The sequence below is a fragment of the Lutjanus erythropterus genome, chromosome 15 (assembly GCF_056507025.1).
Source record: "Lutjanus erythropterus isolate fLutEry1 chromosome 15, fLutEry1.hap2, whole genome shotgun sequence".
Taxonomy (NCBI): domain Eukaryota; kingdom Metazoa; phylum Chordata; class Actinopteri; order Lutjaniformes; family Lutjanidae; genus Lutjanus; species Lutjanus erythropterus.
The window spans coordinates 19,130,525-19,194,965 of record NC_139331.1 but is presented as its reverse complement, the minus strand read 5'-3'; the positions used below and the strand labels follow the sequence as shown (position 1 = coordinate 19,194,965).

General features: G+C 38.1%; 1 protein-coding gene and 1 long non-coding RNA gene across 2 annotated transcripts; one reads left to right on the top strand and one right to left on the bottom strand.

The window, feature by feature from the left end:
- Positions 1-3,975: 3,975 nt before the first annotated feature.
- LOC146314321 (uncharacterized) lies at positions 3,976-5,617 on the bottom strand. The gene is made up of 3 exons (XR_014771939.1): positions 5,487-5,617; positions 5,103-5,180; positions 3,976-4,734 (listed from the first exon to the last, which is right to left on the bottom strand). It is a non-coding gene; the product is annotated as an uncharacterized LOC146314321 (long non-coding RNA).
- An 11,017-nt stretch (positions 5,618-16,634) lies between these two features.
- LOC146314320 (3',5'-cyclic-AMP phosphodiesterase 7B-like) lies at positions 16,635-42,382 on the top strand. The gene is made up of 15 exons (XM_084737799.1): positions 16,635-16,980; positions 21,443-21,503; positions 21,905-21,908; positions 27,565-27,896; positions 33,394-33,483; positions 35,301-35,464; positions 35,561-35,624; positions 35,843-35,938; positions 37,307-37,407; positions 38,423-38,554; positions 38,674-38,765; positions 40,114-40,258; positions 40,359-40,455; positions 41,104-41,184; positions 41,299-42,382. The coding sequence occupies exons 1-15, from the start codon at positions 16,960-16,962 to the stop codon at positions 41,520-41,522; spliced, it is 1,704 nt and encodes a 567-aa protein (XP_084593925.1). The 5' UTR covers positions 16,635-16,959; the 3' UTR covers positions 41,523-42,382.
- Positions 42,383-64,441: the final 22,059 nt, after the last annotated feature.

The window sequence follows — 64,441 nt, the reverse complement described above, 5'->3', positions numbered from 1 at the left end:
TGTGGCATCTAATGGTGCCAGATCGCAAACAACTCATCACACTTTCCCTATCAAGCATGGAGGAGAACTTACAACAGCCACAAAAAAGTTACACAAAAGTTTGTATCAACAGCTGAGGCTTGGTTTCTCTGTTCTGGGCTATTGTAGAAACATGGCAGTGCAACACTAAACTGTTCACTGTAAAGTAACAAAAGCATGGTTCTATTTTCAGATACATACAAGTATGTTTATTTCATCCTAGAATATTTAGCTCACACTGTCTTCCATTTTAATTCATTTCAGATGAGTTCTTCCTGTCAAATGTAACATCAGTGATGTATTGCACATGACATCAGCATAGTTTCATCACGACTGCGTCTTTTATGTTTTGTATACAATATTGTATTAACTAATGTAAAGCACTATTGTGTATCAAAAAACTATTTAAATGGTGGCTTGGAATCTCAGTTGGTAGAGTGTGCGTCCCACGTCCAGAGGCTTTGAGTCCTCTGCAGCGTCCGTGGTTTCAACTCCTGCCTAAAGCCCTTCGCTACATGTCATCTCCTCACACTTTCTCCCACTTTACTGTCCTCACTCTGACTGTGTACATTAATCCCTCCAGACAGGAACATTAATCCCTTAGCTTGGTCAAGGTTATTTCTGAATTCAAATCTAATTTCTGTGAAGCAAATTTACAACAAGGCTTTCCGTATATACTGATGACTTTAGATTCAACATGTGCTTCCAGACAAAGTACATAAAATTGTTCTTCATCACCATCAAAATCTAAAAAAAAAACCATCCATCCTAGTTGGTTAGATTAGAGATGTATATGCATATTAGATGTCTGTTAAAGATATCTTCTGAGATGTATCATCTAAGATCATTTCACAGCCCAAGAGTCCAAGTCCTCGACTGTGATGAATAACAAAAATGCTATTGCTCTGTTCAAACGAACGGACTGATTCACCATTCACTGAGGTAATTTACATCCAAATACAAACATGCAACCTCACTTCCACAAATATTTGTACAAGTATGTTTATTTCAGCCTAAAATATGCAAACAGGGACCATCATGGCACAGAAGTAAGACATTTTGTTTTGCTATGCTGCTCAGACGAATGATACATCTGGCCAACATGGTGACGTTAGGCATGGTGATAAGTATTGTTTGTAATACTCTATTAATGTACAGTAACATTCATTTTGTCAAAATTATATTTTAATGATTACATGAAAACTTTTGCTTGGCTTAGATTTTTTTTAATAACAGAAGGAAGAATCTGTTGTTAATTTTTAATTTAATTTTTAATATTTCTCTTACAAACTAAAACATTTTAAAGAAACGCTCACTGTAAAAAAAAAAAAAATATATATATATATATATATATAATATATATATCTAGCCTGGTAGTAGCTTAATTAGTGCTAAATTGGTACAATGTCCAAAAACATAACATACAATTTATCTGCACTAGTATCCCAAAACATGAACATAAAATGTGCATATATGTGAACTACACCTCATTAATTGAGTGAAAAAAACTGAACAAATGAACAGAACTTACTTCTCTCATGCACGCACACCATCACTCAACTTGGCCCAACTCAATATGGTGGACCAATGTATCTGCAACACCTAAGGACCCAATCAGGACCCAACAGCATTATAGGTGGCCCTAACTATGCCTGACTGGGGAATTTGGTACACATGTTTTCTTACATTTTATTCACAAGCGGCCTCAGATGGAGTTAGACCTCTCAGGGATCTAATTAACCCCAAACATACATAACATCACTATCTAAGACAACATACCATATATTTCTATGTCTGTAAATGACTTTCTGCAAAACAAAACATACCTGTTTTCTTGCAAACAAAACGCTGATTTGACGTCCCCTTCATTCTTGCTGGTCTGCTTTGTTCGACGATCCGAACTGAGAGAAATTTAATTTCTGACCACTGTGGCCTTCAATAAAATCTGATTTTTAAGCAGGTATTTCACTGTTTACTGTGGACTGAGTTATGTAACTAATAAACCAAGTTTCATATGTCGTACTTTGACTATTATCTTTCTGAAGCAGTCATTATTCAATACTCAAGTATGGAGTTTGTTAAACTGTCATGTATGATGCAAGAACATTAATCCCTTATCTTGGTCAAGGTTATTTCTGAATTCAAATCTAATTTCTGTGAAGCAAATTTACAACAAGGCTTTCCATATATACTGATGACTTTAGATTCAACATGTGCTTCCAGACAAAGTACATAAAATTGTTCTTCATCACCATCAAAATCTAAAAAAAAAACATCCATCCTAGTTGGTTAGATTAGAGATGTCTATGCACATTAGATGTCTGTTAGAGATACCTTTTAAAATGTATCATCTAAAATCATTTCACAGCCCAAGTTGAGTCCTCAACTGTGATGAATAACAAAAATGAAATCAGTGTCTTTCCTCTTCACATTCCACAGATGAAGATGGGAAACTTGCACAGAATTGCACTGCACAGAAATCTGTGGCACAAATCCTCAAACAAACCACCTCATTTAAGAGACGATATGACAAAACCCACAGTGCTCAGGTTTTTTTCATAGTTTTTATACACAGCAGACGACTGTCTCTTTTTGCAAAGTAAAGCTGCGTCTGTCTTGTCTTATAGTGGAGATTTATAACTGGCATAACTATAAGTGTCTCCTCAGGAAAACATGAACATGAACTTTTTAAATTACTTTTATGCCTTTATGTTTTTATGATCGGAGGCATCATGTTTTCAGGTCATCCCATTCTTGTGAACACGATTTTCCTCAAGCTTGGAACTAATGGCCACTCTTGAGTCAAGGATGAGCTGATTAGATTTTGGTAATCACAGGTCAAAGGTCACAGTGACCTCAATAAACTCAACTTTGGCCATAAATCAAGAGTTCTTATGCTAATGATAACAAAATTACACACAAATGTCTAATACAATAATACAATACAATACGATAATAGAATAAAACGATGACATGAGGACATTTTATATCCAAAAGGTCAAAGTTCAACATCACTGTGACATCATAATGTCATACAATTGCAAGGCAGCAAATCTATTTTTGACTGGTCTGTTTTATTCGACCATCGACAGCTGACTTCTCACTTTTCTTGGACAAGATATTTATGAGAATTTCTTTCAGAAAGTATATTACAAAATGGACAAATAAACTCAACAAAACTGAACAAAATAAAACACAACAAAAAAGGAGCACATATGCATGTCATTCCATACAATGATTGAGGGTTAGAAATAGAATCTATACAGAGTGAGGTCAAGTAAGGTCAGAGACACCTTTCCCTCCTAATATGATCAATAAAGCGTCCCCAGATCTTAGGAAACTCGTGGTGGGCATTTGAGAGGGTATACAGAATTTCTTCAAGATACAGACAAGAAACCCTGTCATTTAGATGCCATTTAGCCATTTTAAAGCAGGGAGGGGAGAGAAATTTCCACTCTCTCTGTGCTTGTTGTAATGCAGAAGGAAGGGGATTAGCTGTCTGCTATGCATGTGACTAGAGGCCACTAGAGGCTGCAAGTGTTCAGCAGCTGCTTCAGCTTGAAATCTTATGTCAGCTCAGGACAATGCATGTGGAACTGTACAATTCTCTGCTGGTTGCATCTGGCAGTTGTGGTGGCATTGCGGTAGGTGTTTCACCATCTGTTGCCTGGTGGTGCACCTTACTGAGTGACCTCTTCTATTTTGTTTATAAGATAATCATGAATCATGCTTTTTTTTAGTTGCAGAGTTACATATTATACATCTGTTCCACAGTTACATAATATTGTAGGATTTAAATTACCAAAATAAATGATACATTTATAATATTTTTAATAATTATTTTACAAAGCATTGTGGTCTTTACAATAAATGATTAATTTGACTTTACAGCGTGATTATTTGTATCTTACACTTAATCTCAAGCAAGAAACACATGACACATCAAACAGCTTAAGTGCAAATCTTTATTTTTCACACATATACATTCTGTCAGAGGTCTTGGCCATATCTTGCTAGATCTTGTTTTTCTTTATGTTTTTTTAATTGACTACCATGTAATTGGCATTTCTGCATTAACGAGTACTGACAGTCTGTGACTGGAATGTTGTTCTTGAGAACTGCAAGTATGGCTGTGCAATCAGAATGTTTGAAATAATGCATGGTGTGAGAGGTGCTCCAGGTGATCCAGGCAGGGATCAGTTGTTGGTGCCCACCCTGACAGCCTGGGGTCTGTTAGTGAGAAAACTGTGCAACCAGCAGATGAGAGCAGGGAGGACGCTGAGATGGTAGAGTTTGTTGATTATCTGGTAACACTGGATGGTCATTATGATTATTCTTAAAAAGGGAGATACCAATAATAATGCTAATTTGAAAAGCTAAAAGCTTTCGAAAAAAAATAGGTTTTTAGTTTGCTTTCAACAGAGAACACTGTTGCAGCGGTGCTGTAGTTTGAGTAGGTTCATAATGACTGACAGCATCATAAGCTGATTTAGAGTTGATTTTAGGTATAGTGAGGAGAGATGCATTACAGTAATCTAGCCTACTGGAAAAAAAAGTGTGAACCAGCTTTTCAGAGATGAGGTGTATTATATTATAATATTAGTGACTTTTCTCAGCATATTGTTCTAGTGTCTGTATGTTAATACAAAGTGAAAGCCTGATGACTGTAGATGCTTCCAGTCGTCCTCCTCATGCGCCTCTTAATCCTTCTGAAGACTGTAGGGAAATATCAGAGAGTTTAGTTCAGTGATTATTACTGTCATCATAACCAGTAACATGTGGCTTTATGGAATCAGAAGCATCATGGATAAACTATTCAATAATAAATACATGCAAAAGTAAAGGTATAACAATAAATGTTAAAAATTAAATGGGACTGGCTTAAAAAATCTAAAATTATAGTGACAAAAATTAGGCAGACTTTTCCTCTACATTTCCACAACTCCTAGTCGTGAAATATTAACACACTGTACTGTGATTCTTGATTTCACTTTGTGGATTTTTTTGCAAGAAGAAAGCAAAGCAGATGAAATTTACTTAATTGTTTGTAGATTGAAAGAAATTATTTTTGTTTTGTTTTTTACCTCTCTCGTGTATTACTGTCAGTCTCTGGAGGATCCGTGGCGGCATCGTCATTCACATCATGGAAAGGCTGCACAGAACTAGAGTATAACAGTTGCACAGAGAAACAAATAAATATAACAGGTTTAGTCTGTAGTATTAACAGATATTGATAAGAATACTACTAATAAGTGTAACTAACAAGTGTAATTTTCATCCAACTTATTTTATTTTAGCCTATTTTGACCCTCTTTTTTTTTACTTTGTTTTAATCTTTTTAAATCATATTAATGTGTTTATTTTTTTTATCTTATATTTTCATGCCTTTTTATCTTATGTAAAGCCCCTTGCATTGCCTTGTCATTGAAAGGTGCTAAAAAGAAAAAAAAAAAAAAATGCCGTCTAACCTGCCAGAGCCATGTTCTTCATCAGAAGCAGTCTGGCCATGGAAGAAAGCACGTAACAAAACATATAACACACATGATATAAAAATCAATTATTTAAGACCTTATGTTTATATCGTTTTATTTTGAATGTACCCTTAAAGCTGCATGCTGTAAACCTTACTTTTCGAGAAGACATGGGAAATGTTTCATCATCATAGACGACAACACCAGGAAATCCATTAGGATTGTCCACACACTCGACGGAAATCTGCAATATTACCAAAATATATCATGAAAATGAAACCTATCATCTAATGTCAATATTAAGACACCAAGCTGTAACTCTTTTACAGCAAACTACTTGAATTAATGTTGAATTTCTCAATAATATGCTAGCAATACTAAGAAAATGCTAATTTTTCAATGGACCAAAAAGACTCCATTGATTTGTCTATCTGATCTATACACAAAGTTATTCCACATCCGAATACAAACAGTAACTTCCCAAACTGCAGTTTGACGACATAACAAGTATGTTCATTTCGGTCTATTAGCCTAAAAGGTTTACCTCTACGTCCATTTTATCGGGTAACTTCAGTCTCTTCCAGCTCACGTATGTACATCGTCATGGTGTGATTTCATGACAACTACATCACGTGTTCTGTATCCAGTACCGTATTAACTAATGTACAGCAATGCTAAGTGCCAAATAACTACTTAAATAAATACATTGATCCCTTTGTTGAAGATTATTTCTGGTTTCTCATCTAATTTCTGTGAGACTTATAGTAGAATTACAGACAGAAGATAAGTATTATTTTGTCTTACAAACTCAAACATTATTTTTAAAATAATACTCACTGTGAATAATGTAAAAGTACCTCTCTACCTACATAAAAAACACCAAAACTACTTTACTTTAAAGTACATTTCCAGCGAGACTTTCCCTATATGACGATGACGTATGTTTCAACATGTGCTCCCAGACAAAGTACACAAAATTGTTCATCATCCCCAGAATATGAAAAAAAACCTAAAAAAAAAAGAAAAAAACATACCTTTCTTGAGTACAGAATATAGATTACTGATTTTTCATTTTTCTATATGTTTTATTTTGAATGTACTCTTAAAGCTGAATGCTTTAAACCTTACTTGTGGAGAAGACAGGGGAAATGTTTCATCGTCATAGACGACAACACCAGGAAATCCATTAGGATTGTCCACACACTCGATGGAAATCTGCAATATTACCAAAATATATCATGAAAATTAAATCTGTCATCTAATGTCAATATTATGACACCAAGCTGTAACACTTTTACAGCAAACTACTTGAATTAATGTCGAATTTCTCAATAATATGCTAGCAATGCTAAGACAATGCTAATTTTTTTGACGGACCAAAAAGACTCCATCGATTTATCTATCTGATCTATACACAAAGTTATTCCACATCCAAATACAAACAGTAACGTCCCAAACTGCAGTTCGATGACATACCAAATACTCGTACAAGTATGTTCATTTCAGTCTATTAGCCTAAAATGTTTACCTCTACGTCCATTTCATCGGGTAACTTCACTCTCTTCCGGCTCACGTATGTACGTCTTCGTGGTGTGACTTCACTACATCACGTGTTCTGTATCCAGTACCGTATTAACTAATGTACAGCAACACTAAGCGCCAAATAACTACTTAAATAAATACATTGATCCCTTTGTTGAAGATTATTTCTGGTTTCTCATCTCATTTCTGTGAGACTTATAGCAGAATTACAAACAGAAGATAACTATATTATTTTCTCTTACAAACTCAAACATTATTTTTAAAATAATACTCACTGTGAATAATGTAAAAGTACCTCTCTACCTACATAAAAAATACCAAAACTAATTTACTTTAAAGTACATTTCCAGCGAGACTTTCCCTATATGCCGATGACATATGATTCAACATGTGCTCCCAGACAAAGTACACAAAATTGTTCTTCATCACCCCCAGAATATAAAAAAACAAAAAAAAAGAAAAAAGAAAAGAACCCATACCTTTCTTGAGTACAGAATATAGATAACTGATTTTTCATTTTTCCTCTCTTCATGGTGGTTCACATTGGATCATCATCCTCTCCACCGTCTCCTTACTAAAAAACAACAGATGATTAAAATACATCTTCATTGGTTGGTTTAGAGATGCCCATGTCTGTTAGACATCTGTTGAAGATATCTTCTGAATGACACTAAGATCATCACAGCCTGAGAGGCAGCTAAGTCTTCACCTATGGTGAAGAACAAAAATGAAATCTGACTTATGTATTTTCCCCTTTGCATTACACAGATGAACAAGTCAGACTGTTTCACTTCTCAAAGGACACTTTGTAGAGCAGAGCCTCAGACACCCACAAACCTCATTTGCTTAGTATGTGCAATGCACCGGAAAATAAAGATAACTGTGAACTGCTCCCTTTGCCTTGGTTGCTTATAGCAGATTGTTATTACGCTACTCCTTTTAAGTATATGAGGAAAATAACCACTGCTGTCATTATTCTATTAGGGATAGCTGTGTATAAGCATTATTTCTCTGTTTTGTGTTTTGGAAAACTGTAAAATTTGGAAATGATTTGTTAAATAAAAGAGGAAAAAAGTGAGAATATTCTGCAAAAGACATGTACAAGTTCTGTGGGTAACAGTGCATGAAGTGCAGATGTTTAGGACATCTGACTTTCTTATTTCTGCAAGACAATAGGTTTATTGGACACTATATCTGAATACACATCCCTCACACACAGGTACTGTGCACCTGGATGTAAAACTAAAATTTATCTCTAAAATGTAATATTTGCCATTTAAAAAATATGTAACTAACATTGTGACTGTGTGTACATTTTCTGTGCTGTGCATCAGCAATGCAACCAGTTCCAGATGTGCAGAAAATCATGTGAAGTACATGATGCGTGTATGGGTGGTTCCTGAAGTTATGCTCTGTAATAGATCAGTTAGAGTTTTCACACAAACACAAAACCAACACTGAAATCTGTCAAGTATGTTAGAAAAACAATGTTTAACCTAATGCTAAGCTGAACCTACACACTTTAACATACTTCTTGTTTACCACGCTTGATCTGCAGAATAAAACCCAACAGAGTATTTACCAAAAAGACATAAGAACAAAAAAATGGCATGTTTAAATTTCCCACAGTCCTTAATCACTCTCTCTGTTTGTATGAGAGGAAACCTGTGTCACAAATGAAATATTTATGTACCTCAATGGATGGATGTAAAAGATTAGTATGTTCCTATTAGCATGTTATAAGTTCTCTACAGTAAAAAAAAAAACAAAACAAAAAAGAAAAACAACCAACCAACCAACGAAACAAACAAACAAATTTTTGCTATTCATCAGAAGAACAACTGCATCCTGTAGTCACACCACATCCTGTTTTAGTTTCATGCAGTTCTGTGGCTGTACCCAGAACCATTTCTGAAGATCCCTTTTTTTCTAAAAATTGGATTGCCAAGGGTTCTTTATAAGTCTAATGGATCGATTAAGAACTCTTTTTGTTCGTCAAGGATTGTTAAAATCCTAGTGGGCTCTAGCTAAAACCTTTGGAATCTAAAAGGGTTCCTGGTAAAACCTCTGCGTGGGTTCTAGATGAAACCCCTGAAAGACAGAAGGGTTCCCCTGGGTTGGTTCATCTGGGGAGGGCGCACCTCTCACTGGGGGATCTGGGTGAAACCTTTCACAGATGGTTCCATGTATAACCCTTTATGATGGATTCTGGGTAGAGCCCTCTAAGTGGGTTCCAAGTGGATTCTAGTTAGCTCCTTTATTTCAATGAGTGTAATATTAAATCTAAATCCCTTACCTTAATCCTACTCATCATATCTAAGACCCTAACCCTAACATTAAAACTGAGTTTTAACCATCAAACAGCACTTTAAACTTGTGGGGTCACGTATTTTGGTCCCCAGACACCACAGATATAATTAAATAAGGACACACACACACACACACACACACACACACACACACACACACACACACACACACACACCTACATTCAGATTATTTTCCCGTCACTATTTTTAATCAGTTTTCATGAGATGGAAAAATGAATTAAAGTTTGGAATAACTTGGTTGTTAGATCTAGTGAAGGCTTTATAAAATAAGAGCACTAACCCGAGCCATGGCACATTTACAGTTTCAGTTACATGTGATTCTTTTCTGAGCACAAATCTTAGTAGTAATACGGCAAGGAAGTCTTACATGATGTTTTACTTTCACTGAACCATCTGGTGTCAAAACACCAAACGTACAAGTAAACCGAGGACAGGAAGCTGACAATTCTCAGAAATTCTACACTAAAGTGAAATCCAAAAAGCTTTTTGAGAGTGATGTGTTTTTGAAATAATTTTGCTTGTAATTCATTTGATTTTATTATCCTTGATTTATTGTGAATATATTCTATATGAATTATATTTTATTAAATTATACTCTGTTATAAATGTCTTGATTTTCTGCTTTCATTTTGTGTTGCATTTGCATGAACAGTGCTATTAATAAAGTATATGTGTAATAAAGATGTGATGAAACATCCATAATTTTAGCTTTATTTAAGCAGCAGAGTGAAAAAATGTGATATACATGATCACATCTTACATTAAACTTGTATTTTGTATCTTTTGAAGAAAAGAGGAAATAAAGAAAAGGAAATAGATTGCAATTTGAATTGTGTTTGTCTTTATTCATCCACTAGTGCTGTGCAACCCTTTTTTCACCCTGCATGCAGTGGTATAAAGAGTACTGAAAATCTGTACTCAAGTACAAGTACTATTACATTGCTAAAATATTACTCAATTACAAGTAAAAGTATTAGTGTTAGAAAAATACTTAAGTAAAAGTACAAAGTATTCATCAAAAAAAAATACTCAAAGTATTAGTTACTTTTAACCGATGATGTCACCATCACCTCTCCTAAATTTAGTGTGTTTTGCTTTACCAATAGTTAAAACACTAACAATCAATTAATCATTAATAATTGATTTGATACAAAACAAGTGTTTTTTCCCCTCTCATTTTGATTGGCTGTTTTTTGGGGGGGGTTTTGTCTTTTTTTCCTTATTCAGCAAATGTCTCCAGCAGACAAAACAAAGCTAGATGAGGTGCAGTTATTGCCTCGACTATTGATTAAATATCCATGAACACATTTTGAACTGGTTAAATTGTTAATGAAAAATCAATTTAAGATCAGTCATTAACATACTTTTGTTGTTTTGTTTTGTTTGTCCATATGTCCTGGTTTTTTTATTGTCTTGTTTGCTATCAAATCACTTTTTTGGCTACAAAAATGCAGATAAAAGGTCTGGATATTAATTCAAATTGTACTCAGTACTCAAATATGATTTTAAAAGTAACTAAGCAGATTACATGGCATAATGAATACTTAAGTACAAGTAAAAGTACAGACTTGAAAATCTACTCATAAAAGTACAAGTACCCCAAAAAACTATTTAATTACAGTAATTTGAGTATTTGTAATTAATTACTTCCACCCCTGCCTGCATGTTAATGTGTTTTATAGTTCCTTGAATGACCTTGGATCAATCATGTACCTAACAGTATGTACTGGATATGCTGTACATAATACTGTTACTTCAACTTGTGTTCCAGCAGATGTCACTGTTGCTTACCATAACAGTGCCTTCACATGGATTCAATTGACTGCATTATTATGAGTCCACTTTTTCTTTTTCTTTCTTTCTTTCTTCTTTTTTTTTTTTTTTTTTTTTTTTACAGACAATGACAACATAAAACAAAGTAATGAGGTTCACTATACAATTTATGGCCATTCAAATTGCAGTAGTAGCATCAGTGTGTTGTAAACCATCAATCAGTCAATCAATCATCAAAGCTTGCTACGATGTTTTCAGTCAAGTCTCTCTATATTTTATTTTCATATGAATAAAAAATACAAATAAGAATACACAACCTTTATTGTTCACAATCTTGAAATTTGCTTTTTGGTTTCACCATGAAACATGTCGTGAAAATACAATACATGCATAATCATAAAAAGTACAACTTACAACAGAGAATACCCATCATCTCAGCACACACATCCATAAAAATACAGCTCAAAATACACAAGTCCATACAATACACCACATTTCATTCACTGCAGCAATGTCAGGAGCACTAAACTGTACCCACGTCTGCCAGATCCTAATTTCATTTATTACCTTGACAGCACCTGGGACGAAGGATTTCTTGGAGATATTTCTGTTTGCTATCAGTGATCTATAACGCCTGACAGAGGGTAAAAGTTCAAACTCATTGTACAGACGATGAGAAGGGTCATTAATAATTCTGTCAGCTTTACTTCTTGAGATTATTCCGCTGAGGCACAGATGTGTAAATTATATACCAACATTGGATCAACAGTATCACGTACTTTCACTCACACAAACACACACACACACACAGGACTGGAACATTATAGGTTTATTTTGTTGTGAGCAGCAGACTAATCTGACAGCGCTAATCAGGGATTACACTGCACACTGAGGTGAAAAGGTCAAAACACACACATACTGCGCATTTATGGGGATGAATTCATTTTGTTACACAAACATGAATGCATTCAGATTTAGATTTTCTCAGGCACAAACAAGACAAAGTTTTTTTTTCTGCTAATAGAATCCATTTAGCTTCATATGTATGTGTTGCATTAGCAGAAATGTTATGCAACATTCATGAGCTACATTTATATAGATTAATACAGACAGGAAGACAAACAGACACACACAGACATGCTTTTCTGACTTTCTTCTTATCTTCAAATGATCTAAAAGAGAATGAACAACACTGCATGTTGCTGATACAGTAAATGCTCTGAAATGCAGACCACAGCCATGTTGTGTTTGGTTTCATCAAACATACCGAACATTTTGTTTCCTGTTTTCAAAGTTATGGAAGATGTAACAGCCTCTACATTGTAAATACAAGGACAGGAACATTAAGTTTAATTACCAAGCTCACCTAACTCAGTTTTTATCAACTTGTTATTAACACATATTTTAAATAAGTTACTTGTACTTTGTGGTCGAAAAAGCTGCCAAACTGAGTGTACTTGACTCCCACCTGCAGCCCTTTGCTGCATGTCATCCCCCCCTCTCCTCACCCCATTTCCTGTCTGCTCTTCAGCTGTCCTATGTAATAAAGGCAAAAAAAAACAAAAAAAAAACGAAAAAAATAAACCAAGTAATTAGATGTTATGCTATGCTACATTACTCTTGTACTTAAGTATCCCACAAATTAGATCGCGGCTCGGTCGTCGCTTCCTGTGTCTGATCGGCACCTGACCTCGCCACAAAATTTTTGGCCTGCCGTATAATTTTGATGTCTCACTGTGAAACATGAGATTGAGAAGTGGCACCAGGAAGAGTCTGTTGATGGCCTGCCAGCCAGTAATATTTTTCTCTTGCTGAAAGCCAACCAGACCACCAAAAAACAGATTTTTGTTTTGTTGTGCCAACTGTCCTCCCACTAAGAAGTTGCACCTGATAGCCTGCTGTTTCGCTAGCGCTGCAGGCTAAGTTAGTATGACTGAACATTATTACCAGACATTTTGACTGCCAAGTTTTTACTTCATCCTTTTTAAATACATTTCACCAGATAAAACCAGCAAATACCAGCCGTCGGAAATCTTACAGCCTTTCATTCATTATACTGCAGACCTCTATTATAAAGCTGCTTGCTAAAATATCCTCACAAAAAGCCTGTGGTTTACTTTATTTTTATTTCTACAATGATCTGAAAACTGAAAAGACTGTAGCTAACTCACCCAAACTTTGTAAACTTTATTCTTTACCTTGAAGTTCAGTAAGCACTGTCCTCTGTCAAGGAGTTTGGTTAATGTCCAACAGTCGCTGCATAAAATGATGGAACTCACAGTGAGTGACAGGCACTTTGCATTTGAAAGAAAAAAAAATCAACATAAAATGTTTGTTCTGTGGTTGTAAGAAAGAAGATTAGCTGGGATTACATAAATACATATTGTTAAGGAAAAAATGCACAATTTATTGCATTTTAAACAAATGCAGATTAAGTCCAGGACTGCATTTTTTTTAAAGTAGAGATAAAATCATAATTTTTCTCGTTAACATCATAGATATGATACCGTTACCTTTACAACCTCCCAACTGATAACTGATGAACTGATAAAATTGTGTTAAAAGAACAGTGTTTTTTCTGTACCTGTAGAACCGAGACTTTAACTCTGTTAAAAACAAGGGTGTCAGCAGTTAAGATTTGTGATCCAGCCTGAAGCCTGAAGCCTGTTTTTTCTTATGTAACATGATGAGGAGTGTTATTTCACTAAACCTTGACATATCCACTCCACTAAATCCGGCTAGAATTTAGGCATTTCCTGTTAACAAAACTGATGACATCTGCTTCCCAAGGATTTGCAATGCTGCTGAACGCTCCCTTTAGACAAAACATGGAGAAGCACTAATCTGAGCTTGAATTATTTTACATTTTCTAATGTTATAAAATGGAAATTTTAAAGGGTGAGTTCAACAAATGCGCTGCAAGTTGAGGCAGAAATCACAGTTGATTGAATTTGTGTGTTTTGCACAGTTTTTACAAAACTGATAACTGCCACAAGATATCAGTTATTCAGAATAATAAGATAATTAGATTGAAGGACCAATCTCCCTACAAAATATCAATCAGGTTCATTTCATGCAGCTGCACAGAGCTTTGAGAAAAGAATCAAACAAAAAAAATTGGGATAACTGAAATTCATAATAAGTTGTTCCATGACAGCCTGATACCAACCAGGAAATATTTTTCTTAAACATTGTATGCCACACTAAAACAGAATATGAACTGAATTACTAGGGTCTCTGAGTGTTTTATTATTTTAATATATATTTTACTTGCAGGCTGCATTTTACAAAATACATTTGTGCTTAACCAAGTTACCACAAATGAATTACATATTACTAACAGACAATATATTGTGTATTTTTTTAACCACTTAATTTTTATTTGATCTATTTTTATTTTATTTATCTAATTGTTAGTTCCAAATGGATTTCAATATATATTATAGTATGACTGTATTCGTAACTCTTTGTAAACATCTGTTTATTAATTTTGAAAAGTAGTCTAGAAATGTAGCAGAACAAATCCATGAGCATCAACAAAAAACAACAAAAGAGAAGAAAAAACATGTCACCACAGAAGAGGAGATGATTAACAAAATTTATCACATAAGGTTAAAAGTATTGACTCATATGACACCAGTTAGACCAAATCTATTCAAGTGGTGGCCTGTGGGCAGAACTGGCTCTTCAACGGCCTCAATTTGGCCCTGTGATCATTTATATATGAAAAACGTATAAATTAATAATTTCTTCAAATTAGAAAGAGGCCAAATAGTACCAAAAAAAAAAAAAAAATAAATAAAATAAATAAAAAATAAGAGGCAAAAGAACAAAGATGCAACATTGTGTTTATATAAACAACAAGCTACTTCTAAACTATGATTGTATAGGTGCATTATTTTTTCCTGTCCTTTTGTACAGAATTGTTAATTATGCACAAAGTCAAAGTATAAAGTAAAGTGCAGAAAACATTTAAAAGCTGGATTATTTTAGGCGTTTAAAGATCAAATCTGACCCTTTTTAAAAAGTAATTAAATAGGCCTGTGTTAGACGATTACATTAACTTTCTGTTACTTTTGGGTAACGCCAATACCAAACTGTGAAATTGTTTCGCCTGAAAAAATGTTTTATGATTGTTGTCAGAGTAATTAAGTGTTTGTCCAACTATTCCTTTATATGTGCAAATGCATGTTTAGATTAACAGCTGTAATTATTAACATTTAAATGTCCTTTGTTAAGTGTATTCACACTTCACAATCAAACGTCAAACAAACTGATTCTTGTTGGAAGCTTCTGTCTTCATATCACCATGTACAGTCCCAAAATATTTTTCAGTAGTGGTATTAACAGTATGCACAGGTTAGTTCCCTAATTGTAGCTGATGTTAGCAGTTGGTCTTACCTTTAAATATTTATTTAAGTCAAATATTGAGTTCTTGGATGACAACAAAACAAAATTTTCATGTTAAGTTTTGTAATGTGTGCACACTGCACATGGTAGTATATTGTTTTTTGTTTTTTTTTAAAAAAAAAAAAACTAAATATAACTCTCATCATATTATGTATTTTTTTCTGTAACTGTAATAAAATAGAGTGACCTGATTATGTAATCCTGTTAATATGAGAAATGAGGGGGGCCAACAGGGGCACACAGCTATTTTGCCCAGAGCCCCCCCTAATGGGCTGAACCGGCCCTGGTTCCATATGAGGAACAACATTACTTTATAGTCTGCTGGAAAACGTAATGGCAATACTGCAATGTTGTTTCCTATAAACCTTTATGATTAAAATGTCATCTACTGGTTTAGCAGATAAGATTAAGCTTGGTTCTAAGAAATGCATGTTGTGCAATTTCATCAATTAACATTATGAGTCAAATTTCCAAAAACTGAAATGGCTATGGTTCTGCCTTTAGTTAACTAAGAAAAATGATCAAGGATGCTTCATACAGTGCTGTAATTTCTTATGAGCAATGATGTTTTTGCTTGTTTTTTAAAGATTTAAATTTTTACATTTTAAATTTAAGATTTTATTTTTAAATCAATTTGGTATTATTAATGATCATATGGGAATGGAAATGGGGTTAGATATATCTATGTCTTATATTTTATATGCACTATATATTTCTTTATTTTACCTCACAATGGGCTAATTATTCTGATCAAGCAAATTGCCCAACATGCATCAGTCAGCAACAAAGCTGAATTTTATTCACTTGGCTACATATGACATTTCAACCACAAGAGTTCATAGGAAACTCCATTACAGGTCCCAAGAAATTTCCAGTGGACAATTAAAGAAATACCCTTTTCCAATGATCTCGCTCTCGCTTTGTCTTATAGTAAAATGTTCCAATTTGAAGGTCGATATAATTGAGGACCACAAATTGTTTACTCCAATCAGTGATTGCATCCGGCGCTGATTGGTCAACTCCCTGCATGTCCCGCCCCTGTGATGCTACAACAGCCCCTCCCTCCTCCTGTCTCTGCGGCGCACAACCATGTCATACGAACAGCACGCGGAGGGCGGAAACGGCAACTTCACCTTGTCTTTTAAAAAGCCGACAGACAGACAGACAGACAGATAGATTCACCCTGTCCCCACCGTGAGAGTTAAAGGTCAGACACAACGGCGGCGGGAGGATGAAATAGTCGGTGTTTTTATTAAACAGGTGGTGTCAGTCAGGACACGGTCACCTTTCTGTCGTCCTACTGGATGTATGTATGCGGCTGTCTCCCGCGAGCGCTTCTTGGGACATGAAAACACTCCCCACGCGCCTCATACCGTCGCATTCACCTGTCCTCCACGAGCGGCCACGATGGTCACATGTCCTGTTTAATGGTCGAGGTAGGTACAACGTACCTTTACACACACACAGGCTGTACACACAGGCCTGGAAACGAAAAACAGTGTTACATTCATATAATGCCTCAAAATAGAGTTTAACGAGTGAATTGTGTGTACGTGTATGTGCTGTGGAGTTACTATGATATACTTTTGTGATAGTATTCTCATATGGGCTAAAATGTTTTGATTCTAAGAAGTGAGTTAATAGTGACCTTGTATTTTTATGGTAGGAATAGTTATTTTTATTATACTCTTATTCATATATAACCTCTTCTATAGGCTTCTGTAAACTGCAGTGATGGGTTACAGTAGGCCTTGTGTATTATTGCAATGTGTCACGTCAGTGTATTGACAGCTTTACAGCAGTCAACCTGCAGCCTGATACTGCAGACCACATGTAGACAAGAGGGCAAGTGTGCAGTGGAGGCAGCTATGATACATCTGTAAGGAAGGTCTGGTGTTTGTGTTTGGTTTTATGCTGCAGTTATACAGTCACGGATGATTAATAAGACACAGTCTGTTTACAGGAGGCGCAGGTAAAGCGACTGTGCAAGAAATCCATTGTAAAAACAAGGCAGTTTATTTTTGTTAGTATTATTGTTCAGTTAAAACAGCAGTTTGTGAGACAAACCCCTAACCCATATATTTTGCTCAACTTCCTGTATGTCTTCTGAGCTTTCAAGCACAAAGTTCATTCGTGAACTTGGGAAATATTTAGTCTCGCCGAAGGTCCATCTTTTAGCTTTATACAGAGCTTTCTAACACATCTCATGGTTTCAAGTTTGCTTGGTCGTCATGGAGATGGCTCAGTTGTCATCTGTAGCACATTGTGTAGCATGTACGGTGTTTACTTTTGTCTATTATTTTTTTTTAATTATCAATCATTGCCTGTTTCAGAGCCTTTTCCTCACTTCCTTTGTTGTATTGTTCTCTGATTGCTTCTCTGTCGATTTTTATTTAAAATCTTTTGTTTCTTCCCTGAAAAGTTAAAGTGGGACTTATAAAAGTGGACGTTATACACCTGCATTATTTTATACATTATAACATAATATTTATTTAATGCTAGCCAGTTACAATTTTAGATTTGATTTGCTGTCATTTAGGATGGAGAAACATTAATATTTAGAAAAGATGATGAAGTTTACAGCAGGATGTATAAGAGTTATAGTACAACAGTTTTTCACCACCTTCCCAAAACTCACAAGGGGGAGTGCTAACATAGTTCCACAGCAGCCACACTGACGAGGCTGCTGCCTGCAGATGTGTCTGCAGGCGTTTTTTTGTTCATTGGCTTGTGTTAGTGCAGGAATTGGCTTATCTCAAAATGCCAGTTAATCAGCACGATTAATCACCCGACTGATTATCACAGGTCATCTATCACTACTGTATTCAGCAGATGGTGATGTTATAGTTGCCAGTAGTATTTGATTTATCATGAACTTTTTCTAAATCCTTTCTTTTTTTTTTTTTTTGTTGGCCGTTCTGGTGAATGTACAGGAGACAGTGAACAGACCTGCCCAGTGTAAACAGTTTGACAGCAGCTAGCCATAAGCAAAGACACAGATAGAGAGAGAGAGACTTTGACTGGAGAGCTGTCCAATTGAGGTGAATAATGATGTGAGGAAGAGTTAGAGATCATGGAAAACATTTGACACAGGGCATCCTGTAAACATGCCATAACCACGTGGGCTGGATGAGTGACGCGTCATTGCCTCTGGTTTGTCTCCATCCACCCGTTTCCTGCCCGCCAGTAACCAGCAGTGAGTTACTTTAGATCACCCACTCGAGGTGTTCTTTTATGACTGTCTACCTTCAGAGGGGCAACACCGAACATTGATATGGGTCCAGTGTATGTAATAGCAGATAATGTATTATGTGTCTGTCAGGTCAGCTGGAATACTTGATTTTGCCTTCATGTTTCTCTGAATCAACCCAGCTCAGTGCATTTGGTCCACTCTCACTCCTGTCCACTACACACACCAATGTTGAGCCATTCTAAGTATTATAGCCATTACTAGTTATTATAAATAGATGACCTCAATTGGGAAATGTGCCGAGCTGACTCCGCCTGAACTGCAGCGGTTGTGGTTAGACTTAGGACCTGACCTCAGATGAGGGTACAATGGCAGATTACCACAATATTGTTGTACTTCATCAATTTTAACTTATTAGAAAGAGATGAGAAGGGTATTGTTAGCATTAATCTACAAACAGGGATGAAAAATACTTGGCGTAGTTCATCATTTCTGTCATATGTCTAGATAAATTGCCAAACATTTGTCAATTCCAGGTGCACAAATGTGAGGATTTGCGGTTGTACTGTGTCATATGATTATTAAGCTGAATATTTATGGGTTTTGAACAAAAAATTCTGATTTCTGACTTAGGGCTGCACAATTAATCACAATATTATCGACATCACAATATGGCCAAGTGCATTATTAAATGTGCAGAACCAGAACTAAATCACAATTTTGTGAAAGAAGAAAGGTATGTGAGATAACTGCATTATAATGAAGTACTGTGGCGCTACATAGATGCCCTTGTAATGTGAATTTTGAAAAGCGTTTTATAAATAAAGATTATTATTATTATTATTATTATTATTATTATTATTATTATTATTATTATATTTAATTTAAAATGGTATCGTGACACATATGCTGCCTTTTAAAAGTATTGTGCCTCCTGTGAACTACTTTCTGAACATTTTATATAAAAAACAACAATGAAAATGGTTGCAGCCATAATGTTAATTAATGGTTACAGTGGTCCTTAACCTTAACTGTTCACCAGCTTCAAATGATGATGGCGAATGTTTCACTATTAACAGCCTGTAAAGGGACAGTTCACCTCCAAATAAAAAATACATATGTTTCATCTTACCTTTAGCTATGAATCCATCTAGTTTGTTATGTGAGTTGCTTAGTTTCGGAGATATCTGCCGTAGATAGTTTTGCCTTTCCTTGAATATAATGGGCCCCCAAAAAATACGTTTGAAAAACTTAATGTGTGTCTTTCCAAAAATCATGACCCTGTTATTCAAGATCCAGAGACCTTGTAGTGAACAGTTTCATGTAGGAACTATTTTCCTTTTACTGTCTATCTATTGTACCACTGTGAAGAGGGAAGCGTGCATCTACTAATGGATGAAAGACTTTGAAGTTAAACATGGTGGCCAAACCATGTGATGCAACATCACGTGATGCACTGTGGCCCAAAAATACTTTTTCCCACAAACTTACATTGTGAAAAAATTTCTGTAAAATGGTGGATACACTGTTTTGAACGTTGCAAACGCTAGGACATGACTCATTTCACTATCAAGGTTTATAAAGTCTAGAAGAGACACGTGATTGAATTATTTTATCCTCATTCAGTTTGGTGGAGAGCTAGACCAGAATACATGAAACTCTTCATGACAAGGTCTGTGGATTAAGTCATGATGTCTTTAGAGAGACATTGCTGCTGAGTTTTATAAAGTGTAGTTTTTGGAGCTTTAAGCATCACAAGCTGAGTCAGCTCTATGACAGATGGCACCAAAGCTCTGCAACTCACACCAAAATAGTCAAGATGGACAAATAACACTACAGGTAAGAGGAAAAACATTTATGTTTGATTTGGGGGTGAACTATCCCTTTAAGTAGGATCATATTATAATGCAAAAATGATATGGACTTAATGTGATGTATAATGCTGTGAATTGATTTATTATAGAAAATCTGTCTGCTATCACTACTTCTGAAGAACAAAAATACTTCACTTGAACGTGACACAAGAAAATCTTTAATAGAAAATGGCTATTAAAAAAAAAGAAAAAAGACTTAAGACCCCTGACCATGAAGACCAGCCATATGGAAGCTTATGATTAATGTCCAAATCATTGCCACTTTATGCTAGCATGCTGTCTGACTGACCCACTTTTTCAGTGTCGTTGGCCAACACACAGACATGTTGCTACTAGAATGGCAGATGCCACTGTCCCTAAATGCACTTACCCTTTCTTACTCACTAAGATGAAAGATAAGTCTTTAAACAGAGAAAAATCACACAAAATCAAGCCTTCGTCTGGAAGTTTTTGACTCCCAGAGTGCCTTGGAGTTACTTTGTTATTTTTGTGCACATGTGTATCCTTATCTAAAGAGCACCTCAAGCAAACTCAATTTCAGGAAGTTCAGGAAGGGCTCCTATTCAAACATTTTTACACAGTTACACTCACTAACATGATAAAACATTCATATATTAAGATTGAGTTATTTTAATTGTATACCCACAATCATTTAAGCTGAGTTAATATCCCATATACCAGTGGTCTCTGAGTGAGAAGCCTTGCAAAGAGGGTCACCGTGACTTTTCACACAGTTTCTATTTATTAGCGAGCTTCATTGATGCTCTTTTGATAGCAGCGTGTATTTTGGGGTGTTGTAATATTAATCTCAGCCTCTCTTTCTCTCTCCCACAGAGGTGTGGAGCAGTCACATTTAAAAGGTCGGAGCAGAATGCCATACAAGTTCGCATGCTGGGTAAGAACACTAACTGACCTGAATACCTCAAAGGGTTGTTAATATATGTAGTTGGCTGCAAATCAATAGTGCAGAATGTGTCCAAATATTTGGTAACCCTGTTTCAGGCTGTCACAAGCCTTTGGCCAAGTGTAATCTCTGTCAAACACTGAGGCATATTTGCTGCTATCTCTGTATACACTGTCCAGTTGCATGGCTCAATACAGTGAGTTTCATAACCCTGGAAAAAGTCCACTCCAGTCATGTTTTTGGAAGTTGTGTCTTGACTGGAGACAGTAAAATGTAGCTGTTTATCGTAACAGTCTCAGACCTTGGAAGATTCAGACCTTGAAATGTACCTAAAACTATTTTTTCCATATTAGCGTCAAAGTTGTTTAAAGGTTCCCTGAAGAAGTGCTTAGTTAAGTGCAAGTTTGAACCTTAAGCACACGATAAAAAGATGCATTGCAAGCCATTGTGTAAATTTCAAGTGAAAAAAAAAAATTGCACACGCGTGTACACATTAGGACTGACACGCTGCCTGGAGTACTCTGATAATAACCAGGATACTGTGTCATGTAAACACCTTATCCAGGTTACTGAACATCCTGTTGGCACAGAACTGAGTGGTTGCCATGGTGACAGAAACCTGGATAATGTTAGAATCATGTATGCAGGGATGTGAACAGCCAGGTTTTTCATGTTCCATGTAAACGCCATATCCTGAATATGTTCAAAACAAGGTAAGGCCTCATAACCAGGATGCTTGTGCACATGTAAATACAGTCACAGAGTGAAAGTGAGCAACAGAATGAGAGTGATGATGCTGCTCATAGTGGTGCAGCAAGTTGTCAATCTGACAGTAAATGTACAGTACAGGTTACAGTGTGTCAGTTAATAAATGCTGCAGCTTCTCAAGACCAAGAAAAATCTGGTCTCATGCTTCTCAACTGCTGGAAAAGTAACAAAGTAAGCTGCGATGAACAGGCCAAGTTTAAGATAATGCTGACGTTGTACCTTTACAATGTCGGCCCCGTTGCAGTCATATCCCTCTCAAAAGCTTTGTAATCCAGCCTTGAACTGCAGCATCTCTTTTGCAGATGTGGTAAAATAAATTCATGATGATAAATCCAACACCAAATGTGTTCTGCAATAATTTATCAAAGTTCCAGTGTTTAAAACAGTTGTTAGCATGTTGTTAGCCACCCAATGGCAATCCCAAGATGCCTTCGGTTGAGTCTGTCGACCAGTCAGAGGCTATCTTCCTGACTTGTGTGTGAAAGTGCTGATCCATAGATGTATTAATAGATTGATGCACTGATCTCAAAATAAAATTTGCGCTAATGGTGGTAATGAGCTCGACCTCATGGTGGGAAACATATGACCACTGTATTGCAGATGCAGTTATCGTCACAGTCCTAGTTCACATACTTACATGTGCACAAACGCTCACAGACTGAAATGTAGATACAAAAACTTGGTGCTGTTTTCTTTAGACAGGCCATTACATTCACTGGCTGACCCACATCTCTACGGTGTCCTGCCCAAAAACGTGACCAGTGGCATCATTAAAGACAATCAAAAAGTGCAATGCGGTGCAGAAACTGAGTGGAATCTCAGTCGCATTGTAGACTGTGTGTGCGTGTTTGTGTGTGTGTTTGTGAGAGAGAGAGGGATCTTTTGGAGCCAGCAGTCCACTGGCTGCCTCCCAAGTTTACTCATCCAGATATCTTTCTCTCTCATTATCACTGTTTCATTGTTTCTTACTTTCCGTCACATGCCTTCTTTTCACACGTTCACACAGTTACAAATCTTAGTTCTATTTGCTTGCTGCTTTTGTAAATGTATTCATGTGTTCTCAACAACAAAAGTCACACTCAGTACGATTTTGTCCCGGCATGATGTGATCTGCCAGTCTCAGATTTTTATACATTTCTTGCGAGCTCCAACATGAAGAAGGATAGTTTCCCTGTTGTTGGTCTGATTGTAGGGCTGATTAGAATTATGATTTGGCATCATGGGTGAACATACCAAGTTCACTGCAGTCAGGGCCAGTTGGTGCTGACAGTCTGAGATAAGAATCATACAGTGTGTCCAATTACAGTCCAGTCATTTTGGCTTGTGATGTTGTCACTGCCTCTTACAGTGTGTTAGATTTTTATGATGGGAAGCACAGCAGATTTCACATAGCATGAGAGAAAAAGATGAAAACAAAAAGAGCAAAGTGCAGTTTGTTGTAAGTGAGAATAATTGTATAATTTAGCTTTTTCTTTCCCTTTTTGACACAAAGAGCTTCATTTTGACTGTAATCCTGATCTACCTGTCATCCAAAAAAATTAAAAACATCTGCGTGTGTGTAAGTGAAAATAGTAATGCGTTAGGTGAGGTAGGCTATATAGTCTTTGTACGTTTCAATGATCTTAAGGGATGTTAACAGTAGGGTTGGGCAGTGTCTGCTGACGTGGTGTATGAGGAACGTCTACATCGCGATTGATGATGAGGGCAGAGGGTTCTGTTTTTGACTCTATTAGGAAGGCTGCCTCACAGCAGAAAAGACGACTTTCTCAAGTGAGCAGGAAGAATTCTCACCAGCTCACCACTTAAGTCACTGCTGCTTCCCACTGTGGTTCAGACAGCAACCTCCAACTGTCTCACTCAGCCGAGAAAACTGGCTCACCTGCGAAGGGAACAGACAGATCAACTTTAGCATCACTGCCGCAAACAAGCGTCCGACATAGATCCCCATGCCAGGTTTAAAAGGCTCTTTGTCTCCACATCAAATGTCAGTAACGGTGCGTGTCTACAGGGCTGTTGTTGTTGCCGCCGGTTCCCAACATTGGATGCCTCACCAACATTGGGCTACACCCTCTGCGCAAACACTTCTGGCTGCACCTGATTGGATGAACGCTCACTCATGGGTCTTGTGTTGCAAAAACAGTTAAAAGAAATGTGCTTCTGAAAACATTTTGTTGAGAAATAAGCCATGCATTTTAGAAAGTTTTAGATTGACGATGCTAGTTTAAAAGTTTTCGAGAGGGTTTTCCAGTGGGGGTGATGTCCCTTATTTATGCAAATGAGTAGCAGCCAATGTGATGCCATGTCTCTCGAAAACACCCCACTTTACTATGATAATGCATTGTACTGCTGCTGAAATAGACCATCAATGGGAAGTGTAGAAATGACAGATTCTGTGGATGTGTGCTGTGTTCAGACTCTGAAAGTTAGCTGGCTAGCTATACTAAGGAAGCTAAGCTAAGAAATAGGGCAAATAACCTGTAGCCTGTAGAAACGAAACGCCGCCATCACCTATGTAACCAGGTATCTTTGGTTTGCCTAATTGGGCAGGTTTTAATAAGAGAATAAACGAGACATGAAGACATAGTGCAAAGACCAGCAACAGCTGCAGCTTCTTTTTGTTTTCTCACTTGACACCTCAAAAACAGAACTTAACCAACAACTCTCTTAACAGCAACTCTGAGGGGACGCACTACCTCAAATACAGAAGGCCTTTATACCATGATATTATAATGGTAGAGCGCTCAGTGGTTGATGACAGCCATCAGCCCAACCCCAATTCACTGCTTAAAAAAGAAATTGGGAAAGAACTTGTTGAACATTTCCAATCAATCAAGAAGTCTATAAATTTCTTGCTGTTGGATTATAGGTTTTAATTGGCAAGTACCAAATAAGAGAGAAGTTATTTTTTCTCAATGACCCCGATTTAGGCCTACATTAAATATCACTGCATGCTTCTCACAGTTTCTCACAGCCTGTATCTTTTATCTTAGCACTCTTTGTCTCATGATTCCTTGCAGTCAACTTCTTGCGTCTGATATGTGACGTTCAAGGCTATGTGACTGTCTCTGCCTGTCTGTGTGTGTGTCAGTACTTTTGTCTGCATGTGACTGTTTCTCAAGGGAACATTTCCCTGGAAAAATGTAATGGTTATGTTAGCACTGTGTCCTTCATAATCACGCACATGCAAAGAAGAACAAATAGGTCTCATTTGCTTACATTGACGTAATTGTATTCATGTTAATTAAAATCTGGTTTTCAGCAGCCACAGGAGAGCCTTTGGGTGTGTGTGACATTGAAGGACAACAGAAAGAGATTTGTTTCCAGCTCCTTTGAATATCTCCCAAGAGTTTACCATTTTGATCACATGTTGCTCAGAGGTCGTAGTTGTGTTGAAACCCAAGGCTGGTTAGTCACCTGCATGGACAAGAGAGCTGAGAACAAATGAATCAAAACAAATCCGCTGAAGTGTTCATATGCACGTTGAGCCTTAATGAAGGGTGACTCACAGCATACACCTCGTCATCCTCTCAAGCAGAATAAGTTGATTATTCTGTTCTGGCAGACTCTACTCTTCTGACATTATGGGTCCTATTTAAACAATCTAAAGCGCGTGGTCTTAAGTGTATGGCACATGCATTTTAGTCATGTCCAACTCCAATTCAGCAGTGAATAATCTGTGCGCAATGTAAGGTATGAGGCGCAAATGGGTGTATTTAGTCTCTTAATTAATCTCTTAAGGTCTGTTTTGGGTTTAACATGAATTAGACCAATCAGAATGTCATCTCATATTCCCTTTAAGTTGGAGAATGAACAAGGATGCTGTGTGCACATTTACACACAAGGCACAGCAGCTTTTTTTTTTTTAATCTCTCAACATGCCGACTGGATCGGTCAAGATCTTATGTTAATTAATGTTCTGTGTTCCTCTACATATGAAAAATGCTACACACACAGATTCATACAGTGAAATGATATTTGGTGAAGTGACATTGCTGTGCAAATGGAAATGTTTAAAATTACTGAACGCAGCCACTCTAATCATGCTTTGCTCAACAAGATTTAAGAGTCCAATGACTCAGCTTCGATCTTTTCAGCTTATCAGCCATTTACTATTAAACAGGACGTTAATTCTTACAACCCACGGATTAACTGCAGTGACGTAGAGGGAGAGCGTAAGCATGTTGTGAACCCACCTATGTAGGCACATCTTACTATCTGAATAATGTGGCTTTTTAAATAGCAGTAAAATAGTGCACCATTGAATTTAGACCAGGTTTTTGTCGTTCAATGACACAATTAAGGTTGTCAAAAGTATCAATATTTAAAGACTTTTTCAATGCCAGATGTTTAAAAACAATATAATACTAACATTCATAATGAAAGCACCCAAAAAAAGGTCTAAATGCTTGTTCAAGATCTCAGTTCAGTTCTGTGTTTTTATATAATTTTTTGTCATTGTTTGAACACCACCTGAGGAGATCACCTTGGGCTCTGAGAAATCTGATGAGCTTCTTTTAATATTTTTCATTATTTTCTGACATTTTACTTTAAACCCTTAGTTGAATACTTGGAAAAAAAAAAGATTTTGTTGAAAACCTGTGCACAATTCTGATCTAGTTTTAAATCAGAAGTCTACACAGATGTTGGATGCTAATTGTTATATTTGTACGTGTCTGTGTTACGGTCCGTGTTCCCGCTGACCTCACCATGAGACAGAAGCTGTGTCCATGAACTGAAAGTCTCACGGGCGTTCACACAAATCCTATTGGTCTGCCATTAGTGTAGCAGCATATAGTGAGAGTGAGAGAGCGTGTAAGCGAGCTGCGAGCTATGAGCGGGGAGGGACTTTTAGACTCCACAACAACACCGGCGCAAGTGAGACTAGAGGGGAGAGAGAATGCGGCAGAAGGAGGGAGCAGACCGTCAGTGGTCGACTCTGGGAGAGAGGAGGAAAAGAGACAGATTCTCACTTCTTTCTTCTGGCTTCTCCCTGCTCCCATTCCCTGCATTTGTTTTGCCTTTTTTATCACTCCGCACCCATTTCTTTCTGTCCCTCTGTCTTTCCTACTGCTGATTCTGTCTCTTCCTGCAGTCTTTATTCCTCTTCCCGACTTGCTTATATCTCTGTCTGTCCTCCTCTTTCTCATCTATGGCTACCTGACAGTCAGCATCTCCTTCCGCTGTCTCTTGCTTCCTCTCCCACTCTCTTTTTCACCACCATCTTTCTTCATTTCCTTCCTTCCTTGCACCTGTCTGTCATCCATCTGTTTTCTCTTGGTGCGAGGATGCCAGTGCTGGAGGGGCTTTGGGGCCCAGATCTCAGGATGCGGGACTCTGGTCTTGGCGTTGGGGTCGATGTCGGAGTCTGTCCAGATGAGGCCCCCCGCTCCCCAGTCTGGGGGCCTCTCAGGATGCCTCCTGTGACCTGCGGCGGTGGCCTGTCGCTGGCCCTGGAGCTTCCAGCTCTCATACGGCAGCTCAGGGCAGCCTGGAGGGCTCGGAGGGGAGGCCCCCTGGGGCCCGGGAGAAGTCAGGCGAGCACTTGTGTGGAAGCAGAGAAGGAAGAGGTAGAGGTGGCGAAGCATGACATAGAGGACAGGAGCGCTCATCTGGAAGGTAACCTGCACATAAAACATGTTAGAAGTACAGTAAAGCTTATAGGAGTCAGATTTCTTATAAATGTTTAATGTCTAATGTATGTCCCTTTATGAATGTGTAGCACACATTCCTTCATAATGTGTAATTGTTTGTGTCTTTGTTTTTGTCTCTTTAAAATAGTGGTCAAATAGTGAAAGTAAAGATACCAAAAACTCCAATACCATGAAAAAAGTCCCGCATTATAATGTATTTGTTGTGTACAGCATTTGTTGAGGGTATAAAAAATTATCCATGACAATGAATGTTTTAGTTATGTATGTGCAATTGCAAAACAGACAACATGCAGCAGTCAGTAGCAGTCCTTTTATGAAATAAAATAAAAATAGAATAATTAACCACATAATATCATGGTAAAGATCGTCTGTATTTTCATTGTGATATCGTGATATTCAATAAATTATTATGTCCTTAGTGGCAGTGTTTTTTGGCAATTCACATGTCATGAATAAAGGTTCCGGACTTGGTTTTGTGCATTGTGACCATGCCTGACTGCACAATTTCATTTTTGACAAGTGCATGTGTGAGAGTATGTGGCAGATTATCTTCGACAAGCACGCCTCTGGCCGTATGTTGACGAACGCGTGTCGGAGGGTGTTGTGGGTTGAGATGAGGTTCACCACAGTTCAGGCAGAGCAGACAGTGAAGTGAGGGATTTGGGCTGTAAAACCCAAGAGTCTCCATTAAATAAAGCTGTTACCATCTGCTGAGCTGCAGCTGCACTGATGACAGTGACGTTACGCCATCAGTCGAACCTCCGTCTGTCTGTTTGTCGGGAGTGTAACAGCGATGACGCGAAGCAACATTGTTGATACTTTAATGTGAATTACTTTGAGAAGAAATGATGTGACATAAACGCATCAGATCTGATGATCTAATCTTAGACTTTCTGCCTCATACATTGATGTCATCTTATTGTTAGTGTAAGATTGATACAAGCACTGTGTTTTTGATAATGGTGGTCTCATTGCCATTTAGTGAAATGAGAATGACGCAGTGATAGATTTGACTTGACTTTGATATTCAGTAGGATTATACTTTAAACAGTAATCACTTTATGATAAGTATTGAACATAAATCTTTATTGTGGTTTTTAAGAGTTATGATGAAGTGATGATTCACACTCTGGGGAATCACCTGTGCGCAAGCACTGACTCATAAGGTGGAAAATGGACAAATGTACGCTGTTCACTGCCTGTGACTTTCCCTCTGCATCATGATGACCTTATTGTTTGATGACTCCTTACAGAGCGTGAAAGGCTATCTGCACAATGTTTTGATTTCACCACATACAACATGTGTCGAGACGCTGTGAGATCTCGTCAGCGGTGATAGTGAGTCATCCTGACATTTACCGTAGCAAGAAGCTGAGAAAGGGCTGGGAAAAAAAAAAGTAAATTTAAGTAGATACAACTGAACTGACCGACCTGTGTTTCAGAGTTTAGTATTTTAACAATTCATTTTAAGATAGTTAATTAAATATATGTATGTATATATATATATATATATATAAGCAAAACATTGCAGAAGAGAAATTCTCTGGGTTAAAAACAAACATGAAAAATATAATTTGCTGTATATAAAGACAGGAAATATACTGTATAAAAAAATACAAAAACATTTCCTGTCATGTTCTGCACTTGTAATTTTTTTCTGCTTTTTGTGTTTAAAATAAACCATTAAAGGAGCTTAAATGAGATGATTTAATATTCCTCTTTTGTCCAAGTAAATTGTTGACAACTAACTGATTAATTAGTTATCAGCTCTAATTTTGAGGTAGTCTGTGAACAAAGCATCAAACTAACATATGCTGGCTTGTTCTGATGTCATCTCTCTTTTACATTCACTGCTAGCTGAGTGGCTGTTTGAATTCATGTGTCCAGGTAAAGAGGCATTAGCTGCCACTTTGTCTTTAAAACAGTTTGCATTCAAGTGTTGGTGCAGCACATGGCAGTGATGTGTGTTTGACTAACAGCCCCAGAGCACGATTTGTGCCGTAAACACCCACAGATTCAAGCAAAGCCAAGTGAACACATTCGTATCAGTGCCCCGTGTGTGAGTGTGTGGGTTATCTTGTTTTCGTATTTAGAATCAGGGATTTAACCTCATTTTCAAGTGTGTGTCAGTATGTGTGCATGTGCAGTGAGTGTTGGATGAGGCGCGTGTTCACTGCTGCATCTTTAAACACCATTTCCTACTGATTCACGTTTTCATCCTAAATGACCCAGTTCTGCGCCACGCAGAGACAATGACCTATTTACCACAGAGAGAGTTAAAGGGGGGGGGGGGGGGGGGCGAGACGAAAGGATGGATCAGAAGGGGAGGGGGGTGTTGTTGCTGAACAGGAAGGAATGAAGGATGATGGGAAGGTTCAGGAGGAAGGAGAGAGTAGAGGAGACAGAAGTATGAGAGGAATGAAGGATGGAATGAGACATACAGTAAAACAGAAGTATGGATGGAAAGATGACTCCTGTGTGAGTGTGTTTGTGTTTGTGTTTGTGTTGGGGGTGTGATCTGAGTGTTACTGCGGTGGTTTTTCCACTTGATGTATTTCCTCCTCTTCTTGCCCAGCAGCACGCGGGATGAAAAAGCAAAGAGGCTTTCCCCCTTTTCTCCTGTTCTCGCTCAAAGTAGGCCAGCAGCACTCTTCTGCCTCACTTTAACAGGCTGAGTCACTTCCCCCAAGCAGTTTACATTTCTTTGTCCGACTATAAGATGCATAAATAGGGAATGACGCCACTTTTCCACTGTTTTATATTTTATGTATAGCTAACTGGGCTGCATAGCACGTGCACACACCTACCAAAACCCAAACCCGTGCCGGCAAACTCTGCCTGCCACCTTGGCAGCAACACACGCTTGCAAAGCAAGATCTGGCAACCCGAGGGTGTTACCCCAGCGACCGTGGCCCCATTAACAGGTAGTTTAGCTGCTCTCATAAGCGGGAGTCACAGAGGTGATGTGAATTTGCAACCTTAGGGACATAATACGCTCCAGTTCCTCACATCTGATCTGTAAATTATTCAGTATTCCCATACTTAGTTTTTAGCTTATTCAAGTGTAAATTTCATGCGTGTGTGAGTGTGCTGTGACTTAGGACCTAGTTCTGTTGTGTCTTGTTGTCTCTGGCCTCAGGGTTTGTGTGCATACTGCACATTTTAAACAGAGGCGGTTTTCAAGGATCCATTGTGCTGTTGTGATAAGTGCTCACACAGCGAGGATTAAAACCCTAAAGGTTACTTGTGGGACTCTGAAGACACTGAAAGAATTTAGACAGTAGACAGAAAATGCTTGATATCGTTTAGAAAATGGGCAGTCAGCATATTGGAAATTCAGTCTTCAACTATATGAGAAGACGTGGTTGACTGATAGTGGTTGACAGCTGATGGATGATACACAATGCTGATATCAAAACAAAAAAAGTAATGTGTAATTCTGTTAATACATGCACATTACAATCTAATATTAAAGCACTTGTACTCAATATCAGCGTGGTGCACAGCAGGTAATTTGTTTGCAGGCACAAGCTTGCAAGCTGAAGGCTGAAAATAATCACAGCTGCGTTGAAATTCAGTACAACAGCACAATCATGAGTGTTGTATTGCTTTTATACCAACTAACAGTTCTACAAGCAGCATTTATTAATTAACAATAAAAAGCAACAACAGATTATGATTTCTTTGTTTATTTACTCCACTGGAGACGAGACTGTTGCCAAGCAGCACAGATATTTTTCTGCACACAAGCGTTAGCTTGTTAGCTACTTTTTGAAGGCCGACATGTTACCGCAGTAGAGCTCCCTCAGCTTAGTTGTCCCGATGGATCAATAAAACTGCCACAAAGCTACGTTCAGCTCAGACTTCTCAACGGACTGAATGTCCATGTTTAATTTTTTGAGACTGGTATGGACTGCTACCACACAGACTCTGGTGCAGTTCGTTTTTGGTCTAAAGCAAACTAACAAAACATGATAGAAGGTTTGTTATTTTAGCTGATTTAAGAAGCTAAACCACTAATTAATTCATCTGCTGATCATGAACAGATGTTTAAACTGCTATTCTTGTATCCTACTGTGTGTAAGTGTGTGACAGTGATCCCACAGTAATAAGCCCTGAATCATTACTGTACAAGACGACTCATTTTCATCTGTCTGTGGTTACTACCTTTTAGTCATTGTAATGTTAATGTGACAGTAATTAGAACGCCTGTAAAGTGGGGTGATGGTGGCTCTTGTCCAATCAAAGTACTCTTAAATGATTATTTATCTCATGTTTTTTTTTCTCGAACATCTAAGAGTGCAGTTATTGTGTTGGTTGAAAAAATAAGAATTGTGTGAGAGAACTGTGATCTCAAGTCTTAGGGAGAAAAATAGTGATTCAAATTTTTGCAAGAATTGTGCAGCCCTAGTTTGCAGACAGTTTTTGTTTGTCAGACTCATCACTGAAATCACTGGCTAATGCCGATTAGAGTTGATACAGATATCAGTAACAGAAAAAGCTACTGACACTGCCTAAAATGCTGGTATCTGTATTGGCAAGTGCAAGTCTGTGCACAAATCTGGGACCCTGTTACTTCTGAGCAGCGTCCTGTACACCATTTTTCTTTCCAAGATGGTGTCATGTTCTAACAGCTATATTGGATCAGTACACTGCATCGGCAGATGTGCACAAGTATTGGTATCAGGAAGAAAAAAAAATGGAAAATTGGATCGGAATGCCAGTAATCTCAAAATGCCACACAATCGGCCTAATTTATTGGCTGACTGATTAATGAGTCTATCAATAATGATTAATATTTATTTTAAATGATGGATATCATGTTGTAGAATCAAGCTTCAAATAGAAAATCCTTTGTGTTTGGTGCTCCTGAATGAACCACTCCAGCCAATCTGCATCAGTGTGAAACTACAGTAATTATTGTATGCAGAGCGTACACAGTCACTGCAGCGCTAATGTGATAAAAACAAAGTGTTCAGACACCATCACAGCTGCACGGCGGCATGAAATCCATTCTCTGTGGGCGAACTCAGACCAGATGCATGATGCCCTGGTGATTCAGCGATGTCAAAGATCCTCTTGTTTCATGGAGGCCAATTTAAGAACAAGTCTAAATCTGATTTTATGAGGTTGATCATGTTGAACTTCACTGGGACATGTACAGCCCTGGAGAACACTTTGCTCCATTGTCCTCTCGTCACCCCTCCGGCTGCTCGACTTATAATTCAGCCATCAACCTTTTTCTTGCTTTCGTCTTCTGTTTCCTTTGCTCGAGTGTAAACACTCACCTCCTCTCTCCCCGTCCTCCTGGAAAGTGTGATTCATGGTTCCTGGGGGCATGTGTGCCAAAAATGTCCAGCACAGAACATCAGTAATAACACCAAATATGTATATTTCTTCAGCCATCTTCCTCTTTTTTTCCATCCTCTCTTTTTCCTCTTTCTTTCTCCGTCTGTATGCAGCTGATGGCAGACTGAACACTGGTCATGCTGGTGTGTTGCTGGTTGAGAGACGAGGCTCCTACCCGCTGATTGACCTGCGAATCCTCAAAAGTAAGTCTCCTGACCCATTTCAACATTAATCAGCCTTTTCCACAACTGTCAGTCCACAAACACAACTTTCAACTATTCGTTTTCCTAGAAAGTTTTTTTGTCAACAAAAACAGTATAAGATCATCAGAAATCCCATGAGAAAAAGATATTTCTGTTATTTAGCCTACCCTCACTGATGTAAATGAGGTGGACAGAATAACAGAAACACCTATCACTATAATGCCAGACAATTCAGCAACACCACAAACTGCAGCCTCCTAAAGTTAAATCAACTCCTCTTTAAAACAGTGTCAAGAAAAACTGAACCTTATACCCTTCATGAGGTTTGGAGTTTTTGTAGGACTGTTAGTTTTAGCTTGGTGTACCTAATAAATTGGCAACCAGATTAATATCAGTTGCTTTTGTTTTTGAGACCCCTGGGCAGGGGTCGGTATTAACTTTTTCCTCAGCGTCCTGCGGCTGTCCTGAATTCTACTTTTTAATTGTCCTAAATCTAACTGCTGTTGTCCCACATTGAAGATCTTTTTTCATTCTATATAATAAATGCATTTAATTAACTTGCATTACTTTATTGACTCACTCTGGTCTGCCATGGAAGTTCTGCGAGTTGTATCTGCACTTATATCTAGATAAAAAAAATTAAATCACTCTGGATGTTTGGCCACAATCAGTTTTCATTATTTTTTTAATCACTGGTTGAGTTACTTTTTCTTGTGAAAATGCAAGCCTTTTTCTGATCGGTATACAGCGATGGAAATTTACATTTACACACTTTGGACATATACAACATTTGAACATATTATAGTAAAACCTTTATTTTTAACACTATGCTAGTGTTTAACTTTTATGCATTTTAATGTTGCTGTAACACTATGATTTATTGCTTATCGCCTATGTTTTATTTGTTTATTTGTATTCTGAATGTGCTTCGGCTACTCTGTATTTTGTTATAGTCATGAATTTGTGTAAGCACACGTCTGACGTGACGTACAGCTTGTCCTAGTGCCACCTCACATATTTTGAGTTTGAACTACAGTACCAGCAATTAAAATTATATGTACAATACTCCATGAAGTGTAAACATAATAATTTTACTGTCTGTGTGACAACGGGGCATCCTTACTTTCAAGCGATGCTCCTGTGGACAAAAGTGTTTTCATTGCCTCAGCCACAAAATATAACTTCAAAAATAAAATAAAACTAAAATTATCCAAACAAAAATCTCCTTCTGCTTTTTTTAACTGGCTAATTGTAACTTTGCCTGGTAAAGATTAAGTCTCTCTCTATATATAAGTCTGATAATTCTTTAGGAATAACTAATTTTCTCTCTCTTATTTGCTTTTGTAGGTTATAATGGCATCAGTATTAATTGAGATGGTTCACAACCAGTTAAAAACTACTAGTAATACATTTAATATTCTTTTAATCTAAATCACTGTTCATATTGTTGACATAGTTGATAAAGTGTGATGTAGATCAACTCCAACATGTCATGAACCTCTTCAGCTTCTTTGTGTTTGACTATTTCTGGTTGTAGACCTCAGTGAAATATGGGACACACTTGTTTCTGAATAGTGCTCTGGGGCAGTATCAGGGTAATTGTGCATTAAATTCGGGTTAAGTGTGTTTTCCACACATTTTTCTACTGACCTGATGGAGCATGAACTTGCTCCTTGTCCCCAGACAATTCAGGACATCTTCAAGCTGTTTTCAGATGCTTATCTGCGACTCCTGCTCCACTTTGTCACTTGTAGATAACATTTGTCAGCTTCTCTGCATGGTCTGGTGAAGTACATCATTTGGCTTTGTAATTCCAGCCAGTGCCCAGCAGGGGGAGGTAGAGTCCGGCACCAGGAGGAAGGTGAAGCGTCTGCTGAGCTTTCAGAGATACTGCCACGCCTCCAGGCTGCTCAGGGGGTTGGTGCCCCACACTCCTGGGTCACTGCACCTACTGGACGACGATTACCTGGGTCAAGCTGCGGTAAGAACACTTGTGCAGGTGCACAGGGACCCTGTATCGTTCATGTATTAATTGTGAATCACAGATCAGTTCTGAAAACACTGTCTTTTGTTACAGCACATGCTATCAAAAGTTGGCACCTGGAACTTTGACATTTTCCTCTTTGACCGTCTTACAAATGGTAAGACAGCTTTATGTATTACTTAAAATTTAACAGATGTTACATGCTTCAACAATTTAACCATTGCATGTTATCAAAAAATGTCAGTATCTTCTTTTTTGATACAATTTATTTTTTTTAATTGTTTTTCTCACTGTTTTCTGTATTGTTATTACACACATTGTGCTCTGTAGCATGTGACTCCCAGATATTTCACACTATGATTTTGTGTGCTGTAGGTAACAGCCTGGTGACACTCATGTGCCATCTCTTCAATGTCTACGATCTCATTCACCACTTCCAGCTGGACATGGTCAAACTACACAGGTTTCTTGGTAAGATGCAAGTGTCAGTGTTTACACCATCCATCCACTTACCCACTGTGTTCTTCAGCAAGAAGTGTATTCTAAACTCTTAACTTTAGAAATTTGCTAAACGATATCACTCCATTTACACCTGGAATTAAAATGGAATCTGTTTCTAGGTACATTATTTGCATAATAAACAAGCTGTCCTCAAGACTAAAGCCTGTGAATAACTTGAGGTGATGAAAAGTTTACCAAATGTAATGCATTAAGTTATCTCTTTCGCACATACCATCACGCACAAAGTTATTTCTTTCTGTTTATCATTCATTTGCTTTCATTTTTCACACAGTCCTGTTAAATCATGCATCTTTTGGTGCCTTCATGGTACAGGATAGATGTGTAATCAGTAATCAAAGGCGTCTCTCTTTTGACTTTTTGGCTGCTCCCTTTCTACGTTTGAACAACATATATCTTTTTTCAGCTAAAAACAAATGTCTTTATCACTGTTATATTGTGTATGGATGCCAGCAGGTCGTACAGATTGTGTTTACACATGTGGAAGATCCAGACACAATGTGAACCAGACTACCAGGCAGATCCAATCATACAGTACAGCAGTAACTGATGTTTATTGTATTGAAATTGATTACATTTACCTGAACACCAAAGACAATATTTGTTTTAAACCTTTTAAATGGTCAGGAGTTCTGGTTTATGTTCATATTGTTTTTCATGTCAATTGTCACCACTACAGAGAAAGTATCTGCTCTTAGAAAAGTGTACTCAGCGGTCTTTTTGGCGGTACAGCATGCCCTCGAAAGCTTAGGAGGGTTCAACTTTTCAGGAAAGCCCAGACTGACGTCAACCGGTTCTTTGTCTGCAAATCTGTCATCACAAAAGAGACACGGGGTTAATTTTCACAACGTTCACTTACACAACGTTGTTGTAAGTGAATATTAATCCAGTATCCATGGCATGCTAAACGTTGCTATCAGATACAGGAGAGTAACAATGAACTGTGTGTTGTCATGGAAACAAAGTCTGCAATCAGTATTTTTTTTTTCTCACACAAAATGTATGAAGACTACTGAGAGTAACATGATTTTTATCCACTCGTCACTGGACAATGAAACTGTTATACTGGTCAGCGTGTGAACTTTTAAATCATAAGTTGTTTATGAATGCTTATGATCTTTCATCACCTACATAAGTTACTGTGGCTTCAGTTTGTTTACTTTGTTGTCACAGGTATTGTTTAACATGTGCAATTATATATTACACATGCAACTCTGCTCTGATAATCAAATAAAGGCATTTGCACGACTGTTTCAGTTGTTGTGAAAGTTACGTGATGATGAGATGGTTTAACTGGGTTTAACCTTGTGTTCTGTCTAGGCATGGTGCAAGAGGACTACCACTCCCAGAATCCCTATCACAATGCTGTTCACGCTGCTGATGTCACTCAAGCCATGTACTGCTACCTGAAGGAGCCCAAGGTAATTCATAATACTGTATTCACACACACATTGTCTTTCTGTTTTTGTCTGTCAAACACACACACTCACCAGTCCCAAGCTTCTCCTTGACATATCCTATTAGCGTCTCCTCCACAAGGATAATTCCCGCTCACTTAGACCCGACAACACATCTATCCACAGCCCACAGAAATCCCTGAAGCCCTCTGACCAGATTAAGTGTCTCTGCATCTTTTCCTTCATACAGTAATTGCATTTGTGTCCTCTGTTGATCCATAAAGCACTTTGTGATGGATCTATTTTGTTAAAAGCACTCACGTAAATAAATTTAATTCAACACAGCACATGTGCTAGAGTGTTTGAGATGAGAAGCTCGCAGTATAACATGTCAAGCATGACGCTTCTCCGATCAATATGCCATTTTATTTGATCATTAAGCATTTATCTTCACCCTGTGAATGACCCCATGTGACGCATTAAAATCCAGAGGTAAATGCAATTATTCAAAACCTATTTCTTTTGTATTTGGTATTGATAAAAGTATGTCCTCTATGGTACTTAAATTATAAAAGTAATTTTTGTTTCCCAAAATGGGAAACACAAAAATACAGCTGTATAGGTTAAAAAGGAGAGTAAAACGTTTTCAGTTCAGAAATCCAGAGCAAATTTGACAATGTTAAAGTGACAATCAGTTTATAGAGGTTAAGTATAAGGGCACAACTAATACAACTGATGAACCTTTTTTTATGTAGTGTATCCCCCTGTAAGGATTAAAAGAGCTCGAGTCCTGCACCGTGTAAACACCCTCGAACACAATGAAAAAAAAACTGTCCAAATATCAACAGATGCCACCAATATGTGTATCAATCATCATTGAGAAACTAACAACATTAAGGAATCTGGATATGTGGCAGGATAAACACTATATTCAGCTCCGTGTTGCGTCTCTTTTGAATGTTGGAAGGACAGTTTAGCAACAAGTGTCCCTCCTACATGAGGAATAACATTTGCCCCGTGAACCATTCGTGTGTTGTAGCTGGCGGAGCAGCTGAGTCCTCTGGACGTCTTCCTGGGTCTGATGGCAGCAGCCGCCCACGATGTGGACCACCCTGGGGTAAACCAGCCCTTTCTCATCAAGACCAGACACCACCTGGCATCTCTCTACCAGGTACGCTCGGGTGTGATGACACGCGTCGGTGTGTGAGTGAACATGTGCTTTGGGTTTAGTGTCCAGCCTGTCACTGAGAATGTTTGAAACACATTTTCAATGTCATCCGTCTTGTACAGAACACGTCCGTGCTGGAGAGTCACCACTGGAGATCCACTGTGGGCATGCTGCGAGAGTCAGGACTGCTGTCACACCTGCCTGCTGACATGTCGTAAGAACGATGCAACATTTTTTAATTATTTTTGACTGCGTAGAGAAACACATGAACCAAGTGTAAAATAAATGTTCCGTTTCGCAAGTTTAATGTGTAAAGCCTGTGATAACTTACTGATAAATATACACTCACCGGCCACTTCATTAGGAACACTAGTTCTGGGTTGGACCCCCTTTTGCCTTCATCGCTGCCTTTATTCTTCATGGTCTAGATTTAGAAGCATTTTTTGGTCCATATTGACGTGATGGCATCACATGGTTGCTGCAGATTTGTCAGGTGCACATCCATGATGCAAATGTCCTGTTCCACCGCATCCCAAAGGCGCTCTGTTGGACTGAGATCTCGTGACTGTGGAGGCCACTGGAGTACAGTGAACTCATTGTCATGTTCAGGAAACCAGTTTGAGATGATTTGAGCTTTGTGACATGGTGCGTTATCCTGCTGGAAGTAGTCATCAGAAGCTGGGTACACTGTGGTCATAAAGGGGTGGACAAGGTCAGCAACTATACTCTGGTAGGCTTTGGCATTTAAACAATGCTCAGTTGGTACTGAGCATTGTGTGCTAAGAAAATATCCCCCACACTGTTACACTACCACCACCACCAGCAGTCTGACCCGTTGATACAAGGCAGGATGGATCCATGTTCATCCATGTTATTCACACCAAATTCTGACTCTGCCATCTGAATGTTGCAGCAGAAATTGAGACTCCAATCTTCTATTGTCCAATTTTGGTGAGCCTGTGTGAATTGTAGCCGCAGTTTCCTGATCTTAGCTGACAGGAGTGGCACCCGGTGTGGTCTTCTGCTGCTGCAGCCAATCTGCTTCAAGGTTCGATGCGTTGTGTGTCTTCTGCATACCTTCTGCATACCTTGGTTGTAACAAGTATTCATTCTCCTCTGATTTCTGGCATCAGCAAGGCATTTTTGCCTAGAGAACTGCCGCTCACTGGATATTTTCTCTTTTTTGGACCATTCTCTGTAAACCCTATAGATGGTCGTGTGTGAAAATCCCAGTAGATCAGCAGTTTCTGAAATACTCACACTAGCTTGTCTGGCATCAACAACCATGTCACATTCAAATTTAAATCACCTTTCTTCCCCATTCTGATGCTCAGTTTGAACTTTAGCAGGTCGTCTTGACCATGTCTACATGCCTAAATGCATTGAGTTGCTGCCATGTGATTGGTTGATTAGATATTTGCGTTAACAGGCAGTTGAACAGGTGTAACCTAATGAAGTGTCCAGTGAGTGTATATTGCTGGGGTGCAGATAGAATCAAAAATGAACACAGGCATGAGTGGTTTGGTCGTTTTGGTTCAGTGGCATCCCCTTCTACTCTGCAGGCAGGACATAGAACAGCAGCTGGGCTCTCTCATCCTGGCTACAGACATCAGCAGGCAGAATGAATTCCTGCTGACCTTCAGAGAACATCTGGACAACCAGGACCTGGACCTTCAGCTGGCTTCACACAGGCACTTTATATTGCAGGTACACTGCACACACCCACCTGATACACACAGTATGTATACATGCATTTTTCTCAGATATTCAAATTTTTACATGTGAATCTCTCCGCGTTTGTTGCCAGATTGCCCTGAAGTGTGCAGATGTTTGTAATCCATGTCGGGTTTGGGAGCTGAGTAGACAGTGGAGTGAGAGGGTGTGTGAGGAGTTCTACAGACAGGGTGAGTAACATGTCCTCTTAACTCAAATCAAGATCAGAAAACACAAAGAGAAAATGTACTTTGTGTTTTATGAAAGGGATGGCATATAGTACTTTTAAACTGTAGTGTTTTTCATGTAAATACATAAATTCCATGAACACATGATGTGTTACTATACTTTGGAAATAATTTATAGTCTCAGTTTTACTTCTAATTATTAATAGAGCAATTATCACACAATTTCCCACAAAGCCCTCTGCGTTATGTGAAAAGATGATTGAAAGAAACTTTAAGTTCTTATGCTGTGTTCATGTGATATGGGATGGGTGTTAGAGATCATATTACATTATATTACACTTATTTAGCCGAGGCTTTTATCTAAAGTGACTTACAATAAGTGCATTCAACTATCTGGATACACACACAAAAGTGCAAGAATAATGCAAGTTCATCAACATCAGCAAGTACAAAAACTTACAGTAGACCTTGGTAAGGTCTTGGCAGGTTCAGATAGTGTGCAGACATCCGACATATTGATGTTTGACCAGCTTTCATCAAAGTGTTAAGATATCACCCTAAATATTTTCTGTTGATCTGCATCAGTATGATATTTTGCAAAGGCTTCCCTTGTATTCATGTGGATACTGATTTTGGTTATCAATCTGACAGGTGACCTGGAGAGAAAGTTTGAGTTGGAGATCAGTCCTCTGTGTAACCAGCAGGCCGATTCTGTCCCAGCCATTCAGATAGGTGAGTACACACATGTGTGCAGCAGTTATTTTATTCAGTGTCATCATTTATCCCTAACCAAAGATGTTTCTCAGCCGACTGAAAGATGATCTGCCCGTTTTATTTTGTTCTCAGGGTTCATCTCCTACATAGTGGAGCCTCTGTTTGAGGAGTGGCACCGCTTCACAGAGCCCAGCCTGCTCAGCCAGACCATGATGGGTCACCTGCACAAGAACAAGGCGCGCTGGAGTCGTCTAAGATACACACACATACCCTCAGACACGCAAACACACTCCCACGCCGAGCAGCCCGAGCCTGATGGAGGAGGTGGCGGAGGAGAGGGGGAAGACATCCCTTAATCTTTCCTCTTGTTTCTTGAGATGTTTCATCTTCCTTTGTGAACGGAGGAGAGGAGTGTTCACGCATCTCCTTTTTTGTCCTCTGGCATATTTTCTCCCACCGCTGGTTGGTCAGAGGCTCTAAAAGTGGGAGCACTGGAGGGGAGTCTGGCTTGGATTCATGAGAAGTGGCTCCCTCTGCTGGAGCGAAGGAGCGCTGCAGGGAAATAAAAGGAAGACGGAGAGAGATTCGCAGTCTGGCAGATGGCTGGATGGATCTTAGTAAACACCATACACCAATTTGACAAAGTCATGCCTTTCTCTTTAAACCCTGTGCTTCAAAGTATCTGAGAAAAGCAGGAATAGAATTAAAAGGTTGTGGCCGGAGGCTGAAGAGGGATCGATGAAGACAAATATTAAAGTGTTTGCACAATGCTGCTAGTACAGTAAAAAGAGATTAAAAAGCCAAAATTATATACAGGTCAGCGGGACTGTGCTGGAAAAGATGGCATAAAATATATGAAAGAAAAAGAGGAATATATGAATATATCCACTATATTATGCTTTTTAAACTTTTAGACAATACATATTGTATTAAGCTCTTTTCACTTTTATCTCTTTTTGTACAGCTTGCACTTCTCTTGGATGCTCTTTCATACAAGTGTCTCACTTGTCTACTTTTCACTAAAGTGCGTTTTTAACTTGGGCACTTACTTGGTATGTTATGGTACTATAAACTGAATAATCTGTTCTGTGTGTAACCTGTAAGACTGACTGAACTGGCCAATGCAGTTAATGACTTGACAGAAAAGTGGTGTTCGATGGATGTTTTTGGAGAACACAAACAAGAGCCATTTTTTAAAAAAATCTTTGTGTTCATGTGATGTTATAAACCGTATAATCTGTACATACTGTGATGTATGACCTCAACACTTCACATGCCAAAATCTCAGCAATGTAATAACCTTTTTACTGGATATGGAGACTATATGACTAGATAGATTTAACTCTTTGGCTGGAATGTACCAACAAGGTTTAATTTTTAAACCTTACTAAACCAGGTGATTTAACTTGAAATTATTTTTTACCAAATGTTTAAACTTTAAGCTTTTTGTTTGTTTAGTTTCTTTTACTTTTATAGATAACTAGCAAACAAAGTAACATTCTGTTCAGTTTTTAGCTTGCTCGCAAACAGTATAACTTGTTTTTAAAACAACTGTCTAGCTAGTTAGCTAACTTTTTGTCAACTTTTTAGCTACATAGCTAACAAAATCTTTTTTTTTTAAACTTTTATGTAGCTAGCAAACAATATAAAGTTTTTGTTTTTTTACTTTTTAACTTTTTGGCAAACAAAATAACATTTGGGCAAACAATACAATGCTAAGTAAATACAGTGTGGAAAGCTAACACTCTCTCTGTCTCTTGTATAATTCCTAGGTCCTGACAGCACTCAATTTTATTTTTTATTTTATTTATGTATTTTAATTTGGATGAGCAAACATCTCCAGATTGATTAAACCCTGTTTGATTTTGGTTTACATTCCTAAACTTGGATTTACTAAACTGAGATTAGTCACTCATCTTAAATCTAGTTTTGCTAAAAATCTAATGAGAACTTTTCTTAGATTAAATTAATCTTTGTTGGTACAACCCAGTCACACACTGGTGTTACCTTTGTAACAACTTAATGGGTGCATTTATTTATCCGGTAACCTCACTTTACAAGCTCATGTACAAACAAAGCCTTAACAGCAACTTGGTCTGTCTGTGAAACACACTTTGTACTGATGTTTTGCCATTTTTGGACAAGCTTTCTTACACTTGCCTGTTTTTCTTCAGCCATACCAGCATTCTGAAACACACACACACACACACACACACACACACACACACACACACACACACACACACACACACACACACACACACACACATACACACACTCTCACAGTACTGTAGCAGCTTGTTTCCTGTTTCATCTTTCACCCAGTATCAGGGTCAGATTGGGTCTTAACACCCATTCAGCATTGCCAAGGTGCCAATGTACTGTTCTGACGCATCGACTCACTGCTCTGTTACCTCTCTGTAACTTTCTGTTTTTTTCACACTTGCTGCAGGCACTGTGTGCTCTGCATCTTATGTCGTAAACAGACTTGGGCCAATTAGTACTTACAAATACCTCTAATTCTTATATCTAATTCATTATATCATGTAGTGAAAAGCACGCCAATTGAGATGTCTGTTACATGAAAGTATATGCCATCATTCATTATTAAAATTATATGGAATACATTGTCTGAAATGGTACTTTTATATCTATAATCTCAATAGTGACATTAATCTACATGCTGATATGAGCTAAAATTAAGCATATAAAGTATTTGTAAATACTAGTTGGTCCAAGTGTAAGATGTACTGATGTAAAACAGTGTTGTTTTTTTTTACCACTCTGCTTCAAATATGTATAGTTAAGGTTGTCAAATTTAGAGATTCATGTCTGGCACGGTCGATGCTGTGTGTACACGGTGCTAACAGAGGCCCCGGCCCTATGTCTTCCCCAAGCTGTAGAGGAATAACCTCAGCTTTATGATCATAAAAACCCTGCCAACATACAGTATATTCTGCATACAGTATAGTCTGTGAGATTATCACAGATCGAGTTCATAAAACTGTAACAAAAATATATATATAATGATGAATTCTTAAACATATTTTTAAACTGTGATATAAGCCTCTTCTGTGAGGTGCAGTGCAATAAAGTGGACACATTCGTATCTATAGCTGTGGTAATTAATGAGCAAATTATTCATGTGTTCACTGTAGCACTCCATTGGCTTTGCTGAAACCCCCACTATATGTAAGCCACACTGCTGTGTGAAGAAGTGTACACAGTTTATTCTTTGTAAGTCACACATTGCTGCTGTAATGTAGACTAGTCGAGACAGAAGGCCTCAGGCTGCCTCTCAATACCTCTCCGAATCAGCACTGAAACAGGGTCACTGAGCCATACTGGTTTCACTGTTAAGTACAAATATGCACTGTACGTGTTTAATAAAAGTTTTTATACCGGAATGATTATTATACCAGACTCAATATAATTATCATCTTATTAGAAAGAAGTTAGTCTCATAAAATTGGTAAAATTATTGTGATGGTCAAAGGAGAGAGTATTTTATATACAGTATTAGGGCTGCACAGTTAATCAAAATATTACTGAAATTATATGACCAAGTGCAATATCCAAATCACAGAAGCTGCAATGTTTTTAGGAACGGAAAGGAAACGTGACAAAATAGCGTGAAGTACTGTGGTGCTGCAGAGAAGCCTTGACCAGCAAATCTTTTTCTCTTGGAACTCTGCAGACCCCAACAAATGTCACATCATCAAAATGTTAAGTTTTTATCAGAGAAAATGAAAATTGTGACGCAAAAAAGAGCTTATCACTGATAATATCTGTCAAAATTATCACAGTCTGATTTTTTTTTTTCACCGTACTTGCAGTAGTTTCTTCCAAAAGATCGGACACAGAGAATGGACAAACAGAAATCCTAACTGGCCTGTAAACTATGAAAACTTTTAGCCATTTGCGCAGAGGTGAGATTACGTTTCCCCTCTCTTACCCCCTTAAATGATCATGCATGTTCAGAAATAACCACTGTGGTTAATTCAACTAACCCTGTGGTGCAGCTCCACCCCAGATAGTTCAGGTGTTGTCCAGTACCATAATTACAGTCAGTCACCTGCAGTTTAAATGCAGCGTTAAAGCGAGTCACACTGAGGCCAATGCGAAAAACTGAACATGCCACTGTGGAGAAAATAAATCTCACCACGAGGTCTGTTTAGTTGTGGTTCTGGAGCTTTTCAATCACATGACTTGATCTTCATGATCACAGTTTCTGTGGCGTTGAAGATGTTCACATGTCCATTTTCTCTGAATATGTTAAAGCTACTACAAGGAACTTTCATATCATGTTGATTTTGGAGCCCCCTGTGGACAAAAGCTGCCAAAACCACAAAATATACGGTTAAAAATTAAATGATCTAAATAAAAATCTTCTTCTTTCTTTGAACTGGCTAATGTACTACTCACTAAATCTTTGTTTAGGAAAATGTAAACAGGCTCATTTCATCTGATTGCAAGGAGACCTGACCACTTGACCTGGCGGCAGGCATAAAAAAAAAAAAAAACTATATATAGAAATAGCCTCTGATGGTCTCGTTTGCTTAAGTAGGTCATAAAGAGGCATCAGTATTTAACTAAGACTGTTTCATAACCAGTTAAAACTCCTTGTAGTAGTTTTTTTTATCCATGTTGACTGAAAAGCTGAAGTCCAAAGTGAGTTGAGAAATTTGTCTCCATAAAGAAAGTTTGGTAGATGTTTTTGGAGCTTTCAGTCGACAGATGGAGTCACTGAAGCAGATAGCTGCAGTGCATGTTACAGTGGTTCCTTTGAGCTAATCTGCTACATAATAATCAAATGAAGCCAATTAAATCCAAAATTAATGAAACTAGTAACCCCAACTAACAGTGCACCTGAGATAACAGGGATGTTTGCACTATGGTTTATCAAGTGATCCAAACAAGACTTACACTGAACATGAATCTCTGTATTTTGGATCATCTGATTTCTCGACTGTGTATTTCTGTTCTGACAACCAACCTCTGAGCACTGTGAACAATGAAATAAATGTTTTTCAATTAACATCCCACATGCAGCAGATAGTCCGTGTGTGTGTGTGTGTGTGTGTGTGTGTTAACTGAAGTTGAGTGTTTGACCACTAGAGGGCAACAGAAGCATTTCGGTGGTAGAAAAACTACAGGGGACATTAAATCACTCCTCACAGGGGGAACATTATGGGTGCCTCTCCCCTCTGTGCTTTGTTTACAGTATAAATACAATAGTCAACCAGTGAATCTACATGATGATTTCTGTGATGGAAGCATAGCTGGGGGCTATGAGCTCATATGTAAACAAAAAACCTAAAGGGAGAAGAAAGACAGGTTGAAGGCAAACAGCGTAAAGTCGCGCTTATTTGTAGTTTGCAGGAGAAACAACTGAGAACATGAGACTGAATGACTCACACTGTTGAATCATAAAACTATACTGAGGTATTAAAAGGAGGTTGTTAACAGTTTCTCATGTATTTAAAACAGGGATATTAAACTCATTTTAGTTCACATGCTGTATACAGTTTTGATCTCAAGTGACCCGGAACAATAAAACCGTTATGGAATAACGGTGGAGTAACAATACCTCAAAAATTCCCCTTTTTAGTATAAAGAAGTAAAATATTATGAAAATATTAACAAGGTACAAGGGACATGATAAACAGCCCGAGATATCTTAAGAAATATAAGTACAATGTCAACAATATAAATCAGGAATAGCAGCACACTTTAATGGAAAATTGTAATGTAATGAATTCTCTGCAATTTTTACCTAGATTGAACCCTTTGGTGGCCCAGTTTTGGCTCGCAGGCCGTATGTTTGACACCCCTGATTTAAAAGCTGATATCCACAGAACACAAAAGACACATGAAGCAGAATTTGGTCAAGATAAAAAGAGAACCAAAAGGCTGGGAAATGTAAATTCTATAGAAAATCATACAGGAATTTAAGGAGATCAACTAATCTTTTCAAATTAACATAAATATACACATTTTAATTATTGCAGTTAGTTAAACTTAAAATGTGTTTGTCTCCTTCAGAACACTTCATAACATGATTACTTCTTACTTGAAGTGTTTTGACTTGAAATGATGAGTTGAATGATTGATTCTGTACAGAGTTCAATCAACTCATTGAATTAAAGCTATAAGGAAGTTTTATATTGTGCTGACTTTAGAGGCCCCTGTGGACAAAAGCAGTAGTTTCCACCGCAATAACCACAATATATAATGTAAAATTATCTGAATAAAAATCTCCTCCTCCTTCCCCTCCTTCTTTCTTTAAACTGGCTAATGCATTACTTTAACTTTGTCTGGAAAAAACACAGAATTATTTCATCTGATTTCAAGGACAGTCAAGCCCAGTGGCAGACAAACAGTTGATCGTCTCGCTCATGGAATCACTTGCTTATGTAGATCTTAAGACATCAATAATAAATAAAGACAGTTTCAAAACCAGTTAAAAACTCGTTGTTGCTCTGTTCTTCTAAAGAATCATGATCAGCACTTTACAGCATGCATTGTTTGAGAGTTGAAACTCTCCTGAGACCCTTATTTTTTATAGTTTGAAGAAAAGATATACGATGAAAACTTTCTGTACTTTAAGGCAAGTCATGCTCGCTTGTTTTCTCAAAAATGAAAACACTGTTCACCATGATGAAGCCTAGTATTGAGTCCAGTCCCGACCCCCTTACACTTAAAAGTTAGTAAATTCAGAGGGAAGTTTCATATATTGACTTTGTGCCAATCCTGGAACAAAGTGGCTCCAACAGGAGCAGCTGCAGCTGTGAGCTCTTTGTGTGAAATGAAGAACTGACTTTTCAAACTGAGAAACTGTAAAAGGAAATTAATCAGTTTATTATTATTTCATGTGATTTGATATTTGATTTCAATCATGACAAAAGTACCTTAACGTGTCTTTTCAAATTCAAGTGAAAACAAATTTTATTACTTTTACAATGTAAATGGAGAAGAGTTAAAGGGAAATAAATGATAAGAGGATTAATAGGAATTCAGTATTCAAAAGAGAAGAATAAAGATGTGAAACTAGTGTAAATACAGGGTTGAAAAAGAGGGAAAGCACACAGAATGAGAGATAGTGTAGTGTGCAGAGAAGTGGTGCAGACGCAGCCTGTGTTTCCCTCATTTGCATATCTCTGATTTGCAATGCAAAAAGACGCTTTGTAGATTGTGACAGCCACAGCGTCCACTTGTGATTGGTCACTTATTAAATCACATTATGCCCCATACTGCTTGACTTTTCTAAACTTTTTCTTATCAGCCCGTTTAGATTGCTGCATCTCAACTTCTCCCAGCACTCTGGGACTTTCTGGGGACTGCTTTGTGTAGATGAGAGCACACACACACTCAAAACAAAGATAGATAATATGTTTTTGAAGACATGAATCTCTTCATCAGAGCATGATATCTGACATCCATTCATGCTTATAATTCTGTCTTACCGTCTTTCTGTCTCCCACTCAAACACACACACACACACACACACACACACACACACACACACACACACACACACACACACACAATTCACCTCAGTCAGTCAGTACTCATCCAGCGTGTGTCACTGTAAATATTGACACTGCAAACAGAGCCCCCTCTTTTGCTCCTTAAATGTCATCCAGCCACTCCCTGTGTAAAAACATGCACCCCATCGATAACCATCTCCCTCCAAAATGAAAACTTGCTCACAAAAGCACTTTTTGGGGGTGAGAGTAACAAAGATCTTACTTAATGAAGGCTGTACTACACGGAATACTCCTTTAATCAGAGGTGGGAAGTAACTAAGAACAAATACTTTGTTACTGTAGAGTTTTCTCAGGTATCTTTACTTGTCTTTACCTGCATTTGAACACAAATGTCTGCACTTTCCTTATATTACATTCTCACGTACATAGAAATATCTCGGCGTATCCATCGGTGTGTTTTTCACACGCAACAGACATAACAAGAGGTGGTAAAAGCACACACAACTTTTCTCTGCCGTCGAGTCTCACTCTCTGTCTTTTTTTTTCTGTTTTTGTCTTGTTACATCTTTTTTGTCTCGTTACATCTTTGTCTTATCGGTTTTGTTACGTCTTTTACATTATTTTTCTCTTGTTAAGGTTTTTTGTCCTGTTATATCGTTTTCATCATTGTTCTGTTGTTGCATCTTGTTACCTCCATTTTGTCTTATGTCTTTTATATGTCTTTTGTTTATAATGTCTTGTTACATCTTTTAAATCATTTTCATCTTGTTACGTCTGTCCTACACGATTTGCACTGATGAATACACCAAGGAATATATATTTTTTTAATGTGTTACTGTCTCATCTAGGTGGGCAGAATTCTGTCGCGATGTCGGGAAGTTAGAGCGCAATAATGCAAAATAAAAATGATCAATAATTCCACTTCAATGCATTAAAACTAAAGCAACAGCCTGTTTTGAGAATGTGAGGAGTAGAAAGTTCATATATTTGTGTTCAAATGTGGAGAATAAAAGTAAGAGATCAAAAAAATGAAAAGGCCTACTCAAGAGAGGGGAGAATCAACCGTGGATAAAAGGTGAGGTTCAGTTTGCTCTGCACACAAACAGCCAGTAGAAATGACCTCGTACGTTTTTGCTTTTATTCATTTCAGAGCCCGTACTTTTTCACTTTTACTTGAATGAAGACGTTGAACCAGTACCTCTACTTCTTGTGGTTTTAATTACACAAATATTAGTACTTTTCTACTTGAGTAAAGAATGTGTGCACTTTTACCACCTGTGCTTTCAGTGTTTTTTTTTTTTTTAAATAAAGTACATGTGAGCTGAAAATGTCAAGTTAACTGTGGAGGTGACACCTCCCTGGCCTCACTGCTCTGACATGAAAATTTATGGCTGTGTGTGTAGAAAGTGAAAAATGAAACTTTTGGTGTTCAAACGCTGCGTCTGTCTCACTATGTCTGTCTGTCTGGCCACTGTACTCTGCACTGAAAGGGTTAATCTCCTGTTGTTAGTCAGTATTGCTGCTCTATGGACTGTATCCGCTTTCTTTCTTTGCATTTTCTTTCTTTCTTTTTAGCACTGCAATGACTGCTATTTTTCTGAGGCATGTGCCTTGTGTTTTCTGTCTATTCCCTATAGTTCAGCAGAAAGAAGAAGTAGTGCATGAGTCAATTGTGAGAAAGATATCTCTCTTTATCCCACTGTCACTTGCATACACTACATAATGTATATAGACCAGATCAGCGATTCTAGTCTCCATTTCACAAAATGAGGAACTACTGTAGCCCTCCCCGGGCGGTGTTGGTGGGGGAGTGGGGCACCCCTGCCCTTTTTGGCTCTGAGAAAAAAAAAAAAAAAAAAAACTCTTAAAATGCCAGGATACATCTGTGTACCAGTGGGACATCTTTGCTTTAAGGTCATACCAGAGAGGCACTTGAGAACCTCTTTGGTTTGCTTTGTTGTGAATGTAAGAAGACTAAATTTAAATGAAGCCCTAATCTTGTGCACAGTAGAAGCGCCTCCTTTCTCTTTTTTTTTTTCCCTCCAGATCTTTAGAGTCTGTGCACATCTTTATCCCCAAAATACTCTCTTCACAGAGCTGTCATTACAGTAAAGACAATATCCATATATATATATATATAATAAAAAACTCGATCGTAATGGTGTCAATGATGCCAAGCTGTCACCTCACTTAAACCCTGAGGTAAACCGTGCCTGCCACAGTGCATTTCGCTTTATCACTAATGACACGTTTCGTACTCATGATCGCTTTCTGCGTCACAAAGTTGCATTGACTAGATCATGATATTATCTTAAAAGCTTTACTATTTCAAAGTATCATTTTGATCTCTTCACTCATTTAAGTCTGAGACTGCAGTACATGATTTACTAACTTGACGATTCCATATGTGCAGTTTGCAGTAATTTTTTGGCAGGTACTGGGCACCTTAAACTGCAAACTCCTTCAGCTTAACTATTTAATTAACCTTGGAGATTTTAAAGCTTATTTTCTGATGTTTTTATGACAGATGATATCATTAATACCATTTCTTGCTGGATTATTGGTTGTCTGTCTTTATACTGTCTGTGTTCTGGTTGTTTGACTACACATGTCTCTTGTGTTTTCTTTGGGTCTCTCTTGAGAAGGAGATCATGATCTCAGTGAGATACCTGATTAAAGGTCCAGTGTGTGCAGAAATGGAATAAAATATTCCTAGGTATGTTTTCATGAGTGTGTAATCTCCTGTAAAAATGAACCCCAGAATGAGCTGTTTATATGTACAGAGGGCACTGGTCCTCTTCCACAGGGTCTGCCGTGTTTCCCAAGAACAGACAAACCAAACACTGGAGCTTGACAGGGCCGTTCACATTTTGCCCAAAATTCGCAACCACCATAGGTTCTAATGCCCGCTTGAGAGTGAGACTGGGTGTTTGCAGTCCGCAAGCTCATCACTAGATGCAACGAAATCCTATGCACTGGTCCTTTAATAAAGTTAGTTAATACATTGAGCACTGAGGTGAAATCACAGATGTATTAAATATATATGTAGTAAGCAATATGTAACAATTGCATGGTGAAAAATGAGTACTGCAGACCAAATAGCGAGTTGAAGCAATAGACTGTATATTACATAGCTTGAAATCCTTGGTTGAAGTGAGAAAAGTGAGTAAAAGAATATACAATTAAAATAAATTGGTGATAAAAGCCATGTGTTCAGATCTATACACCGATGTCACAACTAAAATTAATTGTAAACTAGATTCTCGCAGGTTCACGCACCTCTACATCCCTGCATTTGAGTGTCTCTGAACAGCAGGTGGTTTCCAAGCAGCACTCAGTGTTGTGGAATGACTAAAGCGTGCACTTAGGGGAAATAAAGGGTTAATTTGCGATGCAGCTTTGAGATCTGACACCCACACGTCCAAACACACTGAGCAAACAAATATGTACATGATCAATATCCAGGAGCAAAACCTGTTTGCACCACCGACTGTGTATGTGTGTAAAGATCTCTTATCTTACTTTCTTCACCCCTATCCCTCTGCGGTAACTAAATGATACACAGCCCCCAGGGACTGCAGAAACACACCTGTCACATTTCACCTGCTCCATATCTGTGTGCGTGTGCACGTGTGGGTGGGTGTATGTGTGTCTGAACGATGGACAGTGAATAGGTCTACTATACATCTGAGCACAGTCTTTTGTGCGTGTGTATATGCATACAGATTTATTGGCTGCTTTCGGCTATTTGCATACTGCAAATATGTGTAAGAGCGTGTAGGCAGATGAGAGGCTTTTAGCATATGAAAAGTACATCATGCATATTAGGTTTTTCAGTGTTTTCTGACCCTTTGATACAAGTCTCAGCAACAGTTTATCATGCAGGTGGCTGCAGTCTCATTGCACCAAATTCCTAGTAGCTGTAGACGTTCACACTCAGTATCACCAGTATATATATATATAAGTGGGTTGTGTATGTTTTCCTGACTTTTCCTGATGTTTATGTAATTTGAACCTATATTCTGCTAATGACGTCTGACCTCATTTTAGTACTCTTTGTAGGGTCGAGCAGAGAGAAAAACAAAAACGTTGATTTAGCATGAGAACTTTGCATGTACTTAAGACGTAAATAGTTAAAGGAGCAGGGGAGCCCAGGCTATGTTGTTGTTAACACTGGGTTAGTTGTAATTCTGTAGGCTGGACTGATCAGAAAAGTGCTGCGGTGACGTGATCAATACTGAAGCCAACGATATGATACGATGCACTTTACTGTTGCCACTGGGAAGTTTGTCTTGAACTCAGATAGAAATTTAGCTGCCTTTAAGCATGAGTCTAGGTTGCAAGAATGGCAGCGCCACTGGAAGGAAGATAAGATTGAATTTCAGACTTTCAGCCCCTGGATCCTACAAGTCCCATGATGCAACTGAATTGTGAATTTCAATATTACAATGATATCTGAAATCAAGTGAAACTCGTGAATTCGTAACTATGACTCAGAAGTCACAAATAGAGCATCTAAACTCGGAGCTTAGTTTACAACGTGGTGAACACAACATGAGGCGTAATGGTGGAGTCAAGGGAGCTCACCTCATTAAAGACCATAAATACATCTGAACACGCCAACTATCAAGTTATTTATGGTTGTGTCTAAAAGGGAACCTCAGACCTGTGACAGATCTTGCAAGAGTGATTATTTTACCCTGAACCATGATCTTTTCTTAACCCAAACCAAGTGTTTTCAGTCCCTAACCCTACCCAGATTATTGTCACATTATTGTCACATTATACCACATGATTAGTGTGTACAAGCGGCACAGTAAGGAAACAACTTATGAGTTAAGTAAATCAAGGGTTCCCTTACAGACACCACCACTACTTTTTTCAAATGTTACTCCGTCCAGAGCCACAGAAGAGGTTAACTGTATTCACTCCACTAACTTGCTGTAATATCCCTTTGTTGTAAGAGGCCATCAGTGAGTATTTATTATAAAACTGGTTGCGAGCTATGTGTGTGACTATGTTTGAGTGAAGCTCTTTTCATCTAATCTTTTATTATTCCCTCACAGTTTTTTTGTTGACTTCAAATTCAAGATATTTTATAGAATAAGCTAAAATATTTCAGAGAGTTTTATTTTTTCTCCTCTTGTTAATACCTCGGTGTCGCTGGTGGCTCTCAAAATCATTCTAACAGGTGCCTCATTCACTGTATACATGAGGACATGTCTCTGCTGGTTTGTGCAGTTCCTTGTCAGGCCTGCTGAGGGGATACAAGCAACTTCCTATAAGTCACGTCTCTCCACTTGTTATTACAAGTTCAGTCCAACCTGTTCGGCCTGCTCCTCCAGCTCTGCATCATTAGTCAAATCATATTGTTATCAAAGTCACAATTATATGAGCGCACTAATGTTGTTGTTGCTGTAAACAAGGCGTTTAGTGTTGGACTAATCTATGTGTGACAGCGGTGTTTATTATGTCTAGATTTAGGGGATTTGTGTGTGTGATCTGTTTGTGGTTTGCATGGTCAAATCTTATGGTAGGGTTGTGTCAAAATCTAGAAAATCCCCTTCCGGAAAACTTCAGATTGACACCTCCTTTTTAAAAATTTTACATTAAAGAATCTCATTTCTTGCTTTTGCGTGTCCATGTTTGATTCATAGATAGTAATATGACAACAAATGGAAAAACAAAGTGTAATATTTCGTAGTCTGAGTCATTTTCTCCTGTGTACTAAATGGCATTGTCTTTGAACTACAGGTACACAGGCTGCAGGGTATTAAACATGAGACTGATAAGGAGTCTGTGGAAAATCCTACAGAATCCTTAATTACCCAAAATAGAGTAAAATTAGTTTCAATAGTATTCTAACTTGAGGACCTTATAGGCCAGAGGGCAGACTCACACATTTGCATAGTCAAAATGTCACCTACTTGTTTTAAAGAGGCTCGATTCACAACACGGCAGTGAGTTAATTGTTATTATATGTTCCCGTATAACTGTTACAACTCTCGGTTTAGCTGATTTTAAAAGGGCAACTATGAAAAGTGGCTTTATTCCTTTAGTTTAAGGGTATACATTGTTTAAATATTCACAATTTTTTGGATATCTACAGTAATTCATATATACCAGAGGTAGCATGTGTGTAGTTATCTTATATCCACACTGTATATATCCATGTTTGTGTGAAGGAGGAAAATAAAGATTTATGGATAAGAAATTGGTGGTTTTACTAAATTGTGCGGCTCTTGAGTCCCTCTCAGTCCCTAAGGAAAGACTGAAGACCCAGTTTTTCCTTTATGCCTTTGCACTTGATTGACTGCACACAATTTCCATAAAAAATCCAATGCATCTTATGCACTCTATGCAAATTGCTGCCTGTAGGCACCTACATCCTATCAGACTTGAACTTTGCTCCATAGCACTTACTGGTGTTGTTCTCTCCTGACTGGATCCCTGCTTGCGTTGTATCAGCCCTCAGATGTACGTCGCTTTGGATAAAAGCATCCGCTAAATGAAATTGTAAACTGCAAATTTATTGACTCAATAACCTGATATTCATTTACTGAATTAATTAAAAGTTTGCTAAAAAGAAATGAATATAGTTAGCCAAAAACAGCTGAACTATTTTGCAGAAAGTAATGCAATTATGTTTAAAAAAAAAGATAAAAGATAAAAGATAAAAGCAATCTGTGAACAGCTGTAATAGTTAGGGAGAAGTAATGGATAAACAACTGAAATAGCTAAAAGTAATGGATAAATGCAGTCCTAATGCAATCCAATCTGGCATGCCCCACTTCTGAAAAAAAGAGTCCAGGCATCCCCCTCCCTTATACAGTTATTACACAATATTCCTTACATAAATCATATTCATCTCCCACAGTCTGAGAACCACTGGATAGATGGTTGAAATGTGGTGGTAGGAGTTTGAATGCAAACTTGACCAGAACGACCAAATCAACTGCATTAAAAATACTGTAAAAAAAATATCTTCTAGTGTTTAACAACCTCCACTTTAAAACACATTAAGAACATAACAAATTCCTCTGGCAGGGCTGTGGAGACACATTAAAGTAATGGAACCCCTGAAGGGCAGCAAGGTCTTTACCCCCAGCATCATTTGGCAAAGAACAAAGACAGCATTTCCATCTCTATCAGCAATGTACCTACGAGCAAAACAATTAATGGTGGCACCACTTTATCTTCAGGAATCTGCCCCAGGACTAATTTGGTTGAGGTTCAGGGTGCAAATTTATCTTTTGGTGAGTGAATGTTCAAATTTTTCCAGCCCTAAATAGATTGTTTTCTTGGCCGGTGAGCCAAGCAAATCTTTAACAGCAACTTGGAAATTTTACCAACATTTGGCTGGTGGCTGGTGATAATTTTGCACCCTGGTGAGGTTTGTTTCAAAGTTCTGCATGCATGTGTGCAGGTGCAAATCCGTTTAGCCAATCTCAGAAGTCAGCATGATGAAGCAATTATGAATCGTGTCCAGCCGTTTCAAACTTTACAAGATATCCTCTAATCCCACCTGACCTTTTTCTTGGAAGTGAAATGGGAGTCTCCACAGAAAAGGGGAATTCTGGGGGAGTTTGCTCTCCAAAGCTACACTCCTACTTTTCCATTCATCTCATTTGACTGGCAAATGTTTATGCAAATCTGCTGTGCCAGTGAGTTGGATACAGGGAGAGGTGGGTGACTGAGTGTACAAAGTGGGGTGGGTCAGTTTAGATGTGTGTGTGTGTGTGTGTGTGTGTGTGTGTGTGTGTGTGTGTGTGTGTGTGTGTGTGTGTGTGTGAGTGTGAGCCTGAAGAAAAAGGATTCTTACTTGCATGCTCCATCTTGCCCCCTCAGATCCTTCATTGTCCCTGAGCTAACAAGAGTTTTTTTGTAATGAAAATGTACCCAGGCGATACATAATATTATGCGTAAGATTGGATAAGAGATGTGGATAATGTGGGCCTGTGTGTGAGAGTGTGTGTGTGTGTGAGTGTGTGCTCATTGAGTTGTCCATGTTGCATCACAAAAGAATGAGTGACACATGTACCTTCCTCTTTCTAGTTGCAAAACAACCCTCTTCTCGTTCTCTCTCCTTCTGTGTGTGTGTGTGTGTGTGTGCGCGCGCGTCTTTCTTCATTCATATGCAGCTTCTAGTAGTAAGAAGTGCTCGTAGTGAAAACTGTGAGGAAGTTGTCACAGAGAGGGGAAGTGTGTAGTAAAAATATGTCAAGATATGTCAAGTATTGTTCACCTCATTGAGAGAGAATTTCCTCTTTTTCATCCGTGCATGTACCATAGGGTGTGTGTGTGTGTATTGTTCCTGCATTTGTGTGTGTGTACGTGTGTGTGTGTGTGTGTGTGTGTGTGTGTGTGTGTGTGTGTGTGTGTGTGTGCATATTGCAAAAAGAGGGATACACCCAATGCTCCACTACTGATGTGATATACATATAAAACGACTGGATATTGCATTTCTTGTTGTTCCTCCTACATCAAACTTCCCCCAATTAAGTTCTCCATGGGATAATTATACCATAAAATACAGACAGTTTCCTTTTTTTTGACCAAACTGCCTTTCACTAAAACTTAAATTTAGGCTGGGTTGCACCAACAGGAATTTTATTTTCAACCTTAATTAAATTTAACTTTAAATTAAAGTGCGCCAGAATTTTAAAATTGCTTAAAATGAAGAAAGCATAACCTTATACTTCTCTTTAAACCTCAGTTCAGTTTTTAATCTAAACATAGTTTAAATATAATTCCGTTGCACCAAAACTTTAATCTCCAATTTAAAATTTTATCCAGTAGTAACTTTAAACTTACACTTGAAGAACTCTATCAACTCCAGTTGCCTATGACTACCTTTGCTACGGATACCATGACCTGGAGGACTGAGAAACTTCACAGACATATACTTGAAGAAGCTTAACTTTTAAAATAGCTACCTTTTGAGATGGATTGAGTAAAGGAATCAAACTCCTTGAGGAAAGTTAAGAGACACCCTCAACCCAACTTTGATGCATCTCTCCTTTCTTCCACTTCAACAGGTTGGAGAACTTCTCTGCTGAGCCATCATGACATCATGTTTTGTTTTTAACTTTTTTTTTATCTAGCGAACAATGTAACTTATTCTTTTTTTTTTTTTTAACTTCTCAGCTAGCTGGCAAACAATATTTTTTTTTTAGCCTTTTAGTCAGCTAGCTAACTAAAAGCTTTTTTTATTTTTTACTTTTTAGCTAGCTAGCAAATATTTACTTTTTTTCTTTACTTTTTAGCTAACAATGTAACGTTTTGTTACTTCTAGCTAGTTAGCAAGCATTTTAAAATTTAGTTTTATTTAATTAAATCTGGATTTACTAAACAGAGATTAGTTTTAAATTTAGCAACAAAGCTCAGTTTAATTTTGAATGAGGATTTACTCATTTTAAACCTAATTTTGCTAAACTGTGATCAAAATTTATCTTGGATTAAACTAATGTTTGTTGGTGCAACCCAGTCTTAGTTTTACTTTTTACTTCCCCCAAACACACAAACTTTTAATCTGACCTTTGCTGACCTTCCCCAGGAATGAGGAGGAAAAAAAAGTGCTACAAATTGTATCAAAGCAAGTATGCAGATTGGTGTATGAGAAAATTTGCTAAATGTGTCACATTAAAGTGGAAACAGTAGACACCCCCTATACGTGAGTTAGATGTGTAATTGTGGTTATGTCACCACTGTGTCACTTGCATCACCGTGTGTTTGTCTTCAAATGCGCATGTATGCACTTGTGTGTTTGTCTGAGTGACCCAGGAAACTTTGCTGTGTTTCTCTCATACACTTCCCTCAGCTGATATCACTCACTTCCTGCTGTCTTCTCGCGGCGTCCACTCTCTCTGCATCCGCTCATACAGACTCACGTCCAGGGAATAATTTGGTTTCCTGGTGTTCTTATGTCCCCATGACGAAGTACAAGGGCATCAACTGTTGTGTCATCTCAGTGTAAGTCTGTATCTGTTCACTTCATTCAGTCTAGGCCTTCTTGTCCTCTGCCTCTCTCTTTGACTCCCTTTCCTGTTTTGTATCCAGGTCCAGGAGTTTTGACACATGGCCTCTGTCTGTCTCTGTGTTCTCCTCTCTGATTGGCTGTCTGTCCTCACGCTATTGATGACACATTTTGTCACAAAACCAAAACTAAAAGCATCGCTGTTTCTTGTTTTATTGACATGATTCTGAAAGGCTGATAGGGATGTGAGACTGCTCTGCTTCTCAAATATATTAATACACTGTACATTGACATTTGCAGTGAAAGCATCTCATGCTCTTGTGTTTAGTTTTAAAATGTGCTAAATTCAACAAAGACACACTCTTTGAGAGACATGCTTGGGCGCAGATCGTGGGGGTGGTGGAGGTGAAGGGGGTACATCTGCATTTTCTATATATATAATATTGTCATATTTACATATATATTACATACTAATATACTGTACTGTAATTCTCCTTCAAGAATTCACATGAAACTGAGCTAACCTACCTTCTAATACTGAACATTGTGAACAGCATAAAGTAACAGGAGCTGTTTTCTACCTTTCTCAGCTTGTAGCAAAAGGTCATGTAATAAGCACAAACTGCAATCAAAATAGAAGGATCGGTTCTGCTTCTCTGTGAGGTTTGACCTCTTACAGCTTAGCCGAGGAGGATGCCATTAACGTTTACATCCCCTGCTGTCGCAAACATCGGCCTTTCATCCATGAGTAGATGCACACTTCCTTTTGCATGGCGATACAGCTCAGGGGTGTAGTTTGGTAAAAAGAATATACAGTTTCTGCATGAAACTGTGTGTGAATATCTTGAGTAACTGGGTCAAGATTTCTTGAATATATTTTTTTTTCTTTTCTTTTCTTTTCTTTTCTTTTCTTTTCTTTTCTTTTCTTTTCTTTTCTTTTCTTTTCTTTTCTTCTCTTTTCTTCCCCCTAACATTTAATGATTCACATTGTGGAGACTTGCATTTTGTTCCCAAAAAGAAGTTAGAGTTAAGGTTGGGTAGGTATAGGGAGTGACAGTGTAAATGATTAGATTTATGTCTCCACAACATATGCATGCACAGTATGCATGCCCTCCTCTACACACACACACAAACACAGAGGTGTGTATTTTCCACACACAAGGGCTCTTGCTTGTTTTCAAGCTAATCATGTTTTTTCTCTTTCTGGGAAATGAGGAGAGAAGAAGAGGAATGAGGAAGTTCACAGGAGAGACAATATCTCCTTTTATTTGCATATTTTTTGCAAATATCAAGATTTGCCCAAGTCATGTTTTACATATTTAGAACCTCTCAGACTCAGAAAAGTGTTTTAATAAGGGATACATTTTTTTTTCTTTTTTCTTTTTTTAAAAAACAACAATGCAGAAATCAGGCCAGGAATTCATGGAGGATCCAAACCAAAGGGTTCATCCTCAGGGCAGCCTAGTGAATTTCAATTGCTGATATAAAAGAAAAGGTCATTTGGTCACCATAAGATTAAGGTGTCCAACAATTTCTGTAACTTCCCGGAACTGACCATCTGACTTCATTAAGTGTGGAGAGAGGACGCAGGGCTTTAAGTTTTCTCCCAAGCTCCCTTTTTCCATTCATTAAACAAGTGTTGTCTTCACTTTGTGTGTGAACAACTGAGAGCAACATCATGAATGTGTCTGAGTAGAGACATAAGTGTGCTGTTACCCCCTTGTTTAACAATCGTCTCGCCTTTATGACAGCAGGCCTATCAACCCACCTTTGAATGTGGCTCAAAGGCCACTTTTTTTTTTTTCTTATTTTACATACAGACGTGTTTGAATGACGTGTGGTGTGAACTAGTACACTTCAAGCATACTCTGGCCTTTTAATATGTACTCTAAGTTTAATGAAAATTTAGAGATCAGTCTCTTGAGATACTTTATCAAGTGTTCATCAAGAGCAAACTTTGACCTGGTGGTCAAGACATGGTCGAGCTGTCATCAAAACCCTTATTATTAACCACCTGGACAACTTTAATACCCATTTCTGAATTAATGGCAATCTGAACTTGAGACTTGAGAAATCTTCCTCTGGACCTAAGTGTTGGAAGAACTAAGAGACGAGATGAATGCCGATGAAAATCTTGAATTTATGGTATAAAACTGCTGTAATACTCTGATAGGTACAATTTCAGCCAACCAAATATTAGATAATGTTGCTAATGAACATGACTGCATGTTACCTCTCCAGATCCATGGCTCTGAACTGTCATTGGAAGACCTCTAGTTTTAGGCAACTTTAACTCTGCTGTGGAGATTGCAGGAAGATGTCATACTAATTTTTTTCCTCTGTTGTGGCAGTGAACACAACACTTGGTCTTTCAGTAACTATTATGCTGCAGCCTGAGCTTATCTAAACACTTTATGGCTGACTAATGTGACGAGTCTATTACGCTGCCTTCATTCACAACTTTCCTTTACTCCGTCTCTCTCTTCCTGTTCCCTCTAATCAGCTGTTTGTGGGCGTTCACCTTCGTCTTTACTATCCAATCAGATTTTGCCACGGTTGCAGTAGCCAGTCAATTTGCTGCTGCCAAACTTTAAATTGCCTCTGTCTTTGCTCCATCAGTTGTCATTCAGTCAGTCGCACGACCCTTCTCCACCCCACTGGACCCATGTAGCCAGAAGATGTTCACCTCGATCCTCCCTGACGCCCTCTCCTCTAGATTTCAGGTCCAGGCAGCAGGAGTCCGGAGCCACTTCACCTCACCAGTCTCTGCTTTGCACCTCTTCACCACCACCACCAGTGTCTAGACCCCAGGGGGGTTCTCTTCACTACAGCTTCATCACCCCCATTTATATATGTGCATATTGTCTCACCTGAATGGGGTCTAACCGCCAAAGACTTTTCATGTTTCATATCTCATGCACGTGCCAATAAACCATTTTCTTTTACTCTTAGTCTCTCCTGATTAAACTACCCTTAATAGCTTGAAGCACTTTTCTGTGGATGTGTGATACTTCCGTCACACACTGCTAGACACTCACTGACAGTTCCCATAAACCTGCTACATAGCGTCACGTACACAGATTACCCACATCTTCCTTAACGCCAGTAGTACATAAGAGCAACAAAACACACACGAATTAAAATAATTAAAAGGTACTAAGTGAAGCAATGCACATGTTTTAATAGCTTTGTTTTGCCAATGTGTGAGTGGACTGTAACATAATTTTAAGACATTAAGGACATGTGACGTTCATGCATGCTGCAGAGCACCTTGCCTTACTTGAGATTGTGGGCAACACTAGCTAACGTTAACCTAGAAATGGAGTCTGATAGCGTCAAGATACGACCAGAATCCACCACAAAATAAGCTTAATTTTACTTACCTTATCTATCAACAATATCAGTGTAGTGTATGGCATGTCACTGGTTGGGCTGCTCGCTCGTACTTTTGGAGCGTGAACAACAGCATGCTGACTACAGTTCACTTATCAGCCACTGGTGTCATTAATAACAAGGATTTTCTATAAATTCCACATAATACCTTTGATATATTATCAGTGTTTGCTCGCATCATTTTTTTTCTCTTACTGGGGTGTAAATCAGTGCATTAAGTTCAGCTGTTTCTCTGCATGTGTTGAAAATACGGGGACAAGGAATTATTCTGCACGTCGCATTTCCTGACTTTTAAAATCTATTTTAAAAAGTCTATCGAAAGCATTCTTTGAAAACCATTGTAACATGAACTTCCACATCAGAAACTTAATGCACATACAGCTGGAAAACATTTCCTACTTTACGTTTTCACTGTTGTTTTCCCTCCTTCCACTTACTGAAAATCATGTGACTTCAGGAGAAGTCCTCCATCACTTAACTTGACTGGTGAGTCTGATAAGGTAGGTCTGGCAGCAGATGTGCTCCGGAGACACGGTGGATCTTTTTAGTATTATTATTATTAACGCTACTTTAATTATGACTTTTTTTTTTTTTATCAACAGTTTAATTGAGTTAAAGAAATTCATTATTCTTGTAAATTCTTCAGTTTTATTTCTTTGTTTTTGTTAGAATTAAGTATTCATTAAGAAAAGGTGATCCAGAGTGAAATTCTGCTTTATGAAAGTAAATAAATGTAGAAGATAAGACAAAAGGTTTCATCACTAGACGGAAGGATAATTTTAAAAAGAAAGAAAGTCAGAGTGAAATAGAGCACAGGTGCTGATGTGTACAACCAAAACTCCAGGATCCGGCTGAGCGAGAACAGGCGAGAGTTTCCTAACCCCAGTGCGAGTCCTGACATGATGCCGATCGTGACACCGGGGCCGGGATGGGATCGCGGAGCAGGGAGTGAGACTAGACCCAGAAAAACGGGATTCCACTCTCACTCCCTGCTCACAGAGCAACATACCTCTCCAAGAGTTTCCCACGAGAAAAACCTCCGGCGTTTTTCGGTCTAGGTAGAAGCAAAAAAAAAAAAAAAAAAAAAATCAGCAAAGACAGGAGAGACAGGGTGATAGATATATAGATAGATACTATTTGGAACAGCATGGGAAAACTGGGGGCATGTTTGGGTGTGTTACAGGTGGGTGGGGGTGAGGGTCTGTGAGCCGACAGACACCGTGAGGGATTAAATGTGAGCTTCATGAGAAAAACCACTAGATAGGCATCAGCTGGTCATCTCTGGACCACAAGGTTTTCATAACTGTCATGTTCAGCTTCGGAACAAGTATTTAATGCCCAGCAGAAGCTAAGACAACACATGAGTCAACACATGAGGGCTTAAATCCATCTTTGTAGCTGTTTACCATGTAGATAAACACATACAGACACATTTGTACAAAATGCCAGGGTGTGGTCCGTGTCTGGCATCTGATGTGACCCACAAATGTACCTGGAATTGCTGGTGACGTGAGTTTCTTCCCTTCTTCCTCCCAACGCCTCCATCCATCCATCCCTCACTTTCTGTCTTTGTCAGGAGGATCGAGTCATAGCTGTCAAACCTGTTCTTTGTCTGCATTTATCAGCTGGATCTAGAGGGATTTCTTTCCATCACCACCTCTTCCTGCTCTTTTAAGGAACATACAGGGAAATTACTGTGAGATAAGTAAGGACCTAAGCGGGTTATTAGACCTTTAATCCCTGTATATACGGAGTATGCTACATAGTTTATGTACACACTGTTCAAACTGGTGCTGACAAGCACCTGTTCAGCCAAGATGCCCTAAAACAAGGTTACTAACTGTCTGACCCTGACCTTTGACCTGCCCGTGAGGTGAGCAATTGAAACTATTTTTTTTTTTTAAGTGCTAACGTTGTTGCAGTGGTGGAAAAAATATTCATGTCCTTTACGGAAGTAATGCCGTGCTTCCACTGTGTGGTACAGCTTGACTTGACTTGATTTGACTCTATTTACTCTTCTTTGGTTTTCCACTGTCAGTTTTCCATTGTCAGCTGAACTAATAGTAAACCACAGAGTGAAAACACTGCATTCGTCCTCTGATTAGTCAGAGAATCATCACTAGAATCGACAATACAGAGCATCATCTGCACTCCTGGACTAGTCTCAAATACTACAGGACTGATCAGCCTAATTTACGACGGTATGCTGAAGCACCTCTTTGATTCAGTAATCTTGAAAAAAATATTTTTTATGACTTTATGCCTTTATGATTTTATAGACAGAGGTATTATGTTTTCAGGTCATCTGATTCTTGTGAATCTCAAGAATTTCTTCAGTCATGACACAAATGTTCACTTGGACTCTTCAGAGTGTTTTAACTTGTTTGAGTTTGGTGGTCAAAGGTCAAGGTCATGG

Bases quoted from the DNA above. Each gene is read 5' to 3' on its own strand.
- LOC146314320 (XM_084737799.1), top strand. From the start codon at position 16,960: ATGTCCTGTTTAATGGTCGAG. The intron at 37,408-38,422 runs GTAATTCATAAT...CGTGTGTTGTAG, and splicing joins GCTACCTGAAGGAGCCCAAG to CTGGCGGAGCAGCTGAGTCC. The intron at 40,456-41,103 runs GTGAGTAACATG...TCAATCTGACAG, and splicing joins TGAGGAGTTCTACAGACAGG to GTGACCTGGAGAGAAAGTTT.